Here is a 72,089-nt window from a genome sequence, read left to right on the forward strand (position 1 = left end):
GCCGCCGAGAACACTGGGCGGAGGTACTCCGTGGACAAGAAGGGGGGCCGCTGACCCCAGAGAGTCCTTCACCCCAGCGTGCAAGTACTGTGTTTTGGGCTTGGGTCAGGCACTCTGCTAAGTTGGGGGGGCGGGCAGTTTTGAGTCCGTTTAGCAGGGGGGCAGGGAGGAGGGGAGTTGGGGGTGGGGTAGTTTTGCATATTTTAGATAATTTCACTGGTAGAGATTGGAACTGTAGGGCACATCCACGAAGTATAGCGAGAACCCGGCACTTGCGTCGCACTCAGTCGATATGGCAGGCATTTACTTTCGACCACAGAAGCTATGGCACACACTACACGAGCTGACGTGGGGAGGGGGAAGTCTAACACGGGGCCAGTGACACCGTTGCAACTCATGTCTTGGAATGTGAGGGGACTGGGTGACAAGGTCAAACGAGGCTTGGTACTGCATAGCATAAGAAGATCCAACCCGGCCCTGGTCTTATTACAAGAAACGCATTTGGTGGGCACAGCAACACATGCGCTAGATAGAAGAGGTTACCATATGGTTGTTCACTCCGAATTCACTAGAGGGTCCCGGGGTACGGGGATCCTGGTGCACTGGTCTTCTAAGTACATAGTCCAGTCCACGAAGGTAGACACTCAGGGATGCTTTGCGGCGGCTCACGGACAGTGGGAAGGGAGGTCACTGAATGTGGTTTCGGTGTATATTCCGCCGGCGCTGCATGCAGTCGCTCTCCCGGAACTGGGGAAATTCCTGCTCGACCTCCCGGAGGGAGATCTTATCATAGGAGGGGACTTTAATGCAGTGGCACACAACACGCTAGACAGATTCCCGGCGCGTGCGCAGACTTCCGGGCCGTCCCGGCTGCATGGCTTTCTAGAGGCACAGGGTTTGGTGGACATCTGGAGGCAGTTACACCCGGACGACCAACACTACACATACCACTCGGCGGTCCATGACAGTCTGTCGCGCATTGATAACTTTCTAACACTGGGGGATGGCCTCCTTACCATAAACGACGTGCAAATTAAGCCAAGGGGTGTCTCGGATCATTCCCCGTGGACACTGGTTCTCTCCAACCCGGAGCGGACCCGAAAGCGTATATACCCGATATACCCAGGGTACCTTAAGGTGCCACTGGTGACTAAAACTCTGAAAACAGCGACGAGGTGCTACCTCGCAGAGAACGTCGGCTCAGTTTCGTCCCCCTCAGTCTTATGGGAAGCTTATAAGACGGTGCTTCGAGGACAAGCTATATCCACCATAACTCGGTACAAGCACACCCAAAAGCAGGAATTAATAGAGTTAGAGAATAAATTCGCCAGGGCTAACGAAGCCCATATGGCCAATCCATCGAGTGACACGCTACACACGCTCCGAATGTGTCAGCAGCGCCATACCGATTTTTTACGCCGTTAAGTGATGGGCAATATGGCGGCCACAGCACACAGGGTATATGATGTCGGGGATAAAGCTAATAAGCTCCTGGCCTGGCTAGAGAAAAAACAGAGAGGACAAAGAAATATACTACAGCTGAGGGACCCTGCGGGTGTACTACAGACCCGTCCATCGCGGATAGTGGAACTGTTGGCGGACCATTTCCAAAGGGTGTATTCCCCTGAGATGGATGTCACGCGAGAGATGGCGGAGACGGCTCTCGTGGAGATACCCACCCGCACCTTGTCAAGAGACGAGGTGGAAGAGCTGGAGATGGACCTGACCGCTGAGGAGTTACAAATGGCCATTGCGGCGCTACACTCGGGGAAAGCTCTGGGCCCCAACAGGATACCAATTGAGTGGTACAAAACCCTGTCGGAGACGCTCGGTACACCCCTACTCCATATGTTTACTGAAAGTCTGGAACGGGGACAACTGCCGCCTGACCAATGTGTGGCTACCATAGTGGCGATCCCGAAACCCGGCAAACCGCCGGAGGACTGCGGCTCGTACCGTCCAATTTCCCTCCTTAACGCTGAAAGCAAAATTTTGGCGAAACTACTGGCCAACAGATTACTGCCTCATCTAGCCCACCTAATACATCCAGATCAGTCGGGGTTTATGCCGCACAGGAGTACGGCGATGAACCTCAGACGACTACATGGTGTGATGGCGCGAGCTCCATTATTGACAGAGCCGGCAGCTATCCTCTCGCTTGACGCCAAAATGGCATTTGACTTGGTAGAATGGCGTTACCTCTTCGTGGTTCTAGAGCATATGGGTTTCGGCCCGAAATTCATAGCGTGGATTAAATTATTATATAGTAACCCAGTGGCGCGAGTGGCGGCGAACGGCCACATCTCAAGAGAAATACCGTTAGCACGAGGTACGAGACAAGGCTGCCCGCTCTCGCCGCTACTGTTCGCCTTGGTGCTGGAGCCGTTAGCCACTATTATTAGATCCACCAGGCTCCTGCGGGGCATCGACTGGGGAGACGGTTGGGAGGACAGAGTGTCGCTATATGCCGACGATATGTTAATATACCTAACGGACCTGGAGGTGGGAATTCCTGTGCTGCTAGCGCTGTGTGAGAGACACGGGATAACCTCAGGTTATAAAATTAACTGGTCGAAATCGGTGGTCTACATGCTGCATGGAGCGCCACCTAACCTTGGAGAGGGCTGCCCACTAATATTTGAGACTGCATCCTTTCGATATTTGGGGATCCAGATCACGAGGAACCACGCGACATTTCAGGATCTGAATCTCAGGCCACTGCTCGAATGGTTAAAGACAGATGTAAAACACTGGAAGACCCTCCCACTAACGCTGTTGGGCAGAGCGGCGCTATTTAAGATGTTGGCACTGCCCCGTTTCCTGTATGTCTTGGAAAACACGCCGGCGATGGTCCCATCGTCGTTCTTCAGACAGGTATCAGGTCAACTGTCGGGCCTACTATGGGGGAACCGGCCAGCTAGGGTTGCACAGGCGAAAATGCTTAGGGACTGGTATGTGGGGGAGTGGCACTCCCCAACTTGGAATTATACTACTGGGCGGCTCACCTCAAGGTTTTGCAAGTAGCCCGGTGGCAGTGGGCAGTGGGCTGGCTTGCGGACGCTGAGAGAGCTCTTTTTACATATCTCCTGCACTTCGCACCGCTGATTACGAGCGGTGGCGTTTTTATGCCACGCATTGTTTTTAAATTGTATAACCACTGTACCTTTTGATATGCAGGTTACTAACCTGAGTCTTCACTTTCAGAGGTGAGCTGCTGGCTGGGGGCTGATCGTCATCGCGGGTTCCCAGCGGTAGCGGGCGCCATCTTTGCTTGGGCTTACCTTCACAATAGGCTATCCCTGACACTCCACCCTTGCTCCGCCCTTATTTAAACGGCCACCATGTGTCAGCGCAGCGGACGAGCGCAGCGGGCGCGACGTAGGCGCGCCGGAGTTGCGCCTGAGTTAAGCCCGTCTGCGCCCGTCCCCGGCCGGCCGGGGCAAGGGGCATGTCACTCTGCCCCTTCCCTCACTTACTCCCGTTCTTTTCTCATCTTATGTCATGACCCTGCATTCCCCCCTCCTAAGTCATCCACTAGGCTCGCACTATTTGGCCTGCTTAAAGCCAGAAACTCCAGAGATCATATCCTCCTCACTAATTGCTAGGCTACCAGCCCTGGGTCCCAAGCCTTGCATTCCTCCATCGGTAAGAGCCTTAAACCCCTCTCTGTCAGTGATGTACCTCAGCACCCGGTCTCTGGTCAGTCATCAGTCAGATATTTTTTATCTTCTGGGATCGGAACAGCCTGACGTTCTGCTTCTGACCGAGACCTGGCTCACAGATGACTCTTCCCCTGACATCCTGGCAGCCATCCCCTCGGGATATTATATATTGCAAGCCAACCGCTCCTCTGGCAAAGCGGGTGGAGGGGTTGCAGCCATTATTAGGCACCCCATCCGTTTCTCTCCAGTGCCCACCACCAGTATCCCCTTGACTGACTGTCTCGTACTTAGATTGGAGCAGCCAGGGTCGTCCCTCATATGTGTCTTGGTCTACCGCCCCCCCCAATCCATGCCCAGTTTTTCGGCCCAGTTCGGCGACCTCATCTCCCAGCTTACCATTAATAACGCCAACGTTTTGGTCCTGGGAGATTTTAACTACTGGCCGTCGGACGCCCACGAATCCCCTGGCTCACTGGCTTTCTCAGACCTCATGTTAGGCTTAAATTGTATTCAACATATACACTCTCCTACTCACGTCAAGGGCCACACTTTAGACCAGGTTTGGACCTCCGGCCTAGACATCTCTGCACCCCTTATTCTTCCCTGTCTTTGGTCAGACCACTTTTTAATTACTTTTACTTTAGCTTTGTCCTTCCCTGTCACAACAGTCAGAGAGACTAACTTCCTGGCACGCAATTGGAACAAGGCTGATTTAAACAAATTCATCTCCCTCCTTAGTTCAACGGCTCCACCTATTACTGGCCCTGCTATTTCCATCGATTCCCAGACACAGAGCCTCACTCATTGGCTTACCTCTGCTGCTGACTCGGTGGCACCCTTAAAATTAGTCAGAGCGAGGCGTAGCCATGATGCCCAAAGGTGGTTCATCGAGGACCTTAGAGCCTTAAAACTTGGTCTTCGCCAAGCAGAACGGCGCTGGCGCCGTGGGTACTCCCCCGAGACCAAAGAGATATTTTCCTCCCTGCTGAGAGAGTATAAGTCAGCCATAACTTTGGCTAAATCTTGCTATTTTTCCAACAGAATTCTGGACTCCTCAAACAATTCCAAGGACATATTCTCTATTGTTGAGGAACTTTCTAATCCGGCGAGAGTTACTATTGCGCCCCTTCCCTCCCAGTCCCTATGCGACTCCCTGAACCAATTTTTCATGGACAAGATTGTCAAGATTAAAACTAGTATCTCTGTGCAAGCTTTGCCAGTTCTCCCTCTGCTTAGTGCTTCTTGTCATTACTCCAATACTCACACTTTAACCCAGATTCCCCTCATTTCGGAAACCAATTTCCTCTCACTCCTGCATAAAGTCTCTTCTGGTTCTCCGGGCGACTGCTGCCCCCCCTCGGCCCTCCGGGAAGCTTTCACTTCCTGCCCCGCATCCCCCCTGGCCTTGTTAAACAACTCTTTGACCACTGGGGAGGTTCCTGGTTCCTTTAAACAGGCCGAGGTGGTTGCCATCCTGAAAACACCTTCGGCAGACCCCTCCATCATGAGCAACTATCGCCCTATTTCTCTTCTCCCCTTCCTCAGCAAAGTTCTGGAGTCGCATGTTACTCAAACCCTCAGCACTTTTGTTGAGGACTCGCGCGTCTTTGACCCCCAGCAGGCCGGGTTTAGACCTGCGCACTCCACAGAAGCAGTCATCCTCTCTGTGATGGAGGAACTGCGCAGAGGGACCGACACTAACATCTGTCAGGCCCTGGTCCTCCTGGATCTGTCGGCCGCCTTTGACACGGTCGACCATGATATTCTGGTCGACCGTGTCGGAGAGGCTGGCATCCAGGCTACCGCCTTGGACTGGGTTCGGTTTTTCTTGACCCAACGCCAACAAGCCGTTAGGCTGTCCCAGTTCTCTGCTACTCAGGTCAACCTGACCTGTGGAGTCCCGCAGGGCTCCTCTTTATCCCCCCTCCTCTTTAATTTGTACCTGGCCCCGTTAATACGTTCCCTCCGCAGGTTTAGTGTCACCGCGTTTAATTACGCGGATGACATTCAACTAGTTTTTTCCATTGATTCCTCTGACGAATCAATTACTACCTTTCAAAACACGCTCTGTTTCATCAGTAATTGGATGAGCTCAAACCATCTGAAGCTCAACCCCGACAAGACCGAGTTGGTTCTTGTCGGGGGACCCTCCAATCCTTGGCAACCCTCTTTCTGGCCTGCAAGCTTGGGCAGTCCCCCTTGTCCTGTTAATTCAGCCAAAAGTCTGGGAGTCATCATTAGCAACGACCTCTCTATGATGCCCCAGATAAGCGCAGTAGTGTCCTGTAGCCACTTCCAACTAAGGAAAATTCGTAAAATCTTTCGCCTACTTACTACCGAAGCCCTCACTTTGGCCTTGCTTGCGTTAGTCATGTCTAGGCTTGACTACGCAAATGCACTATATGTAGGCATCCCTGATTACCAACTCAAGAGACTTCAGTTGATCCAAAATCAGGCTGCTCGCCTGATTTATCACCAACCTAGAGATCAACACGTCCGCCCTCTTTTAAAAAGTCTCCACTGGCTCCCGGTATCTGCCCGCTGTAAATTCAAGCTTGGCTGCATTATCTTTAAATCTCTTGCTGGCCACAGTCCCCTCTTCATTTCTTCCCTTCTTCATCCGTATGTTCCCTCTCGCAATCTTAGGTCATCTCAGATGGCCTTGTTATCAGTTCCCAGGTTTAAGAGGAAGAAGCATGGCGGCCTTAGGTTTTCATTTCTAGCCCCGTCTTTTTGGAATTCCCTTCCTCTCCCTCTCAGGTTGCCTTCTCCTTACCCCAGGTTCAGATCCCTTCTCAAAACCTTCCTTTTTACTGAGTCCTATCCTTAGCTGTTAAATTCCTACGCTCTTCTCCCTTGCTCCCTCAGCACAAGCGCCAAGAAACCTAATGGTGTTAGTTGCGCTCAATAAATTTATTTAACATAACATAACATAACATAACATAACAAGGTGATCAACCAATGGATACCTGCACCACAGGATGATCCGGCATTTTTAGCGGACAGAAGACAGCTAGGTACTAACACCCTTCTGGCCCCACTCTACAACAAAGGAATGGTGACAACACTGATTGGCCCGACTAGACATACAGCGTCGCTGTGGCATAAAGCGCAGATACGGCTGAAATGGGAGGGTGTGATTACACAGCTCACGCCCTTGTGGGATTCCAAAGCCCTGGGTAATCTAAGACATAGTAAAGGGTTCACCCAATGGGATAATATTGGAATATCCACTGTAGGTGATATGTGGACGAAGGATGGGGTGGTTCCATTTGAGACCCTGAGGGAGCAGTATGATCTGGGCATTACTGAAACATACCGCTACATACAGATTAGGCATGCGTTACTGAATGCAATTACACCGGGAACTAGGGTCCCACAATCTGCTCCGCTAGAGGATCGCCTACTCACAGACTATATGGAAGCCAGCGCCACTTCTCTCACCTACCGCAAATTGATAAACAATCTACCTGACCCACTGCAGAAACTGAAAGAGAAATGGGAGGATGAATTGGGGGAGATGGATGAGACAAACTGGAATGCAGCAATGGCGTCACCTAAAGAAGCTGGTATCTCAGCGAGATTTCGGCTTGTGCAATTTAAAATATTACACTGGGTATATTACACGCGCACCACCCTACATAAAATACAGAGGGCAGATCACCCTTATTGCTTGAGAAACTGTGGGGAAGAAGGCACACTGTTTCATACGCTGTGGTCCTGTCCCAGCATGGTGGACTATTGGCGGCGTGTAACACGCACTATGGCCCAAACTCTACAAATGTCCATCACGCCTGACCCTAGAGTATGTTTATTGAATGTGTGGGGCCCAACCAACCTGACGTCGCAAGAACGGCAGTGGGTGGTTATTGGTATGATGTTGGCAAAGCGAGATATAGCGCAAAAATGGGGGGCTTCGGAAACACCAACCTTAGCGCAGTGGTGCAGGAACATGGATATGCTCATGGTGGCAGAAAGGGCGGTATATCAGCAGAGAGCTAACCCACGCAAATGGAATAGAATATGGTCACCTTGGAACGCATATAGAGGAGATCTGTGTGAGCCACTGCCCGAAGAAGAGGAGTTAGATAGTTCAGGGGAGGAAGATGACGTAGATGTGAGTAGCTAGGAGGGGCAAGGAAGTGCAGGATAGGGATTGCTCCAAGATTCCCGTGCTTTCCCAGCATGAACAATTGCTATACGATCTGTGGCGTACAGAACTTTAATCGCTATACTACCATGACTGAATGTATTAATATGTATATTGCTTAGTGCGAGGACTCCAATCTATAACCATACAAGTTGAAAGTTGCATTCAAATTAAAACGGTTGCTTTAGTGGTTGGGTGTGGCTGAATGTTGACGCTACCCTGACGAATGATTGCTCATGCTAATCTATATGTCTTATTACAACAATAAAAACAATTTTAAAAAAATCCAGACGCACTACATCGGTTTCACAGCAGCAAAGCAGGTGCTGTGTCAATTCCACAGGTGGAGTGGTGCATCACGGACTTCGGTGATGAGTTGCTCAATACTCACGCTGCATCACTTCTTATGACATGATGTGATGGAAAGCTGGGGCCTGCGTTGTAAGCCGTTACGCGCTCCAGTGCTGTGAGTGGTGATGAATCAAAGTATGCAGCAACGCATTAATAAAAACAGGTGTAAGAAGATGTAATTATTTTTATTTTAAAAAAAAAATAAAAATAGGGGTACAGAAAAAACAATTACATCAACAGACATACATTGATAACTGAAAACCTATATATTACATGTACAAAAAGATCTTAATTCTCAATGCATACAATCTATCTTCATTAGAATGAGCCTATGAGTTTGTCCATATTTTCAGCTGATTAGAGAAAATGGTTTCTCTAATCAGCTGACATCTCCCATGTTAACCGTATCATTGATGCCGCGGCGACCTTTAAACAAGATGTTTATTATCTTTTTCTACTTTGAGGGGTCATTTGATTTATATTTACTTCCCAATTCTATGAATTAATTGAAGATGCTTACATTGAGTATTTGAATTGTTCCCCTAAACTAGGCTTACTAAGGGGTCAAGAAATCACATACGACTCTCCCTTGTCCTGAAGATGGACTCACTGATTGGACACGATAGAGACCAAAACGTCGACATCTAATCCACTCTTCTTGTTATATCTACGGTCAATTATTTTGAATTGAGTTGTGAACCTCCTAAAAATATGGACAAACTCATAGGCCACTGCCACTGAGTACACAGTCAAAAACAGTAGGTCAGGAAAAAAAGACAGCGGAAATCATGCCTAAAGATGCCAGGTCTAACAGACCTGTAAAAATAATTTGCAGGATATCCATCACTTTCTTGATGGAGTAGCCCATTCACCGAACTCTCAGTCTGGCATGACAGCCATGAAAGTAAGAGCGGATCTTAGGAGGAAGGCTGAGAGGGTCAAAGAACAACCTTACCCCAATAGAAATTAAGAAATGGTTCCTCATACAGTAAAGCACAGATTTCTCACACTCTTCCACCAGAGCAAATAGTAATTAGAAAGAGTACTTTGGCACAAAGAATCTTTAAGTCTATACAGTATGAATAGATTCAAAAGGAGAATCTTGCAATCTTTGTAAAGCTAAAATTAGGTCTCAAAAAGAGACTGGATAGATGTTCATGAGACATCTGAGAAGGCAGGAAACCAAATAATAACCAAATAATAACATCTCACCTTCTAAAGGTCCAATCCAACAAAAAAATCTAAGAAAGATCCACAGTCGAAACTGGAACACCAAGTCTCAACATTTTGCCAATGTCTAGAATATACTAACAGAGTTTCAAGATGTTGAGACTACTGAATACACTGGGCGAGCAGTCCTGGGCTTCCGAGGTTTACCAAAGAAGGTTCTGTAAATGGAATTATGTAGCTGTTCTAGGTTATATGACACAGAGAAACCCCAAGTACTTCTTGTGAAGTGGAACTCGCAATGCACACTCTTCTTCCGAAGATTCAAAGGATAGTCATGCTTTTGATGGAAGAGGAGACAGACTGGAGGAGGACTGGGACTGGGACCTGTCAGAAACCAACCTCGACCTATTCCTCAAAAGGGCTGGTTCATACCCTGTGTCACAGGAGGAGGACTAAAATCTACTCTGGGCTCAATCCCACAATCTCTGCTCACAGGACGGAGAGCAATCATCAACTTCCAACATTCTGTAGATATTTTGAGCACCTCTTCAAATTGTGTGGCAAACAGTTTTGTCCTGCAAAGGGAAGGTCCATTAGCAAAGAACAGGTTGCTAATGTTCCTGCTGCTACACCAAAACGATCAAAAGGAATATATGATGCTAATCCAACCTGTTGTTTCATTATTAATAGAAAGCAGTGCAATCATTACCCTGGGTTCAGATGAGGGAATGGCTGGGTTCAGAAGGCGAAAAAGTTCTTTACATGCACTCCAGCAATGTGGGTTGGCAAACGTCGTGCTCAGAGCAATGCTGAGCATACTCACTTCTGCGCTTTTGTGCTCACCATGACCTGCAGTGATTTTCTGCAAGTTATCTGCAGGGCGGAACACAAAAAGTGGTAGCTGCAATCAGAAATTATGCACATCGCATAGGCTGTCATACTTGGGACTCTTCTACCTAATCAGTCAGACGCCATGAGCTCTTGGAATGGGGCGGACCCAAATCTTGTAAATAGCCATTTCCAAGATTCTGTACATTCAAGGAAGCCTATCCCCTAATCCGTGACGGTTTAGAGTCTCTATATGTGCTGTCTGTTCTGCTATAAGCATATTTAAAGAAGGCTGCATGCAGGGATTAATGCGTAAAAAAGTACAGGGCCCAAAGTTTTGCTCAGAATCCAATGGCTGGCATACCAAATGCTGGTATGACAAATACCATGGCTGCTTAGTCTTGATTAGACCTCATGTCTCTTTCGTCCACCACTAGACACTTACTACCTCTTTTTTATTTCACTGTTTCGGAGTCTTTTTAATATCTGTTTTCTTTCATTTCCATTGTTTTTCTTTATTTTTGCCTGTTGGGTGTTTCTCTCTCTTGCTGGATCAAACTCAGATGAGGAAACATTAGTACAGTTCCAGACATATGAGTGCCAAGAAGCCCACTTGCAACCACTGCTCAAATAAGTGCTGGCTGCATGAGAAGAAAATACGTCACTACGCTATTCATTCCCTGATTTTTCATTGCTATCTTCTCTCATTGCTGTTATTTTTGTCACTGATTTTTTACTTCAAGCATCAGTTATCATTTTCCTTTTGGGATCTTCTCTTGTGTGGCCTGGCTACTTTCTCCATCCTGATAGTAGGAGGAGTTGGGTGACTGGCATTGGCAAATTAGTTTTTTCCCCTTTGTGGGTTTTTCCTCCTACCTGTGACCCTCTAAAGGGGATATTTGACACCTTTCATATATATTATTTTGTGCAGGATGCACCATGGCTAATTGGAAGAGTCACCATTTTCTCTTGAACTCTAGAAGAGTCCTCAACAGATCTTCTCAGAATTACAGCATGAAATCCTTTACAACCACTGGAAACCGACCAGCACTTCCTGTGTTGGTCGGTTTCTATAATCAAAAGTCAGAGATGTGGCGCTGCAGCTAGGGTGGCTGACTCCGGAATCTGGGGATCACGGTTCGATCCCCGGCACCAGCGGCAGATTAGCCCAGCACCATGTGACTCTGGGCAATAGCTTGCTTAATCTCCCTGACGGCCCCCAGTGCCTGGAGACCCTTACGGGTGATTTTGCGCTTTCAAAATGTGGATTATTAATATTATAAGTCCATTGGGTCACCCTAAGTCTTGCAGTACCACTGCCACAAAAGGTGCAGTGGAAGGAAAGCATGGACCCTTCTTTCTCCATATGTCAGGGAAATGAATAACACAATAAATTGACCTGGGACACAACCTTGATGCCATAAGATACCAGCTTGACACGCTATACAAGCAAGCACTGCTTATGACACAGCTGCTTACTACATAAACAACAGATAAATATTAACAAATAAATAAGACAAAAGGAAAACACCTACACTTATACATATCTCTGTGGTGGTAAGGGGTGGCTTTAGTTAGGCATCATGTTGAAGTTGCTGTTCCTCTGTTTGTTATAATTTGTTTCATGGGTAGGTCAAAGGCTGTCTTATCGATGAGACAGAGTACACTCTGTAGGTATTGGGGCAAGAAAAATGGATAAGAGGTCACAAGGTTTCTCTCAGGGATTTAAGGGAGCTGTCAGCTGCATGAGATATTCCGGTCATTTGCCTCAGTATGCTGTGCTTGTACATAGGGTTTTGAAACTGAACCCCTGTGCCACCATGGACCAGCGGAGCAATTTCCAAGCGAGGGGACCGTTTATTGTTTAGGAGGGGACAGTTTATTATTTAAAGTATTGAATTTCTACAGTGCCTTACACCAAAGCACTTTACAGAATAAATGGTTGGATGAGAGGTAGAACTTGCAACCAAAAGGGAGGAGGTTGCAGTTGTATTCCCTGGCAATCCCTATGTGCCCAGGGAGTTGTCGGTGGCCCATGGGTACCTACCCCTACCATCAAACCACCAATGTCAATGTTAAGGCCTGAGACCAGATCTTCTTTAGGTTAGGAGGTAGTACAACCCCCGGCCGTATTTATTTTACACACAAAGAAATATTAGACATCAAACATTTTTATAGTAATCACATTATTTACATCTTGCTTACGAATGAGATCTAGCCTTAACAGAGACTCTAGTACATGGAAATCACCTATCCATAACTAGTTCCTGTGCAACCAACAAACATAATCATTCCGAATGAGATCATGACTGGTTCTGTGACCATTCCTCTTAAACCCCTGCCCAGAGGATGGGTCCCTCTTTATGGGAGAACCGAACCTTCCCTCTCCCATGCTGGGAGCTCTCCCACCTTGGGAGTTCTTATGCAGGTGACCCGGTTGTCCTTAGGATACCTCCCTTGAGCACCCCTACTACAAAGTTCCTCACTCCCCCAAGGGCGTGTGCTTGCTTGCTCCAGCTGCACCTGCACAGGTGGCTGACAGGTAAGGATCGCGTGACAGTGACTGCCCCCAACCTTCTGCACCACTGCAACCTCCTTTCAACTTGCTGCCGCCATTCCTTGGAGGGTTCAGTGACACCAATGTTATTTTGGTATAAAAGGATGCCGTAAAGGGACCTAAAAGGTCCTCAGCAATCATGACCTCACCCGCCACAGGCCAGCATGGTTCACCTACTATCTGGCCCCTGTACCGCACGCGTTGGCTACTCTAGGCAAGCCCACTCACTGGAAACTAAGCATTAACTACTTTTGATAAGTGCACCCCATCTTACCAAAAAAAAACGTTCACCCTTGATACCTCCGTAGGTATAGGTGATAAACCAGCTGTGTCCAACACTTACAAACCTTCCTGTTCAACCATGCTGCCATCTCAGTGGAGGCCCTGTTCCTGTATGTAGAGGTCCCGTCTGCCCTTAGGATACCTCCTTCGGGCACCCCCTACACCCACTGACTTACCAACTATCCTAGTCAATCTCAGGACACAGTTGCGCCATACTGTTAATGGTCTTGGGGTAACCCTGTGCCTGCCAAACACATTCGATATACAAGAGATTCAAATAAGCCATGTCGCGCTAGCTAGATCCAATTATTGCCTCACAAGTGCATGATTCCTTGGAAGCAGAAACCTATGGGGCAAAATTCTGACCAGTGTAGCTGTCCAGTTGGCCTGCAAAAATGAGCTGATATCCGTCCATCATTGCCCGCATTGTGTCGACCCCGCTTGCCTACGTGTTGACAGTAAGTAATGAAGTATTCAGCAGCCACATCACTTTAATCATGTCATCCACCTGCGTTGATAGGAGAATACTGTACAGGATGAGAACATGTAAGGCCAGGACATTTACATGTTCCAGCTGACATAGCGGTTGTAACAGTCAGACATCCGACTGACTGTCCTTAAAAAAACTGCACATCCGCCAACCCGACTTCTGCCACCACAGTGGCTATGCCATTCCAGAATCAATGAGAACCACCCTCTGTGGCTCTAACCCCAGCTGCCCCTGGGGTCCTACTGTGCCCCTGGCCAACAGGCACCTAGTGAATGGCTTCAAGATTCTCCAGCGGACAGCAACCATTCCTTCCTTCCTTCTCAAAATGGGTAATAGTGACTTTCGAAGAGCCGTTGGCCATTGCCTATCTGTGAGCTGCCCACCACCACTTCTGACCCTCTTTTTCTTTGCCACGGGCTCACCTACACTCCATGTCCCATAGACCAATAGGCCGATAGGGGGAGGCTGCCCTACTAACGGCGGGTCTCAGCTGGTGACTTGCCAACAACCTCAAGGTGGACCATGGTCCTCGCCAGTATTAACGTGACTGTGGGGGAGCATGGGCTTCTGGTTGCAGCCGTCCAACCTGCACAAGTCCCTGGAGCTGTTCTAGGGCCAGGCTACTGGAATCTGACAATATGCATGGTCGATCAATCTCACAATAAGCCTCATTGGAACTGACCAGAAAAACACTAGATTCCGCAGGAAATTCCCTCTCACCTGCCTCTCAGGGCCGCATAGTTTATAACGCTATCACCTGTCCATTAGGACAACATGCAGGTTTATAACACCCTTGTGTGTCTTTTGGAAGCCACAGAAAATGGAGCTTTGTAACCTTTACCTGTCCATCAGAAACAGGTGAACATGTGGCTCTAGAACACCGTTATCTGTCAATTAGCAAAGCAGACTTGTAGCATTATAACACCTACTCCCACCATAGAAATCACTGTATATCTTTGTAACCCTTATCTCCCATAAAAACATGCATCTTTATTATATTTTCTCTGTCACTAGAGCAATAGAATGTGCATCTTTATAACACGTTCGCCTGTCCATTATAAGGTGTACCTTTAAACATGACTACATTGACAAGTTGCCCCTCATCATCAGCAACCTCTGATTTTTAAAGATAAAACTGACAACTTTGTAAATTCAATCAACTATATGTGCCATTCTTCATAATACCATCCCGTTGGAACCACATGCACCTTGCAGCACTTACACCTTCCCATGGAGCAGCAGAACATCTAGCTCCAAAACACTTCTTGAGACCCAAGCCTTAGTCCAGCGCCTTGGACCACTCGGCCAAGAACATCTAGCTTACAGCTCCGTCACTTGATTATCCGAACAGAATATACAGTCACACCTTGCTCTCATCTGTCCATCAGAGAGGGCAGAGCATGTGGATTTGCACAAACTTCCATGTCAATCAACACAGCTGAACATGCGTCTTTATCTCACCATCAACTGCCACCCGCATTGCAGAACCAGCAGCATCAACATACATGTAAATGTAAATGTAGTTGAGCTTATATAGCGCACAGCTACCCGCAGTGGGTTTCCCGGCACTTGCTTAGGGAACCCTTCCTGGTATTCCCCTGTGAGATAGCAGGGTATCCACAAGGTGAAAGTCAGGCATCCCACCGCGAGGGGCCGTTGTGGAGATTAAGCAAGCTATTGCCCAGAGTCGCAGAGTGTGAACCCGTGAGTCGAGGAGGCACCGGGTGAGAATTATCGAGTCCGTGGAATTTTTAGCCAAAGACCCCGCCGAGGCGGGGAATTGAACCCTGGTCCAGGACCGATCTCAGCTTCCGGGTCTGCTGCCTCTAACCCCTGAGCCACACTTCTCCACATCCACCTGTCCATCAGCCAAGCAGATTATGACATCTTCGTCTGTCCTCATCACGTGGCAATACGAACCCACCCCATTGACACACTGCCTCCTCAATTTACAGATGAAACACTAAACCTCTTTCTAAACTAAGATAATTGCATCCGTTTTGTGGGAGAGGGAGTGTGTCTCTTCCACCCACCTGCAATCAATAGGAAGATCCAGAAAACAGCCCCATTTATGAAAGTATATCAGGGTAGTAAATATAAAAAAAATCTGTGACATCAATAATGAAATGGGTGAATTCTTCCCAGGTGCAAAGACCAGAACATGCATCAATCTGATCCTCCAGCAACACATGGTGTGCATATCAGTATAATGATTTGTAATTGTATGTAAAAAGGAGGAGTCCTCCCATGGATGTATGTGCATCCAGCCAGATAAATAATAGTGCCTGGTGCCCACCGATGCCGCAGTTACAACCAAAGCCCAGTTCTGGTTCCTCTCTCACGTCTACAGTAAACGTGTCCCCTTCTCATCCTATGCATGGCAGCACCGACCTCAGTTTAGAAACTCAACATACCTGTTCGGACCCAGCCGACCGCAGCCCCTCACAGTAGTGAGCATAGTGAAAAAGTGATATACCTAAAAGAAAAGGTACCCAGCAGTATATTTAATCAGGGGTCCCCTTGGCAGGGTTAAGAACAGATAGGTGTGAATTTTTGAAGCAGTATGATGAAGCGTGACAATCTAGTGAAGAGTGCTTAGAAGGTCGACATGTTTCACGCCTTCATGGTCCAGGAGGGATCCATGGCGTTTCTTCAGACCAATGAAATCAAGTTTCCCTACCCTTAATCAGGGTGGGGTGTATGAATTATAATGACTGGGGTCTGTCTAAGGATCTCTAGTGGTGATAAAATAGGTCAATAGAACCTAAGGATAATCACCCAATTCCAATCTCACATTCCAACCCAAATTAAAAGGACTGCCAGTGTCTTAGGCCAGGGCAGTGGACCGCATAATAACTGCTGTGCAAATGAGTCAGACGCGGAAATTTGTATGTGACCTACCCCTCACTCTGCCTGACCTCCTTAGAGCTTCTGTGGAGACATCCATGCAGCCAAGCCTCGCCCCCAGCCGACCCCCAGGCCCGGGGCAAGAGCTGCGAGCCTAGGGGTGGCCCCCGGCTTCCCTTGTCGCATTGTAACTGCGGTGCTTCAGTTTCTGTGAGGAATACTAATACATTTGGGCAGGGCTTTAAGTGGGATGAAATAACTAGGGGGTCTCTCAAAGGGGCGTGGTCAATGTAATTAGGGGTGTGGCTTAAATCCCAAAGCTAAAAATCTGTGCTTAGCATCGCGTGTCGCCAGACTTGTATTTTTTTATTATTCATCATACTTGTATTTTGCTGTTCCTGTCATTGCGTCCAGACATATGATACAAGTCACATCATACCGACAAGTCCCGACTATTGGCTTTTTCAATGGTTTCTAGTTGCATAACATAAATAAGCAGCAAACATGGCTTGTATATAATACTGAAAAAATGTCTGCTTAAAGTCCTGGTGACCCCATTAAAATGTTTCTGTTCCTGAGTTTCAAAAAGAGAAGGGAAATCCAGAGAGAAAATGACTCTCTTTAAAGGATTTCCCTTCCTCTACAACGCTCACCACACGCTCATCAATGCGTCTACTGTCACTGCAGTCCGGAAAAAAAAACGGACCGCCTGTGCCAGGACACAAAACAAAGCCCGATAGAGACCCGTTTCGAGGTCCCCTTAAAAAACACTGCTGGTGCTCAGACCCAGTGAGACCCGGCCCACTTAAAGCCCTGCCTTTGGGCAATAGTGAGCTCTCTGTGCCATGCCTTCTTCTGTGAGAATACCCTCATATTAGTCTAAAACAGTGATCTTATATTACTGTTTTTTCCCTTTTTTTTTTAATTCAAATCGTCTTTATTTATTAACAACACAGAAGGGAGGACAATACAAAAACCAAGGTTACAGAGCTGACAAGCAAGGTATAAGCACATCCTTTAGAGGAAAACATCTTATGATGGTTCCAGTATATAACAGTAGCATAAAGAATGAAAGTGAGACCATGTTGCACTGAGATGAGAAAATAGCGTCAGCTCAGCAACAACTTATAAGAAATTATAAAACACAAGAAGGGAGAAAGAATAAGCACAATAAGGAAATAAAGGTGACCAGCTAGTCTAGCCCCTTGGCAATTATTGGTATTTATTGGTCCAGTGACAGCAGAGCAAAGCTAAGTCAGGGTGGATTGACATTGACCGAAGACTGAAGCAGTATGAATATATTGCAGGTCAAACAATTTATGGAGGGTCATAGCAAAGCTCTAGTGAGTCAAGAGAGGCCCAGCGTTTCCTGTGAGATTTGCGCCATGGTGAAGTGTGAAGACCCTCGTTGTCCGCTCCTCTCAATGAAAACAACCACTCTTTCCACAGCTTAAAGGAGACCTCATTGAAGTTCTTCCACTTGCTTAGTACAACTTTGCACCCTAGGGTGAGCATGAGACCCAGTAAGTGCCTGTCTTCAACATTTTTTATATGTGGATCTATAGCTCCTAATAAAACATTGGTGAATTCTTTTGATGGGCGATAGTGAAAGATCATTTGGATGTAACTATAAATCTTGTCCCAGTATGATTGTAATTGTGGGCAGTTAAAAAGCATGTGCGCCAAGTCACCAACCTGAAGCTTACAGTTCCAGCAGTTGGGGCTATCAAGAAGTTTAAGTTTGAATAATCTCTCCGGAGTCCAATATGTTCTATTGATAATCATTAGCTTCGTTTGGGAGAGTATGGGCGAGATTTGGAGCGAGATTTTACTAAGGAAAGGAGTGAGGTTTATCCTATCCCAATCTCTCAGTATGTTAGAGGAGTTTTCTTCATTCTCCCAAGATGTTTCACATTTCCTGTGTGCTTTTTGCGGATTAGGGGCGAGGATCTTGTATATTATGGAGACCGTATGACCTTTTTGTACCAATTGGGATAGCCTACCGGATAGTGATCGGAAGGAGAGATGGAACGGACTGAAATCAATGATTTGAGATGGAGCAATCTATAGAAGTCCATGGGTGTAAGTCTGAACTGGGCCTGCAAGCAGGAGAAAGGCAAAGGCGAGGAGCCCGTGTATAGGTCCTTGACTGAGTTAATCCCACACTTCGACCAGTGTTCCCAATAGAGGGACTTGCCATTTATTTTTAAGGGCCGAGTTGTGCCATAAGGAAGCCAGATTAGATTTGTGTATTTTGACCTTACTTTTGTAGGCCCTCTCTAGGTGCAGCAGGGCCCTCTTAGTGTTAAGCAAGATGTACCTCGAGAAGGGAAAGGCGGAAGTATCAGCTGTCAGTATAGTAGAGAGACACATCCTAAAATGGAACAACACTCGGTCCCAAACCGATGTCACAGCCATGTACTGCTTTACGCAGTCAATATATTTAAAACCTTTTCACGTTTTGTCATTTCTTGAATACTATTCTCTTAGTAATCCATTTGTTCATCATTTTTTGGTGCTTAGTTGCACTGATCAATTCCACACGCAAGGTAAAGAGGCAATTTTCCAAATTTCTTATGTTTGTAATAGGTCTTCCAACCCTTCTTCAAAAACACGATTAAAGCCAAGTTCGTAAAAGGCAGTTTATTTAAACCCAATGCATTTCAAGCCATCCAGGCTCTTCGTCAGGGGTAACTGTAAATGGCAATGTACATGAGTATTAATATAACATCCATATTAACATGTGCAATATATTCTATATCTCTTGGTGACATTTAATTATTTAAAACTGTACGAATGTTTCCCACATTTTTACAAACATACTCATTACATGTCGCTCCTCCCTGAATGTTTACTTGTCGGTGACCGGCATATTTAACGTCCCAAAACGTATGCTCACTTGTTACAATGCTACCAATCCTGCGCCTTCTTTTGAGTGCTCTTGTTTTCTCCCTCGTCACCCTTGATAAAACTCCTCGTTTGTTCGTTTATGCTCTTAGCTTGCACACTGCGTACATAATCACCTTCCTTCCCTCATAACTCACTATTCTAAAAAACCTCCCGTTTTTAAACCCACCTCCACTATGTCAATGTGCTCATATTCTCTTCAAAATTCCCCGCATACCTGCTTACGATCCATCCTGATCAAGAGTCCGTTATCATCCTCGCTCCAAAACCCAATTATCCTCCACTACACGGATCACACAGTTTTTAAACCCTGGTCTCCGGACGTTAAATATGCCGGTCACCGACAAGTAAACATTCAGTAAACAAACTGCCTTTTACGAACTTGGCTTTAATCGTGTTTTTGAAGAAGGGTTGGAAGACCTATCACAAACATAAGAAATTTGGAAAATTGCCTCTTTACCTTGCGTGTGGAATTGATCAGTGCAACTAAGCACCAAAAAATGATGAACAAATGGATTACTAAGAGAATAGTATTCAAGAAATGACAAAACGTGAAAAGGTTTTAAATATATTGACTGCGTAAAGCAGTACATGGCTGTGACATCGGTTTGGGACCGAGTGTTGTTCCATTTTAGGATGTGACTTTAGTTTAATACGTGACTATTGGGCTGAGCACGTTTCCGGTGAGCACGCCGTAAGCAGCACAGGAATGAAAACATAAGTTAAAAGGAGAACAAGGACAAGCGAGGAGTGCAACCCCACCCCCCATCTAGTATAGTAGAGAGAGGCATGTTGTTAATGATTGCCCTTTCTATATGCACCCATACATTTAATCCTTGTTTTAGAAAACACAAATGAAGTGTCCTGCTGGATACATGATGATGAAGCCCCCTTCTTAAGGGAAGTGCTAACAGCCATCCCACACCCATCCAACACAGGCGTCACTAGTCAGGTGACCCATAAAAGGGTGGGCGCACGTGCACTGGGCCAGTTCCCTAACCACATACTGGTTTGTTTGCTCAGGTATTAAGGCTGTGGGCCTCAGGCCTACAACTTTACATAATCTAAGAAAGGGCGTTCGTGAACCAAAGTTTTAGAAAGATTAGCATTCTGAGCCGTTGTGAGTTTACTGAATAAAAAGCGAGTCAGTGCCTGTCTGAGTGTGTTTTAGAAGTGTATCGAGAGCCCACGGTGGCGGTAAAGAAGAAAGCGTTTCCGGCCCGCGTGCCGCTGACCTCTGCGTCACACCATCCAGCGCCGCCTGCTAATCTGTGCGGTGATTCATTTATCATGCCCGCAGTTGGACTCTGCTCTGCATATCTCCAACCCACCCTTCTGTTTTTATCAGTAGAAGCTTATCACATCGCAGTAGCTCGGACTGGTGAAGAAACAGGACGCTTTTATTTTTCTATAAAGATCCTCTTAACATCTGGGGCAGAAAATGAAGTTAACTCGAGTGAACTTGAAAGCACACTAAGAGAAATGTGTATTTATGTGTGTCAAGCTGTCCTTAGGGACCTTACTAGATTGCTAAAACCCAGTTTCTGCATCTCTTTTGGACATCAGTTCTCATTACTGTGCACTTACTCTGTGCATGGATCAGCCAAAGGCACCTTTATGTCGCATCACTCTATTGCAGAATCGGTCTGAGTGTCAGAGCCAATAAAGACAAACGCAGGGCTTGTCGCTGCCCCTGAACTTAGCTTCAAATCAGTTGAAGGCATTAGTAATCTCAGGTCTGGCCCATTTAGGGTTGCCACCTTTCCCAGATAAAGATATTGGCCATATGTTCAGGTTTTAAGATTCTGCAAAGGCCCGCACAGGAAACTTAAAAGGAACTTTATATGAAAAGGCTGGTTTCATTTTTAACATGGCCTTCCTTTCTTTGTTTACTTTAATTATCAGTCATGGATGATGAAGACAGCTTCAGAACACATTCAAAATACTTCTTTTTATATTTATTGTTTTACCTATATGCAGATCAGGGGGGAACATTTCAGCTTTAGGTGGTTTTCCTAGTTTTTGAACCGACTGGGACATTAAAATACTCGTCATGCCAGTAAAAAAACGGCCAGGTAGCAAACCTAGACACAACCATTAGATGTGGGTTCTCATACTGCAGTCATGAGATGCTAGAACTCAAATGTCAATGAAAGGTTTGAGGGCGGCTTCACGAGGGCTGGACTGGGAACTCAAACTGGCCCTGGCAATTGAGTCGGGCCAGCCGCTGGGGGTTGGAGGGCGGGGGGAAGGGCACTGTGCATGGAAAGCACTCTAGCTGCTTTTGTGACAGCAGGCCAATATTGTAGCACTGATCAAATGCCAGCCTTGGGAAGAAAACAGCCCCCAGTGGTCCAAGACCAGCCCCCCACCCAGGTGCCCCAGAGGGGAAACGCCCGGTGCCCGCTACCGCCAGTCAGGCCCTGGGCTTCACATCGTAAGTCAACTTGAGGTAAATTGATACTTACCCTATCAGGGTTGTAGTGTTATTCTTTCTTCCCAAACTGGTCCGCATTCACCTCCAGGGAGTAAGTTGAGCACTCTCTACTGACCTGTGGGTCTTCCAACCACCACCCAAGCTTTGTAGTGCACAGCAACAAGTGGGCTATTATTGGCCCAGTGCCAAAGCCAACAAAACAGCTGATATTGTGGATTACAGGAGTAGTCCCTTCAGTGCTGAGTTCCGTTGCTTTAATCACTCCTCTGCTAAATCTGGAGATTTAGCACTTCAGTTACCTACAGTCAGGGGATGGGAATGATCCACTCTCCCTTTTACATGTAGCCTAGGGCCCGCAATTTAGCAAAAAGAGTCCACCTGATTGGTAAATTAACATAGTCTCTCAGGTGCTAAATAGATTGTTCCATATTGTATGTGAACCATCTGCCTCCTTCTTCCACCACAGCTATTCTATAATTCTCCATGAGCTTGCACAGAGGAGACCAAAACCCAGCAATAAAATATAACCTGATCTGCCCATTGGAAAAACTGCCCATTAATGCAAGTGGACCCTTGAGTGTGGATGAACACTGCTACAAGATTCAGTCCAACAAACCAGATAGCAGCACAATACTCTGCGTAAATACCTCCTGAAGAGTTTATTGAATCTCAGACCGTCTCTTTAACAAGCAGTACTTCAACTTGCCACTGTGAGGCATTACAACAATTGAAGCAGCAGACCACAACAGACTCTGTCTCAATCACTCGCCTTCAATGTGATAATCCAAGCACATGGTCAATGAAATTTCATGCAGAAATGGCGGTAATCAGTGGTGGCTCGTTTGCAATGGCCGAGGTGCGTCTCCCCACTGGCTCAGAGCAAGGAGCTGAAAATTAAAACAAAATGTTACTATTGTTTCATTTTTCAGCAGCTGTTGGCTGAGCCAGTGTGTGCAGGGAGGGACAGGGCACAGCCGTAGGAGGGGGAGGAGGAGTGGTAGATATGTACTTTTAAGTGAGCATGTCAGTTTGGCCGGCTGTCTGAGGCCGGCCAAATTGACATGCGCACTTAGGTTTCTCCAACCCAGCTGGATTGCGCAGCTGGATTGGAGAAAAAGCACAGACTCTCTGTGCCTGGGTGAGCCTTAATCCAGCCCGTACAGGCCAATCCCCACACTGAGAGCAGCATGGGGATTGGATGGGGAGTCGTGATGCTGTCCCAGGGACTGCTGGGACCAGGAACTGGCAGCAGAGCAGTGTGAAGCGGCTGGCAGCAGCAGGTAAGAGTTTTTTTAGATTATCTTACCCCGCCATGCGCTTTCCGTCGGCCCTCTTTCTCCCACCCTCTGCCCCCCCACCCACAGTATTTATCTGTGTCGGCTACCAATGGATGTAATAACATTATACCAAGATGACTACTTTGGAGAGCATACCATTTCAAGACTAACATTTGAAGTGAATTTCACCGACACTGCCCAAAAAAACAACAGTTATCAAGACATCATCAAATGATAGCACTCTTGAGCTTCTACTGTTTTAAACGCTGTAAATGAGAGGTTTCACTGTTACAATATTTAATGATACTCAAGTTACACACCTCAGAAGGATGGAAGACTGAGTCATCCTTGCTGTGAGTCATCAATTTACCAACCCCAGAAAGCCGAGTCATCCCTGCAGATCACCACATATTTCAGCAGCAAGTGTTTCACTCACAGAGCCACCATGTTGGAATGGCACAGGCTAGTGTACAATTGGTGGCCTGTGGAGCAGCGTAATTTTTGGTTTCACCCTTTCACTTCACAAATACACAGTATAAACGTGCAGTTAGCACTTGTTCTCTGTGTGCCCTAATGATATTAATGTAAAGTGTTGCACTTGATATCATTATTTAAGTGCATTCCCTATAGGATTAGAGAATCCATATATACTGTGTGCCTTAACTGTATTAAATTAACATTTATTGTTTAGGTGACTGAATAAACCATCCTCACACTATTTACATGCATCCACATTAGAAACCGTTAAAAACAAGAGAGTTACCCTGGTAAACCAGAAAGGACCGGGACTGGCAAAGTAACAACAAAATATTTTCCTTTCTGTGTTCTTCTATCTTTATGTGACAACTGTCATCAGGTTTATACTGAACCCTAGTGAGTCTATTGGAAAATCTAGCAACACGTAAATTGATAGTAATCATTTATTATTCATTAGATGGCAACAGTATTAAAAACATATACATCTTGATGCAATAATGACAATTAAAATCACATGATTATAAATTAATACAAATCAGTTCAAAGTTTCAGTAAACTATAATCCCAAAAGATTTATTTGTTAAGAGATTTTTTTACAGTAATTGTTCCAATCATGAAGAGCATTGAACTGTACACATTTAATACAAAGATCCTAGGGATCTTTGTATTAAATGTGTACAGGTCAATGCTCTTCATGATTGATGTGTAACATGGTCTGTAATATGCAATGCTTATTGTTTATTTTAATTGTCATTATTGCATCAAGATTTATATGTTTTTAATACTGTTGCCATCTAATGAATAATAAATGATTACTATCGATTTACGTGTTGCTAGATTTTCCACATTAGAAACGACAATGGTTTTATGAAATGTTTGTACTAATGTTTAACTTTCCCATTTGAATGTAGTTCTTAGTCACATTTTACCCTTTGCTGCCAAGTCTCCCCCGTGCCATGCCTTTTTGTGGCCACTTGGGGTAGTTCCCGCTTAGACCTCCAATAACTTGTTGTCCACATAAGGTATCCATGTCAGATGTGTGTCCTTTTTTTCTGACATCCTAAGGATTCTAAAGGTGCCCAGGGTTTGTGGATTCCCCTGGACGGGACAGAGACATTAGCCAAAATACAGCAGAAGTTTGTTTTGTGGGGGAAAAATGGGAAAAAAGTGCTGCAGAAGAAATCATCTGGTTTTTTCCCTGAAAATGATATCAACAAAGGATTTGTGGTTCTAGAATCACCATCTCCCCAGCTTTTAGGGACATGCAGACCTTTGTCAGACAACAAAACATTTGTACACAGTTTTTCCATTTTACTGGGACATAGCCTATTTTTCCTATTTTTTGTGCTTTCAACCTCATTCCAATTAGTGGTAAAAATTGGAAACCAATAATTGATCACAGAATGCTACACATTTCTGAAATGTAGATCAAATTCTGAATTCACCAAGGGGTCATTTGTGTAGATCCTTTAAGGTTTTCCTATAGAAAGTAACAGTTGAAATGAAACAATATTGAAATTGAGTATAAAAAAACCATCCATTTATACCTACATTTTCACCTGTAACTTCTAACTATGGTAGATTTTTGAAAGCCGTATGTTTTACATCCAAGGGACCCTTCTGATTGCGAGGATATGTAGGGCTTGTAGGTTCACCAAGAACCCGAGGTCTGGGTACCTCAGTGCCCCTTGCAATGGTTTTTCATTGTGTACCAGGAAAACAGTAATTCATTTGGTAAAATATAAGGAGTGAAAAATAGGAAACCTATATATTTTTTGAAATGGAAACAAGATATGGAGTTTAGAAGCAGTGGTTATTTGTGCATCTCTGAATTTGTGGGTACCCATATTAGCATGTGAATTAGAGAGTATTTTTAAAAATGGCTTATTTTCTTACACGCTGTCTTATATTTGGAAGGCAAAAATGCATAGAAAGACAAATGGTAATAACACTTGTACTACTATTCTGTGTTCCCCTAAGTCTCCTGATATAAAGGGTACCTCACTTGTGTGGGAAGGCCGAGTGCCCGTGACAGGAAACAGCCCCAAAACGCAACATGGATACATCACACTGAAAGCTGACCCTTTTTTGGGGAATGCCCCTAGCTGTGGATTTTGGGCCCCAGCTCAGCCGACAACTAGGGAAACCTATTAAACCTGTACAGTTTCAAATCTAGACACCCTGGGGAATCCAGGATGGGGTGACTTATGCGGCTCATACCAGGTTCTGTTACCCAGAACCCCTTACAAACCTCAAACTTTGTAAAAAAAAACACATTTTCCTCACATTTCTGTGATGGAAAGTTCTGGAATCTGCAGGGAGCCACACACTTCCACACAATAAGCATACCCCCAAGTCTCCCGATAAAAATAGTACCTCACTAGTGTGGGTAGGCCTAGCGCTCGTGACAGGAAACTGACACATCATATTTTTCCACAGAAACCTAGCAATCCTGTACATTTAAAAAAAATAAACACCCAGGGCAATCCAGGATGGGGTGACATGTGTGGCTCTCACCAGGTTCTGTTACCCAGAATCCCTTGTAAACCTCAGCCTTTTTAAAAAGAAATAAACACATTTTCCTCACGTTTCTGTGATGGAAAGTTCTGGAATCTATGAGGAACCCAAACTTCCACCCACCAGGCATTTGCCCACGTCTCCCGATAAAAATGGTACCTCACTTGTGTGGGTAAGCCTAGTGCCTGCAACACAAAATGGCCCAAAACATATTGTGGAGACATCAAAATGATCTATCACAAAACAACCTGGTTTTGCAAGGAAGTCACCTGCTTTTTTGGTCCCGGGCTCAACGGCCATCTAGGGAAACATACCAAACCCCAACATTTCTGAAAAGTAGACACCTGGGGAAGCCCAGGGAGGTGTAGTTTGCATGGATCTCCCAATGTTTTCTTACCCAGAATGCACTGCAAACCTCAAATTCCAAACAAAATGTTGTGGGATAACCGGGTTGACACAAATTTCCTACCACCTCGAGCTCCCCCAGGTCTCCCGATCTGAGGAAAGTATGACTTTTTAGAAAATGTTGAGGTTTGCAAGGGATTCTGGGTAATGTTATGTTATATGGTTTCTTGTAACGAGCACTGCTAGTCAAGACTGTCCTGGCGCGGGGGGGGGAATCAGAATGCGAGAACAAATGAGAGCAGGAGGACTACACGGTTTGCCTGAATAGGTAAGTTTATAGGTGCTTTTTGAAGAATGTTAGGTTAGTTGTGTGTCTGAGAGGGTCAGGTAGTTGGTTCCACATCTGAGCAGCTCTAACCACCAAGGAGTTTCCCCCCAGTCCAGCTCTCTTAAATCTGGGGGTAACCAAATGTCTCATGGTGGCAGAACGCAATTGGCGGGGTGGATGGTAAAAAGCAAATCTGTCCCTTAGATAGGACGGACAGGGACCATGTAGTGCTTTAAAAGCAAGTGTCAGAATCTTAAAGCGAACGCTCAGCGTCACTGGAAGCCAGTGTAACTCTGAGAGCTGCTTGCGTACACTCAGACTCCTGGGGATGTTAAACAGGAGCCTTACTGTCACGTTCTGAACCACTTGCAATTTGTGCAGCAGAAAGTCAGGTGCACCTATATAGAGGGCATTGGCGTAGTCCAGTCTCGAGAGTATAAGGGCTCTGGCTACTGTCTCCTTTGCCTCCTGGGGGAGAAGGGGAAAGACCTTCCTAAGAGTGGTAAGGGTTCCGTAGCAGGTACCCGCCAGTCGCGTGATTTGGTCTCGGAAACATAAATCGGCTCCAAACCAGATCCCTAGGTTTTTTGCGACTCCGCTGATCCCAGAGGGGCAGGGTAGTCCCCTGGGCCAAATGGACTCTTTAAAGGCCTCTGGAAAGTGGCCATACAGAAGGATCTCGGACTTGTCCTCATTACATTTGAGGCAGGCCCGGGCCATCCAGGCAAACACCGAGGACAGGCACTGCTGGGCTCTCTCTGTATCAAGGTTGCCCTTATCCCAAGTGAAGAGAAGTTGGGTGTCGTCGGCGTAAGCCATTGTTTTCGCACCCAAGCTCTCCGCGAGATAGATAAGTGGCGTTAAATACACGTTAAAAAGAAGGGGGCTCAAAGTCGACCCCTGTGGAACCCCTGTGTCTACCCTGCTGTTCGAAGAATGATAAGGGGGGAGCCAGATTTGTTGGTAACGGTCCGTAAGAAAGGATTCTACCCAATTAAGGGCCGCGCCCGTGATGCCAATGTCCTCCAACCTTGAGAGGAGCTGGACGCGTGGAACCGTGTCGAACGCGGCAGAGAGGTCCAATAAAATTAGAGCCGCTCTGCCGCCTCCGTCCAGACACTCCCTAATGGCCTCGGTGACCTCCACGAGCGCGGTCTCCGTGCTGAATGAGGTGAGGAACCCGGATTGGGCCGGGTGTAAGGCCCCCGTAGATTCCACAAACCTTTCCAGCTGACGGAACACCACCTTCTCGCAGACCTTGGCTAGGGCCGGGAGGAGGGAGATGGGCCTGTAATTGGAGGTAATCAGAGGATCCGCTGAGGGTTTTTTTATCAGTGGGAGGAGCTTTGCTTGCTTCCACTGGGAAGGTACTGTACCGGCTTGAAGAGACCTATTAACCAGATCCGTTACAGTAGAAGCAATAACCCCTGCCACACCACTCAGAACTCTCGCAGGGCAGGGATCTGCCGGAGATCCGGATTTCAGCGCTTTGAGAATGGCCAAAACGTCCAACTCCTCGACCTTTTTAAAGGAACACAGCGTGCCCTTCAGCTTTAAATCATTAGTTGGAATAAAAGGTCGAGTAGAGTCGTCTTGGTTACAGGCATCCTGAAATGATATAACGTGATCAGAGATGGTAGGTTTAAGACTCTTTTGAATTTTTCTTATTTTGTCTGTGAAGTAAGTGGATAGCTCCTCACACCAGGCCTCGGAAATAGGGGCCGTCTGAGTTTCTGCCACTGGGGACGTAAAGCTTTTAACAATAGAGAAAATGTCTCTGCTATTGTTATTGGCTTTTTGAATCCGATCAGCGTAGTAGTCTCCCTTAGCCTTCTTGATAGCAGCATAATAGGTCTTTTGTGCTGCTCGAAGTTCCGACTTGGCCAGTGGACAGTACTCCCGCCTCCAAATTCTTTCTTTCTCTTTACAGCCTATTTTTAATATTTTAAGATGTTCTGTATACCACGGGGAAGGGGGAGAGGCTCTAGACTGTTTTGAAGCAATAGGCTGAGGTAGTAGTTTAACCGAGGACCTGATCCATGACGAAAAATTCTCCACCATTTCTTCCAGATTTTCTGCCCTGTCCGGAAGAGAATGGGATAGAGATGTTGTTAAGGCTGGAATGCTGATTTTCTGGGGAAAGGGGACCCGCTGCTCTTTGCCTAAAGCACGAGCTCTATTCATTTCCCAGGAGAAACCTACCAAGAAATGGTCCGACCACGTAACTGGGCAAGGAATATCTGATGTAATACTGAAGTTGGAATAGAGCAGATCGAGGTAATGTCCTCCAAGATGAGTGGTAACATGATCCTGTGTCCTAAGATGCGCTAGGGCGCATAATTCGTCCAGGTCTCTGACCCCCAGGGCTGTGGGGACATCCATATGTATATTAAAGTCCCCCAGAAGTAAGAATCTGGGGAACCTCAGTGCTCTCTGGGCTACCAGCTCCTCCAGTGATTTAAAAAAGGAGCCAAGTGGACCCGGGGGGCGATAGATCAATAGCCCACCTAGGGTGAACTGCGGAGAGAGAGCAATTGAAAATTCGAATGCTTCCCCATCCACCATGCCCCTTGAACATTCCTTTATTAGAGACCGTTTGTCCCTATAGATTATCGCTAATCCCCCCCCTCTGCCCAAACTACGATCTAGCCTTGCTATCTTAAAACCCCTGGGTATAGCCAGCTCAATCGTAGGAGCACAGAAAGTGTGCAGCCAAGTCTCTGTGACAAATAAGAGGTCAAGTGAATTATCAATTATCAGTTCACGGACCTCCTCTGTGTGCTTGACTAGAGAGCGTGCATTAATAAGGGCAGCACGAATTCTAGAAACAGTATCATCTTTAACCAGCTGAATAGGGGTATAATGAAATGATCTGAATTGGAAATGACATAAAGGGCAAACCCTGTCCAAGGAGTGTTGGACTTCCCATGAAAAGCTATGGGCGCACGGATTTTTATTAAGGGAGAGGAGTAGATTTCTACTATATGTGGTAGGGGGGTTAAAAAGGGGGGGTCCTAAACGAACAGCCCCTCTGGCCCTGGGCGCTGCCGGGGCACGGACGGGCGCAGACGGGCTTACCTTTGGCGCACCTTCGGCGCGCCATCGTCGCGCCCGCTGCGCCCGTCCGCTGCGCTCCCGGAAGCACATCTGCTTTTTATGCCCTGCCTCCCCAACAGCGCTAGACCGCTAACTCCGGCCAGGCTTCAGGGACAACACAGCCCAAGATGGCGCCTCGCCCTCCACTCAAACAGCACTGTCAGCTGCGGTGGAACGGGGCGAGGGAGGCCGCAGGAGGAACAAAATGTGCAAAGAAGCAGTAAGAAAATGCGAGTATTAAAAATCAGTGCTCAAACATGAAAAGTGACAATTTTTAAAATGGGTTAGGCGCCAGCATTTAAATCGTGCCTGCGCACACTGAGTGGTCTGACAAGCTAATCGTTGTAGCTAGCGAGCTCTTAGATGGAGAATCAGCTCACACAACACAGAATCCCTCCAGCAAACGTCAGGCGCTGCCACCGACCTGAGCGTTCACAGTGAGCCCTGCGCTGCTTGTCTTTTCATGCCCTGCCTCCCCAACAGCGCTAGACCGCTAACTCCGGCCAGGCTTCAGGGACAACACAGCCCAAGATGGCGCCTCGCCCTCCACTCAAACAGCACTGTCAGCTGCGGTGGAACGGGGCGAGGGAGGCCGCAGGAGGAGCAAAATGTGCAAAGAAGCAGTAAGAAAATGCGAGTATTAAAAATCAGTGCTCAAACATGAAAAGTGACAATTTTTAAAATGGGTTAGGCGCCAGCATTTAAATCGTGCCTGCGCACACTGAGTGGACTGACAAGCTAATCGTTGTAGCTAGCGAGCTCTTAGATGGAGAATCAGCTCACACAACACAGAATCCCTCCAGCAAACGTCAGGCGCTGCCACCGACCTGAGCGTTCACAGTGAGCCCTGCGCTGCTTGTCTTTTTATGCCCTGCCTCCCCAACAGCGCTAGACCGCTAACTCCGGCCAGGCTTCAGGGACAACACAGCCCAAGATGGCGCCTCGCCCTCCACTCAAACAGCACTGTCAGCTGCGGTGGAACGGGGCGAGGGAGGCCGCAGGAGGAGCAAAATGTGCAAAGAAGCAGTAAGAAAATGCGAGTATTAAAAATCAGTGCTCAAACATGAAAAGTGACAATTTTTAAAATGGGTTAGGCGCCAGCATTTAAATCGTGCCTGCGCACACTGAGTGGTCTGACAAGCTAATCGTTGTAGCTAGCGAGCTCTTAGATGGAGAATCAGCTCACACAACACAGAATCCCTCCAGCAAACGTCAGGCGCTGCCACCGACCTGAGCGACATGAAATGCTGGAGGATCCACACAAGCCACACTGCCAGACATGTGCCATCCATGCAGACCGTTAGCCAAGCGACAGTCCACACACAATGCCAGCCAAACGCTAGTTCACACACACATTGCCAGCTTAGCGCAAGTCCATACACACTGCCAGCAAAATGCAGGTTCACAAAGAGACAGTCAAATGACAGTACACAAAGACTGTTAGCCAAACTCCACTTCATACACACAGAAACATTCGCTAGTGTCTAGTGGTTTTAAAAATATCGCTGATCTGCCCCCAGGGGGGACAGAAATTGCCAAAATGTGCGCCCCAAAAGAGGAGAGGGACCCTTGCCTAAAGGCCGGCTCCCTGACATGACAATAAACATATCTCTGGTGCCTAGTGGGCTTTCTGCAGCCCGGTGGAGGTGGGGGGGGGGATATTGAGGGCCTTTGAGGGCCTTTGTCCCATCTGTCCCCCAGGGGGCAGAAAGACTGTGGTTATTTTTTTAGGGGGATGGGGGCATTGGCATGTCCATTCTGGGTAGCCCCCAAACCTAAATTTTCATACAAATGTAATCCCTAGTTCCTGGCGGGCTTACCACCATCTGCCCCCTGGGGGGGGGTCAGAAAAACTGTGCCTATTTGTGGGTGAGGTGGGGGCATTACAATGGGCCAGCCCCGCCCCTTTAAATTTACTTTAAAATAAATCCCTGCATCCTAGTGGGCTTTCTGCCCCCGAGGGTGGTAGATCAGGGGCTATTGCCCCCATCTCCCCACCCAGGGAGCAAAAGGACTGTGGCCCTTTTCTCTTTAGGGGTAGGGGAATTGGCATGGCCATTCTGGGCTGCCCCCATCCCTAAATATACATATAAAAATGTTGTTGGGATGGGAAGTCTCCTGCATGTCTCTTGAGAGAGTGCTTCCCCAGACTTATGCTAATCTCCAGGCAAGTCACTCAAAATCTACTGTATGGTTTCTAGACCCCTACCTCAGTGAGCATGACAATCATACAGGTCCACAGAGGGTCTCCCTGTTTACATGGATTGAGACCCTAGAGCTTGACTCTGAGGTCGAGGGGGCATGTCTAGTGCATCCCTATTTTTCAGAGAGTGGCTACTGCCCTCTCTATTAAGGCTGTGGTAGACTGACAGTGGTGGCAGCAATAAATATATAGTCAGGAGGGGTGAGTCCCTAGGCACCCTCCTGACCAAGTCTGAGCAGTTTGCCATGCCTGTGGGCCTGTTGCCTTTGTCTACCTGATGTGTGTTTGAGAGCCCGTGGGTGTACTGGGGAAGAATGGTGATTTGAGCCAGTGTGAGGAATGCAAGCTGTTCTGCTGGACATCCGAGCTCCCCCGTGCTCCTCCCTATTTCCCTGGAAAGGCCTGGTGGGCTGGGGTAGACACTCAGCTCTTATCTGGGTTTAGTTGCAATAAATCTGCGAAGAGGACCCTCCCCCACTGGTGAGGGTCTCCTGGGCTGGAGTTAATTAAAATTCCTCTTTAGGGAGTTGCACAGCCTGATACCAGGAAGGGAACTTGTGCATGCGTTACCCATGCATTTAACACGCCATGAATGGTTTGTGATTGGAGGTATATTCAGGATGCAAAAGTAGCAGACCCTCTGATTGGATGAGCCTATCAATCAGAGGTGATAAAAGTCTGGCCTGAGTGGTCCGCTGTTGTTCAAGACTGGTCTATGGCTGGAGAGGCGGCCACACCAGGCGCGACTCGCAGTGTGAAGGCATGAGATAAGACTGTTCACTGCGTCTGGAACTAAGGCTTCAGCAACATTGAAGACCAGCTGTTTCTGTCAGGCTTGGGGGAGCATGCGCTTTTGACCAAGGAAATTACAGACAGCTGCCCAAGGTGTGGAAAGGAAGCTTACAACACATCAAAGGATTTGGTGTGGGAAGGAAGCTTGCGGCACATCACAGAGGCTGATGGAAGGATACTTGCAGCACATCAACAAAAGCCAGAGAGGAGGAAGCTTGATTCTAGTCTTTGAAGGTGAGATCAAATCCCCTCTAAGCTCCTCCCTTGCGCTGTCGGAACCCGTACAAGCAGTAGCTGGGAATAGAGGCCAGTGAAACAGGTCCCCACCTTTCTTTTTGTGATCTCTGAGGGTAACAGGGTGAACTGGCACTCTGCCCAGCCACTACCCTCCTACAGCTAGCCAGTGGCTACTGGACTAGTGGGACTCCAGTAAACTGTGCCAAGACATTAGGCACCTGTGGTCAGATCCCTGACCCACACTAGAGCGGTGTCCTAACTCACGACGGGAGGGCACTTCTGTTGCTTTGGGTGGGGGGTTATGGGGCTGATCCAGAACATTTGACTTCACATCATATACTGAAACTATATCCTTTCAATCCAATGATTGGTATCAAGGTTCTAGTGAATGAGAGCAGCCCAGTGTAACATGGTCTGTAATATGCACTGCTTATTGTGTGTTTTCATGTTAACTGTGTTTTTATAGTGCTTTGAGTCTAGACGCTATAATACTGTTTGGGGTCAGAACTCTGTCCCAGAGGGTTGTAGAGACATTTGGTTTTCACTGTTTATCCTAGTTTTATGTGTAGTATAATTATCTTGTGTGTATTAAAGTACTTTTCTTTTATAAAAAGTAAAGCACTGACTGGACATTGAGTTTATCAGCTGGTGGTACGGTTTACACTGTATTCTGAATGTCTAACCCCACCTCACCTCCTTGAGTAAGCCTTGGACTGCTCTGACTCGCTACCCTGAGAGAGTCAAGTGCTGAAGAGTGGTACTTGGTTATCCAGGTTTGTGTCCACTAGTACTGAGGCCCCAGGACACCAGTGAGGGAACACTCCAGTTGATGCGATTGGAGCGCAGTTACCCCTGAGTGCCCTGCTGCCCAAGAAGCCAGCTCTAACAAATGTAATCCCTAATTCCTAGTGGGTTGTGCCTATTTGTGGGTGGGGAAGGGAAATTACAATGCCCATGCAGGGCAGCCCCCACCCCTAAATTTACATTATAAAATCCCAAATTCCTAGTAGGCTTTCTTTCCCTTCCTGCACAAAAACAATCCTGCATGCAAAGGAGGCACGCTTGCACCATGGGGCAAGGGTGCCTGCATTTGTGCTAGGCAGCCAAACAGCACTAATGCATAGACAAAGGCAGGAATGCGCTGTATTCTTTTGAATAAGGCACATACCTGACCTTTTCCTGTCAAGCAGCGCAGCAAGGTGACTTTCATATAAATATGCCCCCTGCTTTCCAAATGGCATGTTGTTTGGCGCAGTAGTGCCACACCTCAGGTTTGGGAATAATAGTAAGGTAAAACCCTGGACACCAAGACCAAAAGGCTATTATTGCTACACTCCCTGCCCAATCACTGCTGCCTGGCCTGAGACTCCTCAAAAAAAATTTGGACAAAATTATAAATACAAATGATTGGAGAATGCCATGCTTCTATTTTAAACTGTAATGTGACGTCAGGCATTGCATGGAAAATATCAGGGTGTGGAACATTCTTGTGAATCCTCTTTCAGGGGCTTGGCTGGGTGTCACTGTTCATCCCACCACTGTCTCACAACTCACCTATGCCCCTCTCTCTCTCTCTCTCTCTCTCTCTGTTTCCAGTTCCTTGTCTTATAATCCCTTTCCATTCTGCCTCATCTATCTGTCTCACTCGTTCTTTCTGTCTTTACATGCCCCCTGCATATCCCATCTGCTTACTTTCCTTTTGTGATAGGTGGTCATTTCCACTTTCAGATGGATGGTGACATCCAGGAGATCAATCACCTACACACAAGCATCTTTTCCTAGCTACACGAAGTCTAACCATATTCACATACTTCTTCTGTTGGGTCTGGTTGCTACACCCTGGAAGCTTACTAGTACACACCATTTACCGCCTAACAGTGCTTGGATTGCTTGTTAAATGCAAGCACATTTTCAATGCAGTGGTGCGGTCTATGCCCATAGGCCTATAACCTTGTAAATTGCAGATATAGTCAGAAAAATTACTAGCTGCTAGTAGAAGGTTTGGAGATTTAAAGGATGAAGACACTAAGGACCTGATTCCCAAAGGTAAACTTGCACTTTTGTGCAGTGGTTAATTTGTAAAAAAAAAGTGCTGGGGCTCTCATCGGGAAACAGCTTGCACTAGATCTTTTTTCCTGTTAGCGCCTCCTAAAACAGAACCAACTACCACCCATGAAGTATGTGGAGAATGTGGCATGATGGCCAGAGCTGCTGACTTTGGAGCTGGGGATCCAGGTTCAAGTCTCAGCGTGGGCTCAACATGCTGTGATTCTGGACAAATCACTTAATCTCCCCATGCCTACCAAAAATGAGGGTGTACTTAACTGGTGCTTATGAAACTATAGCGCCGTTGTTGATGACTAAGTGCTGGTGCTCAGCACCAGAAACCACTGGCTCAAATTAAGCACTGCTTTTGTGTAAGTGTACCATTTTATGCTATTCACAAAGTAATTTTACGAATAGCATCTATACAACTGCCTATCTTTACATACACTGAGACTCCGCAGTTGGAAAGATACTACTTGTAAAACCCCTTTGTGAATTGCAAAAGATCAGAACCTTATTATAAGTTTACCTTTGTGACTCAGGCCCAATGAAGCTGTTGTACTTTTGTCATAATAAAAATATTGCTTTGGCGTATCTTTGTTCATTTGCAATGCACAGAGATTTTTTGTGATGAAGTACTCTTCTCACAAAAAAGTAGCCTTGATTTAGAAATGGCATTTCAAGTCCTAAGTCGAAGATTACACAGGTAGACACTTTCTTCTGCAGATAGGTATACAATGGGGCAGTAAGAATGTGGTTTGAAAAGAGGAATGTTCTCAGGTCACTGGCGCTGGTCTTCAAACCATTTGTAGCTTCAGTTACAGTATGGCATACACTGTGCACCATGCTTCTGACACTCTCTCATTTGTGCGCTGAATTCTGTGTTTAATTGTTCATGTTACTGCCTTGTGGTTTGTGTATCTGTGATTCCACCATATCTTTTGTTCTGCTTTAAATTTCAATTATATTTTGACGCACCACAGGAGGCAGTGTGGCGTAGGACATAACTCTGTGTGGGAGGCTTAGTTTATAGCATTTGACACCTTCGCTGCGCTGAACGTTCCGCGAGGGTGCGGAACATTTTATTGCGCGGGTGGGGCCGGAACGTTCAGCGGACGTGCGCAGCACTACCGAGGTCCGCTGAACGTGCGCCGCACTTAAGGGGTTAAGGGCCCTTCCTCTATGAAAAGTGGCCCCATGCCATTTTAGATATGAGAATGTGTTTGTGTTGCTCATCTTTTCATAAGAAGCACACCTTGCACTTCTTGCATATTGCAGAACTTGTTCATAAAGATAGGTTTGAATAATGTGCCAGTGGTGAGTTGACGCAGGAACATCAAAAATTGCTCCCTTTAAGGTCAGAGAGTGGGCATGTTTTATATATTACTGAGGATTTTATTCTGATTTGTCATCATAGGTCTCTGACAATCAAGGAAAAGTCTTCGCATGGAAAATCTATTCTCAATACCTCCTCCCCCATTGCAGATTTTCTGCAGCATAGTGGATCCTAGTGCATAGTGCATAGTGCGGTATAGAGTCAAAATATCGAGTTTTTATTATCGACTAGACATAATATCGAGTAAAAAATATAGAATAGACATAATATTGACTAGACAGAATATAGACTACCAAAATATCGACTAGAAAATTTTAATATCGAATAAAATGGACATAATATCGAATCAAAAATATAGAATGGACATAATATAGACTAGACATAATATAGACATCAAAAATATCGAATTTAAGGTAAGTTAATAATAATTTTTAATATTTGTGTAACATAATTCTGTAGCGGGTTGTGGGTTTATAAGGGGAACAGGGTAGGAAGTAATTTAATTATAATTAATTAAATATGTTATTTTATTTATTGGTATTTATTTAAAATTAATTGTCAATTAATTATAAATTGGTAATTAATTAAAATATAATTGTGTTGTGAATCTATCTAGGACCCTAATTCGATATTCCTGATTTATGCCCTTATATGGTTATAACAAATAATATCCTTATAAAGGCATAAGAATCATATCCATATTTAGTAATAGCCAATGCAGTCCAAATAGGGCAAGGCTACTCCCATAGACTCCTAGAAAGTACAACGAGTTCTTTAAACAAACCAAGCCTCCAGCAGCCCGGGAATTCCCCCTGCTTTTGTTTTGATTTGCACAAGAACTCCTGGAGTCCAGAAAGAACTGTTAGTTCTTAGTGACGTCTTATGTCCAACCTTACGTCAAACCCGGCACCTTTCAGGTATAAATATACCATCGTTGCCTTAAGCAAACACACGGTGGTTTGGAGCAGAGCGGCTATCTACTTGCCCGAAGCCCAGCTGATGTGAGTGCCGAAGGAAGCCGACCCTCCCATTTGACGCACTGAGAGAGACGCTGTCTTTTCTCCTGCCGAGAAATTCCAGCTCTGGTGTTTCCAGTCACCCTTGCGGGTTGCTGGGAGTTCGAGTCCTGAGAGAGAGAGATACAAGACCTCCTTCATTCTAGAACCAAGGTGCGGAGCTGATTAAACCCTTAAGAGAATTCTTGATTCAGATTCTTGGCAAAAACCAACTTAACTTAAACTGCAACTTACTTACTCCTTCCCACGTATTAGGCTTAGGTCAGGTACACCGGGGTAGGCGTATCTTAGAAGCACCAGTTGGGTACGTCAGTCAATGTTTTTATGTATGTATATATTTTATCCGTTTTAAAGTATTATATGGCTAAGAAACCATATCAATATTTTTACAGTATTATTTCATAATACTACTTTTACTGTACGCACTTTACTTCATGATAAGTATTGCAATTGTGGCAACTCATTTCTCTTGCATGAGAAAGAAGACTGCTCAATAAATAACACCTTTTATTGAAAGCGCCCGTGTCTCTATTTCTCTGCACTCCTGGTGAAATTAAGCATGCACGATTGACTGAGTGAAATAGCCGTCTATTGTTTTCACACGACTCTAGAGATATACTCTTTATTCTGAGGGAGCAAAGTTGTCATGTTTATGCGGTTGTCAGAAACAAATCCCTTCTTGTCTATTCAGGAAAGTTAAGCCCTTCCTGTTCATTCGAGAAAGTTTCTAGTGACCTCTGAGCTATCTGGCAAACCTAATTAAGTCTAATATAGTCAGTAGAGACCTAGATGACCTCAGTCCTACGTCTACACTGCTGTTTATATTATTCCAATGCGCTGAGCCTATTGGGAATATAGAAACTACACTACATGGCGTCCAACGTTTGATAAGGCGATAATCTAACGCAAGACACTAGAGTAACTCAGTTGTGCTTTTCACACAGACCCTTTTTCCCGTAAATACTCCAGAAGACGTCTGGAGTGGGTAAAAGGTTAATATCCGCCGGAACTTAGTAGGAAGAGATTCCTATGTATTCGTTTTTGGTTTAGTCAACGTTGAAGGATACAGTGTTCCAAAATATTGTGCACCTAATCTTTGTTTTCCTAGAAACTAGCTCTGCAAAGCAGCAAAACTTTCTGTCAGTAAAATGCCAGAAGGTGACGAAGAAAGAGATGTCTTAGCATCTCAACTGTTGGTAGATGGCACAACTCTCCAACAGAATGACCCGAATGCTATAATCATTCCGGTCAATGTAAGAAGAACTATAACTCTTAAACTTATAGAAAATGGACTATCACCAAGAGGTGGTACAGTCATATTTGTGGTAGAGGCCCATGAATATGGGCAGACAGAGGTATTCTATTCATGGATAAATTTTCCAGCAGCAAACGCTGTGACACAAGACTTCCACTATTACAAAATAGAGGAACATCCGAATGAATATGCTCCTTTCGAGGACGTTGAAATCCCACTAACTTACCAAGAGCACCTGCTCTGGTTTAATGGCGCCCTAAAACATCAAAATCACATCACCAGGCTCGGTTCACTAGGTAGAGCAGGAGCCACGTGGCCGGTTCTAGCCAGCTACACACCACATCCCGATATTGAAAAAATGTCAAGCGAAGAACTTTTAGTTAAACTAAAAGAATTAACAAAGGCATATAGAGAATTAGTTCAATTGGCAATGGACGATATAACATACCTGCAGAAACTGAAAGAAACAGATATAGCAGAACAACAATTTGAACTTGCCAGAATCATAGAAAAATCCTATGAAGAACTAGGTAGAGATAGTTTGGGTGGGAAACCACTAAAACCCCAACTAGCTGAAAATCCTGAAAAAACATTTATTAAAAATAATCTCAACACTCCAAAAAAGAGTTGGGAGGGTAATAAACAATCCACTCCCAGAGAAAAACGATTCCAGTCCAGAGGAAGGTCTCCTCAACAAAGAGATAGATCTCCAGAACTAGGAGGCAAGTCTCCCCAGAGGGAACCCTCTGAGAAAAGATACAGCCTTAGAGATAGGGATAAATTGAGAAAACCTGACAGATATCAAGATATTGATACACGTCCCTCTCGATCTTTTCAGACTTCCTCACAGAAATCGGAAAGAAGAGGACGGTCAGAACACAAAGAAGAGCACGTCAAGTCCAAAGACAAGGAACCTGCTCATCAAAAAGTAAAAAATTACAATTTCCAAAGAAGAAGGTAGCTAGTATTAAAATAAAACATGCTGAGGATACTGAGGACACAACTGAAAAACGGAGAGTGGACCCAGACAATGCTAGACAGCGCAGCAGAAGTGACCATTGCTCGCAAGATCCTGATGAATCTTCTGGAGACAGTGGACACGAATGAGTACATTCAAGTGGAAACTGCAGACACCAGAGTTAGCAAACGCCATAAATTATATGAAATAACATTGTGTATAGAGGGGGACAAGACTAGAAAAATAAAGGGTCTCTTTTGGGATAACCTTTCGAAAGGCTATGACATCCTTCTAGCTGAGAGAGACTGGCCACCAGAGTTTGTCAGGGAGTGCCCTCATGGCGAAGAAATGATTATGTCAGCCTTCTCAAATCACATTCCAATTCATAAAAAAATACACATTTGCAAGAAAATGGGCAGTAGCCCAAGCCCCTGCATTATATAAAAATCATGTAGGATGGGATGAGGATTCTCCTCACCACAAAATCTAGTTAAAAAATCAACCCACTGCACAAAGGCAGTACCCAGTTAAGCAAGAAGCTAAAAAGCAAGTCGGGGAGATCTTAGATCAACTTGAATATCAGGGGGTGATTGAAACATGCACATCACAAATGAACAATCCTTTGTTTCCTGTCTCCAAGCCAGACGATTCATATCGTCTAGTTTTGGACTACAGACACCAAAACTCCTGCTGCAAGACATTTGCAGTACAAAACTCACACAGTGCAGCACTAATGAATAACATCGTGCGCAAAAAATATAAAACGACATTAGATATCTCTAATGGATTCTTTTGTCAAAACATTGCACCTGAAAGCAGGTATTTGACCGCTTTCTCAATAATGGGGTCGCAAAAACAATTCTGTCGACTCCCACAGGGATTCAAGAATAGCCCAGGATTATTCTCAGCAAGGGTAACAGAGTTACTACAAATATATGATGATGAGGCATTATCTTATGTAAATGACATCTATCTCACAGACGATGACCTGGAGACTCACTTAAAAAGAATGAACACCATAATACTTGGGTTCGCAGCTGAAGGGTACAAATTCAACTTTAAAAAGTCACGAATTGCTCACCTAACTGTCCTGTTTTTAGGATATGAATTATCAAGTGAAGGCAAAAGCCTAGCAGACAATTTCTTAGAGAAATGAGCTGTGCTCCAAGCTCCAAAAACGGTGAAGAACTTACAATCAATACTAGGTTTCCTGAATTTCGGAAGAACATACATTCTAAATTATGCAGAGAGGGTTAAACCTCTCTATGAATTAATAAAACCTGATTTCAAACTAATTAATTGGTCTCAAAAACACACAGAAATTTTAAGATCATTACAAACAGACATGTTAACTAAAACAAAATTGCAAACACGCGATAACGTACGCAACCTTGTAATCCAAGTCATCCCAGGAAGATGCGGATTCACGTACCTGACCTCTAATGAGGGAGAAACGGTACCAATAGCTTATAAATCACACTTGTACACACAAGCTGAAATGAAATTCAGTTCTACTGAAAAAATTCTGACTGCGGTTCCGACTGCTGTAGCAAAAGAAAGAGCCCTGGCACAAGGTAAACGTATAATAATCGTTACACCAGTACCTGCCCTAGAAGCAGTAACAAGAGCAAGCATTCCCAATGCTAAAGCTCTACATCCGAGATGGATACAATGGGTTAATTCTCTTGCTGCATCAGACGTAGTATACGAATTTGATCCTAATTTAAAAACACAAGAATTTCTCCAATATGAATATGAATGTCCACTGCCGACCGAAATCCTGCCTCTGGAACACTACGGCTGTATAATTTATACAGACGGTTCAGCACAACCCGCAGTTGAGGGTTAACAAGCATACAGTGCTGCGTGCGCGATTGTTAAAGGTCGTTGGCACAAAGGAAAATTTAGACCACTGGACACTAAAACTCAATCTCTAGGAGATTGTACAGCTCAGCGAGCTGAACTACTGGCATTTAAGATGGCGCTTGAAAATACCGATCGCGAATTCCCCACACTAATAGTGTGCGATTCATATTACTGCGTTCAGTCTTGCAATGAATATTTGCATAACTGGGTTCAAAACGGCTTCAAAGATGCAAAAGGTGGCACAATCAAGCATAAAACGCTTTGGGAACAAGTAGTTCTTTTACAGAAAGAACTACAAAAGACTCACGTGATACATACACTGAGTCATCAACGTTGCGGGGAATTCATTGGCTGATGAAGCCGCGAAGGCAGCAGTGCAAACGGCTTCCGTAGCTGCTATCACCTGGTCAAAAACAAAAATAGACAGCGATATAATGCAAGCTGTCAGTGCTTCGGTAAAAGATGATAGAAAAACACTCCCGAAAGGCTTTCCAGTAAAGTACTCATACATAACTGATGCGAATAATGTTCCTTTTGCTCGAATCCCTGGAGTGGGGGATAGGGCAATTCCAAACATGGAACACAGGTTAGGACTAATTTTAGCGGCACATGAAGGGCTCGCTTCTGCACATGCTGGTGTTTCCGCCACAGTATCATTATTAAAACAGAGATATTGGTTGCCGCGCATGAGAAAACAAACTAGGAACTATGTTGTAGAATGTGAAATATGCCAAAGAATGAAAGTATCAACAGTGAAACGACCAGCACAGACGCCCCTTCTAATCTCAGATAAACCATTAGCATGTGTTTACGTGGACCACTGTGGTCCCTTACAAAGGGATGGCAACTATAAATATATCATGGTCGCAGTGGATTCCTGCACGAGATTCATTTGGATGTGGCCCCAGCGCTCGGCTGACGCCAGAACTGTTATAAAAGATTTGCGAGTATTTATCGGCACATATGCAATTGGCATGCTACATTCTGACCAGGGTCCTGCGTTTAGCTCTCGAGCTTACAAGGAGGCCAAGACCAGCATGGGCATTGCATTGCGGTACTCTTCTCCCTTCCATCCTGAGGGAAATGCGGTAGTGGGAAGGAAAAACCGTGACATAAAGCAATCTATAACGGTGAGGGTATTAGGTTCGGGTGATGGGTGGGTCAAACATCTAACAAGTGTCCAACATAGTCTTAACAATCTGCCAAGAAATTCTCTCAAAGGTATCACTCCATATGAATTATTGTTCGGCACTAGAATGCAAATCCAGGACTTAGATTGTCACACTTCAGTGATGAATAAAAAAGCCTTTGATATCAAAGACCGTTTGGCTGTTTTACAGGACTTAAATGAAACAAGAAGTCCAAGTAACATAAAGTTAAAGCCAACGACCACTGAAGAAAAACCACCTGTCCCAGCAAGACCTGTCTGGATTCCAAAGATTGGGGATCTGGTCAGAGAGAAGATCGCGGTGAAGAAGGAATTTGGGCCTTCTTACAGAAAAGCAGTACCTGTCTTAGCTGTCAGCGGAACAAGATCAGTACTACTATCGCCCCTTGCTGGTAAAAAGGAGAACAGAGTTGTATCCATCGACCTGGTAAAACCACAATCATGTGGCCGATAATAAGTAGTAGGCCCAGTGGACTCCCTAGAAATAGCAGAAGACCAAATCTTGCTACAATCCAAGAGGTTCAAACTGATAGACTAATCACTTTTTATAAACCTGCAGTGAATAAAAAAGGACTATGCAACAAAGCCATGGAACTTGTGCCTCTTGAAACCCAAATTGCAACAGTTCGTCAAGAAACACCTGTCTACAACGATGTAGCATCAGACTATGCTAATGAAACAAAGAAAAATGCAAAGATAACCGAGAATCCGGAAGCAATTCCAACAATTGACAGAACTGCATCTGGCTACTTCATCAATTTCGATGACTTTTCTGATGATCCAAGTGAACATGAAGAAACGCCAGCAACAAAGACTTTCAAAGAAAAAATGACGGAACTTTTTTCATCATTTAAAAGAAACATATCTGATTTCACCATGGATTGAATTTTGGATTGTGTTAGGTGTACTTTTCCTCCTGCTTTGGCTCATCATGGTTTTATGTTTGGGTAGATTTATTGATGGAAAATATAGTACAATGGACACAGCAAGTCAGAACATCAACTTGGTCCTAAAGCCTCACACATCCTCTCACATCGAGAAAAGAGAACTGTCATCAGTGAACATCACAGCCAATCCAATACCCGGCGGGGTAGCATGGGACAAAACGGATTATGAAATCTATGGCCCGATTGAGCTCTTGAAATATCCACACCAGTTCAAGGTTTCATTAAGTGACTTTGTGACACCAAGTACTTTCTCTGATGATTGGGACTTTGAAAATATTAATAATATGATGTCAGATTTAGTAATGTCAGCAAAATTTACAGAACATGATTATTTACAGGGTCCATCAAATTATGAAGAATTGTACTGTTTTAACCACTATGGTCAACACTATTTGCATAAATCTGCTCAACCTAGAAATGTTTTAACTTATAATCAATGGGAACATTGTCCAACACCGCCAAAAGGCAGCTCGAAAACATTTTATGAGAAATTCCCATACTTCTCAGGGTTTAACAACAGTGATCCAGAAACGTTTTATTTTAAAATGTTAAATAAGACAGGAATGAAAACAATGTTGACTAATACTATATTGATTTATTCAGAAAAATGTTATGATAAAATGTCTACATTTGGTTTCGAATTTTGGAAAAACAACATTGAAACAAAAACCATCTGGGGTTCAAAAGACTGGCAGGTACAAGGTCTAGAAGCATTATTTAGAGCCTGCATGATCACAGAACAGATAATATTCCTGAATGACACCATTCAGCAAACAACCTGTCTTGGCTTAGCCAAGATAAAAGACTTAAACAAACAAACCGTCTATTCCAAAGCCCAGACCTGATAGTAATAGCACTACAGATGTGGAGATAGACGTATCCCATATTTTACACCAAAACAGAACAAATCCTAATTGGAAAAAATGGTTGTTCTGGCCCACAGACACAAATAACTGTCAAGAAAGATTCCTGAACAAAACACAGGGGTTCAAACAGACCAGGCCAGACCCAAGATATTCCCAGAGACAACATCCAGTGATAGTTACAACATACAGTGTAGGGAAACTATGCCTTGAGTGGCTACAGAAATCCACACTGGCTGAAAGTAAGCAACACTTGATTTTACTTAAAGACGGTGCTGACTTGCGAGATTTCATACTGGGACCTCGCAAACAGCGTCAAAAACGTTTCATATACGCCGGTATATACGCTGCTTACAACGAATCTTGGAAAGTAACACAAATTGAAACAGCTGAAAAAATACGAGAAATTGATCGTATAAATTTGGAAAAATCACTTTCTGTAGTGGACAATGGGTTAACGACTCTGTCCTCCAGAATATAACCACTGGACAGCATTGTATCATCTGCTATTGATATAATAGAGCAGGACTTGCTAATGTTACAACATGGTGAGTCCCAATTGCGTTCTATTGTACAACTTGGCTGGACGTTGCAAAACCTGCGTTCAGGCTATGTGCCATGGCGTCTAATCAACATAACGTCATTATTTTTTTATCTTTAACCTTACTGATAAACAAATCAGTTTGGCACAAAAAGGAGCAGAATATACGGTTCTGAGCATTGAAAAACTTGAGAGATTACCACTGACAATGTCAGGGAGACCTGTCGTTGAATGGATCAATACACGGAACAATTACAATTCCGATAACAACTTTCCAGTTTAAGTATTGCCAAAAATATATACCAGCAGGACTGTATGAAAGGTTGGGTAAAGGATACATCAAATCAACCTGGAATTTACCTTATACACACAAATGTTATAGTGAAGGGAAAAAAGAGGTATTTCTTAGTGGTAACAATTGTAAAAAATCACTAAGCGGTACACTCCTGTGTCAAGGTATTAACTTGCATGGAGCCTGCGAAGCGTCATCAAATAACCTTTCATGCCACCTGCATGGCACTCCTGCAAAACAGATAGAGCCATTTTTCAGACAGCTTTCCAACGGCAGCTACGTTCTAATAAGTGACCACAGCTGTTGTGGCATGGTACCAGGAAAAGCCTATCTCGTAACCGTTACTTCCAGGGTCATTTGCTGTATGCAAGTATTGTATCCGAACAGCAATCCAGACATGGAGGTGGCAATATGGCCTTCTTTGAATATCTCTTCTATTCGAATTGATACTTTAAGCAGAATGAAGTCTATTCTTTTACAGACAACTGTGCCTTTAACCTCGTCCAAAGAGACGTATGATCTGCAAGTTGCAAGGACAGCGGCAGAGATACATTCCCTATTATCGACAAATTGCCCCATGCATTTCATAGAAATGTTAAGTCAAATTTTAAACATGTCTGATACCAGTGGCATCTCACATGTATTTAAGACAGTTTTTTCGTGACTGTTAGCACCCTTTGAAACAGTTCTGGGCCTTTTTCCAAATTTTGTCCATTCCTTTTTCGGCAGCCTTCCTCTTCTTTTGGGACTCGTAGCAGGAATTTTATTTTTGTTCCTTCTGCTCCGATATGGCAAGCCAAGCCACAGTCAAAACTCAGGCTACAATGGAAGAAACGATCTTGGCTATACGATACCGAGTACGGATCACTAAAGTCCTCGGATTAGCCCGGCTAAGAGATCTGAGTGCAACCTGGTTTCTTTCATTCAGACCAATCTGGCAAGATTGCATCTTACCTGTGCTTCGATGTCTGCTATGCAGAGAAGAATGTGTGTTGGACGTCTGTCTTACACTACCATCAGCAGTACCTATGGATATCGATACTTTGCTAGGTTCGGTAACGACTCATGCAACGTGTTGTCCCCAGCGGCTACCTATTCTGATGACGGCATTCGTTGAGACTTCACCATTACGATTAGGTGGCGGTGAAGTACGAGATGAAAGCAGCACCACACAGGTACAACCTTCAGTGAGCATTGCTGATCTAGACATCGATGATAGCAATGATTCTCACATTTGCACTATTTCAGCATTTTCGAACTTGGTCGAACTTTCACCTGATGTTGTAGACCAATTTTTCGCAAGCCTGTCTGATATGATGTTCTCTCCTAACAACGAGAATGACTTTTAAAAACAACGTGCACACAGCGTTCCCTGAACTCTGAATTCGGCCTTCAGTTTTTCATAAACAAAACTACTGAAAACAATTGAACTATTTTTTTCCCCTGAAAGCGAAATTATTTTTCCACTTCCAAAATATTTACCTTTTTCTGGCACATGGTACTCTGCTTAAAGTAGAACTATTCTTAGAGAACAGAGCTTCTATTTTTAGAGACACTAGAGACAATATTTTACCTCAGCCTCTAGCACATGTACAGTATTGTATAAATATGTGATGAAATGGTCTCAACCTTCTTTTCTGTATTAAGAGCCATTTCATAAATGCAATTTTCGCAATTCATTCAGCCAATATTTATATATGCATTTCCTGAATGATAACACTGCTTGAACAACGTACAGTATAAATACTCATTTTCGTGTATATACCATACACCATTTCAAATGCAATTTATGTATTTTGGGGTGGGTTGGAAAACACATGCATTGTTATATGTTTAGTATTGCTTAGTATTTAGTAATGATGGACATTAATACGTGGAGTGGATGTTGTGAATCTATCTAGGACCCGGCTCCGGTGTTTCCAGTCACCCTTGCGGGTTGCTGGGAGATCCGGTCCTGAGAGAGAGATACAAGACCTCCTTCATTCTAGAACCAAGGTGCGGAGCTGATTAAACCCTTAAGAGAATTCTTGATTCAGATTCTTGGCAAAAACCAACTTAACTTAAACTGCAACTTACTTACTCCTTCCCACGTATTAGGCTTAGGTCAGGTACACCGGGGTAGGCGTATCTTAGAAGCACCAGTTGAGTACGTTAGTCAATGTTTTTATGTATGTATATATTTTATCCGTTTGAAAGTATCATATGGCTAAGAAACCATATCAATGCTTTTACAGTATTATTTCATAATACTACTTTTACTGTATGCACTTTACTTCATGATAAGTATTGCAATTGTGGCAACTCATTTCTCTTGCATGAGAAAGAAGACTGCTCAATAAATAACACCTTTTATTGAAAACGCCCGTCTCTCTATTTCTCTGCACTCCTGGTGAAATTAAGCATGCACGATTGACTGAGTAAAATAGCCGTCTATTGTTTTCACACGACTTTAGAGATATACTCTTTTTTCTGAGGGAGCAAAGTTGTCATGTTTATGCGGTTGTCAGAAACTAATCCCTTCTTGTCTATTCAGGAAAGTTAACCCCTTCCTGTTCATTCGAGAAAGTTTCCAGTGACCTCTGAGCTAGCTGGCAAACCTAATTAAGTCTAATATAGTCAGTAGAGACCTAGATGACCTCAGTCCTATGTCTACACTGCTTGTTTATATTATTCCAATGTTCAGAGCCTATTGGGAATATAGGAACTACACTACAATTGGTAATTAATTTTAATTGATTAATTGATAAATATGTTAATTTTAGTAATTTATTTTCTGTAGCGGGTTGTAGGTTTATAGGGGAATAGGGTGGGAAGTAATTTAATTATAATAATTATAATTTATTGGTATTTATTTAGAATTAATTGGTAATTAATTATTAATAGTTAATTAATTAAAATATAATTTGTAATTTATTGTAATTGATTAATTGATAAATATGTTACTTTTATTCTATTATTTTCTGTAGTGGGTTGTGTGTTTATAGGGGAATAGCTTGGGAAGTAATTTAATTGTAAGTAAATACATTTTTAAAATATTTTTATTTGTGTCTAATTTTTAATTATTTTTATATTGTAAATTAATCTATTGGTAATTGGTAAATAATTAGTATTAGTAGGTAATTTTTAATATTAGTTAATTTTTATTTGTAATTTTAATTGATTAATTAATATATTTTATAATTTTTTTAAATATTTTAATTAATTTGTAATTAGTGTTAATATTTATGTTATTTATATTTATATATGAAGTATTTACTTTCCCTACTATTGCACTCACTGGAGTGGGAATAGTAATTTTTAACCCTACGCTATCCAACGCTTTCCCTACTGTTGCACTCTCTGGAGTAGGAATAGTAATTTTTACCCCTACGCTATCCAACGCTTTCCCTACTGTTGCGCTCTCTGGAGTTGGAATAGTAATTTTTACCCCTACGCTATCCAACACTTTCCGTACTGTTGCACTCTCTGGAGTTGGAATAGTAATTTTTATCCCTACACTATCCAACGCTTTCCCTACTGTTGCGCTCTCTGGAGTTGGAATAGTACTTTTTACCCCTACGCTATCCAACACTTTCCCTTCTGTTGCACTCACTGGAGTGGGAATAGTACTTTTTATCCCTATGCTATCCAACGCTTTCTCTACTGTTGCACTCTCTGGAGTAGGAATAGTAATTTTTATCCCTAAGTTATCCAACGCTTTCCCTACTGTTGCACTCACTGGAGTGGGAATAGTAATTTTTACCCCTACGCTATCCAACTCTTTCTCTACTGTTGTACTCCCTGGAGTGGGAATAGTTATTTTTACCCCTACGCTATCCAACGCTTTCCCTACTGTTGCACTCCCTGGAGTGTGAATAGTTATTTTTACCCCTACGCTATCCAACGCTTTCCCTACTGTTGCACTCTCTGGAGTTGGAATAGTAATTTTTATCCCTACGCTATCCATTGCTTTCCCTACTGTTGCACTCTCTGGAGTAGGAATAGTCATTTTTATCCATACGCTATCCGACGCTTTCCCTACTGTTGCACTCACTGGAGTGGGAATAGTAATTTTTACCCCTACGCTATCCAACTCTTTCTCTACTGTTGCACTCTCTAGAGTGGGAATAGTTATTTTTACCCCTACGCTATCCAATGCTTTCCCTACCGTTGCGCTCTCTCGAGTGGGAATAGTAAATGTTACCCCTACGCTATCCAACGCTTTCCCTACTGTTGCTCTCTCTGCAGTGGTAATAGTATTTTTTACCCTCCCACTATCCAACGCTTGTCCTACTGTTGCACTCTCTGGAGTTGGAATAGTAATTTTTACCCCTACGCTATCCAACGCTTTCCCTACTGTTGCACTCACTGGAGTGGGAATAGTAATTTTTACCCCTACGCTATCTAATGCTTTCCCTACTGTTGCGCTCACTGGAGTGGGAATAGTAATTTTTACCCCTACGCTATCCAACGCTTTCCCTACTGTTGCGCTCTCTGGAGTGGGAATAGTAATTTTTACCCCTACGCTATCCAACGCTTTCCCTACTGTTGCACTCTCTGGAGTGCGAATAGTAAATTTAACCCTCTCGCTATCCTACGGAAAAAATATTGTATATGTTTTGTTAATAATATATATATATATATATATATATATATATATATATATATATATATATATATATATATATATATATGTATGTTTTAAAATTACATGTATTTTTTTTAAGTTACATTAATTATTTATTCATTTTAAGTTTATTTAAGTATTTTAAGTATGTTTAAATTAATCATATTTATTATTATATTAGTTTTAAATTAAATTTAAGATATTTTAAAAATTCGATATTTTGACTGTCTATATTTTTTCCAAGGGCTCCATTAGGATGACGGGCGGCCACCCTATCGTAGAACGGGACCGCCAGCCATAAGGGCGGGGGTCCCGTGGGGGGAATTAGGATGTGCCCGCCACAGTGGCGGGCACATCCTGTAGTTTTAGCATTGTGGCGGGCGGTGCACTCTGCACCGCCCGCCACAATGTGTAAAATGCTTTTTTGCATTTGCATATGCAAAGCGGCAGGCACCGCGCGGTGCCTGCCGCTTTGCATATGCAAATGTGGGGGGGGTACCATAGGTACCCCCCATGTGCCCCCCGACAGTGGTGACAACCTGGGGGCCCTGCAGGGGGCCCCCGCACCAATCTCCGCCTGCCTTTCCGTGGCGGCATTGCCGCCGCGGAAAGGCCTCTACATATTGCCATTGTAATATGGTTGGCGGTGTCCATTGGACACCGCCACCATATTAATCTATTACCGCCGGTAAAGCGGCGGACGGTCTTTCCATCCGCCATTGTCCCCTCCGCCATCCTAATCAGGCGGAGGGGAAAACGAGAGTGGTTGTCGGGCGGATTGCCTCCGCCAGGGTGGCGGTGGCCACCGCCACCCTGGCGGAGGCAATCCGCCCGATATCGTAATGGAGCCCCAAGTCTTAGTTGTCTTAGTTTATACAATATATGAGCATATACCCGGAAATTTACAAAAATGGAAAATTGAAAAAATGGTAAACTCAGACATTTGAGAAACAAGAAAAGTAGGAAAAAGCCACTTTACGTAGGCGTGATTATACCCACCTCAAATTATTGAGTATGTTTGTGGCTCGGGTCCACATGAATAACAATAAACATTTCCGCATTACTATGGTATGTGTCTTTTGATCACATGTAAAACTTTGGATGATATGCCTTAATGGTTTAATGGTATGTTAAACACAGTGGGCCTCATTTGCAATATTTTGATGCACTTGGTCAAAAGAAAAGGACAGGAAAGCGCCTTATCTACAAGATATGTCGCATTCCTGTCCTTCTCCCCTGCGCAGGCGCACAAACAGCAGCCTTGCACCAGCACAGACACCCAGGCTCATTTTGCAAGGGTGCTGCACAATGCAGCACGCATAGAAAGAGGAAAAGCGAGGAAAAATAAAAGTATTTCTCCTCGTTGTTCCTCTTATGCCTCCTCTGAGGAGGTGTAGGATTCTGACGCATTCCCAGTTTTACAAAATGTTGTAAATCTGGGAATGCGTCATGTTCCATGGATGTTGCATGGGAACACCCACAGCAACACCTGTGGAACGCCCCTTTCATGCAGAGTTATGTGTGAAAAGGAAACATATTTACAAGGCCATGACTTTAAATGGCCTTGTAAATATGGGCAAGCTCATTGCACTGCAGTGTAAACAAGCCCCAGGGTTCCTAAGTGTTTGTGTTATTCTGTTGCAAAACCAACAATATATTTTTACAAGGCTCCATTTAAAGAAAAAAAACTGTGTTAAATATACATACAAAGTATTGGCTGATACCCAACGCGTGGTGAAAATGTTCGCTAAATTGCTCTTGCAGCTATTGCATTTATTCAGAAACACTAACAATAAATTAGCACCAGTAAAGTGGTGAGTGAAGAGGGACATCTTGTTAAAACTGAGTTGTCAATGGGTGTGAGAGAAGGATGCCTTCTAGTTACCATCTTGTGTAACCTGTTATTTGATGGCTCTCCTGCTGGTAATTGCAAGGTCAGAGGTCAGCCATAAGAGATATCATTTGTCAACACTTGTAAGCGATTGTATACTGATTTATCAATGATTATTAGATTTTCAGAGACCAATTGCAATGCTTCGGCTAGAAGAGAGGCGACTACTGTGTGGGAAGTAGGCTGGAGGTCAACCTGAGAGAAGGGATTGATTGTAAGGCATTCGTTGAAGAAAAAGTATCATGCTTCAGTGATTCCTTAAAAACCAGAAAGCCAGAATGTGTACATCATATGCGTATGCGTAGATCAGAAAACCAAGTCGAACTATATCTTAAAAGAGAGAAAGTGTTTTTTTAAAAATGAGACGCATTGACAATGGCAATTTTTGGGCTTTTGCATAGTGAAACATGTTTTTACCAATCTTCACAAATAAATACCAGAGGCACTGCATGGGCATCAGCAGAGTAGGCTTCCCTGGCAAAAACGGATGCAGGAGAGGAGGCGGCAGCAACAGCAGGAACTGGGGTGCAAACTTCAGACTTCCCTTTACTCAGTGGCGCCTCTAGAAGTGAATTTTAGGGAGGGAACACAAAAGGACTAGATGGGGCCACCTACAATGGGCAATCATGAAGATTGTGCGTGCAAGTTTAGCAATTAAACAGACACACATATCTGTATATATATATGCACACACATGCAAAAACATATATATTATATTACATATATACATTTGTATTAAACCACTTAAACATTTTAAGCAGACTGAATTAAGCAGCACTAAGGTCTGTGGAAGGTGTAATGGAGTTCCGAGTGTCTCAATCACTTACTTTCTCCTCTTCAAACCACTTTCTTCTGTAGTTTTTTGGTTAGACGCTTATGCCCTTTTTTTTCTCAGATCTTTCTGAAACACTCCATCTGCATTCCTCACACCTCACCTGTTTCCTCTTCCGCACCCTCTATTCACTTTCTCCTACATGTACTTCCTTACATCCCTTTCATTTCACTATGCCTACCATCTCCACACACACCACATCCGCTCACCTGTAAGCACTGCATTTTCTAAACGCTTGCCCTGTCAATATTTCTACATCTGTGTACCTTCTTCAAACACTTTAGCATAGAATCACAATTGGAATTGGCCAACATGGCCATTGTGCGGTGTGCTCTGCTGAGAGGCCAAGGGTTGGATAAGCATGTATTCTGATCCACTTCTATCACCCGATGATGGGCATGGTGAGCAGTCCGCACTATCTTTGGCCTGACTGCTTTCTCAGCTCTCAATCATCGTGGCCTGTCACAAACTCCCAACCACAACCTGAAATCACACAGATACACAGAGGCGACTCTTTTAACAGTAGCACACTATACATGAGTAATATGTTGCATGAAAATGACTACAGAAGCACACCTTTCTGGAAAAGCAAATACTCTTGTGGAATACAAGAGTAAGTAAAATGTGTAAAGTAAACAGGAACAACATTGCTCTTCGCAGGCTGAGAGGACAGTGTCTGTTTTTTTCAGGTGTTGTCCCAGTGGTGGGAAACAAGTGAGTTGTCAGCACATTAACTGATGGGGCACTGACCCCACTATCCCCCCTCCCCTCTACTACCTTTATCCCCAGTATTTTGGATTCTGAGTCACTTGAAAATTGTGTACTGACTATAGTTTTTTTCTGATAAAATCCTTCCCGAGTTAAGTTTTGCCATGCGGTAAAACAATTCCCTCAAGGTGGCCCTCGTTCCAACCTCAAAAACTTGGTACCAGAAAGTAAAACTGACCTGGGGAAAATCAGCAAGATGAGGTAATATAATCCCTCTTCTAACGAGCATTGGCAAAGCCATTCAACCTGTCATTCACTGCCAGCCATTTTACTTTGCCAATGCTCACTTTGTTTCACCATTGCTTTTATTGTTAGGGGGCTTCCAGATCACTGTCAATATATGTAAAAAAAGTCCGAAAGCAAAAATATTTAGTCTCAAACAGATCACATTTCAATAGTAGTCTCTGGCATTCAAGAAACCAATTTGTGTGTGCGCTATGATATAAAAAAATACACAATGCTGTCGCTAACAGGAAGGTAACCAATCGCTGAAGAGAGCTCACTAGTTGCCCCAGGCAGTATATGCCATTGGGAGGAAGAAAAATGTGAATGACACAACAACAAACCAATGGATAAAGAGGGCTAGTTGAAATCCCTTATAAGTATTATGTACATACAAATTTAGTAAAAATCAAAAGGCCCTTGCTAATACCAGACCTATAAATGTATATAAGTGATCGACAATTGTGTAATTCAGATATGTGAATCCCCACTTGATGCAAATGACCTTGTATAATCTTTCTGCATATTCAGTTAGTGCTTCATAAATGCCAATACAGACAGAGGGGGTCATTATGATGGCGGATTTCCCGCATACTCCGGGCCGGCGGAAGCCACCGCCGGCCCGGAGTATGCGGGAAATCCGCCGAGGAGGCCTGAAAGACCCACCGCCAAATCAGGATGGCTGGTGGGTCTCACAATCTGTCCGCCGCTTTTCCGCCGCGGTCGGAAGGCGACCACGGCGGAAAAGCACTAACATGGCAGGCGGTGTCTATCAGACACCGCCAGCCATATTAGGATGTAGGGAAAGTAATGCTTTTCCGCGGCGGATTTTCCGCCGTGGAAAAGCATACGGACAATCACTTTGGGGGCCCGTTGCGGCCCCCTGGGTGAAGGTTGCGTGGGGGGTGCACATGGGGGGTACCTATGGTACCCCCCTGCCTTTGCGTGCACGAAGCGGCAGGCACCGCGCGGTGCCTGCCGCTTTTTGCATGCAAATGCACAGCTTTCGTTTTTTACATTGCGGCGGGTGCTGCTTGAAGCCGCACCCGCCGCAATGTAAAACATACAGGATGTGACCGCCAGGGTGGCGGTCACATCCTAATTGCCATGGAGAGACCGCCGCTGCCCATGCGGACGGTCCCTCCTACTCAGGGGTGGCGGACGGACGCAAGTCCGTCCGCCATCCTAATCGGCCCCAGAGTCTTTACATAGCCTGATGTTCAAAAGAGTGAATGTAGTGCTGAAACACCTTTGGTATCTAGAAAAGCAATATGGGTTTCATCTGTCATTGGGCAGGACACACAAGTGGGTGGAAATTTCGCAGCAACCCTTTACGACCAGCCCAACTTTTTGTGATGTGGTTAATATACTAATGAGGTGTATCACAAAAACTATGATTGTATAGGGTTGTAAAACTTCCAGCCTCATGTGCATTAATGAGGTAGACCTACTTTGTGACCCTCAATTAATGGCTGCAATTTCGGGGGTAGAAGACTGCGAGGGCCATCAGACCTTCATCCCTACATTCAAATTTCCAGCATGTCAGCCAATTTTTTTTAAAACAGCCCCTATTCCTAAAAAAGTTGACATGCTAAAAAGACATCAGGGGCATCATGTAGTGGTCCCATGGACCACTGTCTTCTCCCCTCTTCTAGCTGCGATTTAGAAAGGGTTGCAATTGCCTGTTCTAAGCCGCAAAGACTTTTCCTATTCGTAAAAGGGCTGTGTTACATTGTTAGAAGGTCTTTTGCAGTTGCAAACCCTGTTATTTTGTGAATTGCAGAATTTGTGACATCAAAAGACCACTGGGGAGCCCCACGATCTTTCATATATTTTTTTAACAGAGATAATGTAAATAAATGTGATATTTCACTTTAAAGGCACTCGAAAATTAAATTAGCATCGCTATCATTTGCACCAATTAATAGATTTTATTTGCAGACCTGCACGAGAAGCCAATTTATTTTGATTTATTAGAACACAAATGCAGTTTCTTTTTTTTAAATAAATCATGAAGTAATTGCATTGAAGTAAATAGCTGTAAAGCATCAATTATGTTCCTGTAATTGAGTATGTCTTTATTTACAGAATCATCCACTTCTCCTGGGGGGGTTCGTCAACTGTATAAATGATGTATATATATTTATAGTCCTTTATATAGTCCTTTTTAGGTCTCGTGACCTTAAATGCGCGCAAGCGCATTGAGGAACGAGAATTCAAGTGCTCAAAATGCTCATGAAACCACCAGCTTTTTGCTGGCGTTTTCATGCAGTTCATGTGAACCACGTGTTCAAACATGAACGCGCATCAGCCTCCCTCCATTTGCCGCACAGCACATCAAAGGGCTTCGCCCAGCGTGCGCTCTGCGGCTTCTCGGCTTCTCCTCCCCTAACTTCCTTGCATTTCTCCTCCCCCTCCCCAGCCAGCTTCCCCCAGGCCGTGTTCCCTCATCCCTTGCACCCCCTCCAATGATCGCACGTCACGACCAGAAGATTTGTTTTTTTAGAACAACCTCGTACAGCTCCTGCCTTGACTTTTCTTGCTCCGTCTCTTCTCCAGTGTCTTCCTTCTCGTCCATGTCTCCCTGGTCTTGTTATCTGCCTTTTTTTTTTACCTCTACTTGTAATTGCACACATGTCACTTTTTCCTCTTGTAACGTATCGCTTGCTACCTCTTGTATTTTGTTTGCTTTTGGCACATGCACAATTGTCATCTTTACCTCATGCAATGTAACGTTTGCTTTTGTAACACGCCCACTTGTAATTTTCTCCTCATGTAACGCTACTGTTCCCATTGTGAAGCGCTTTGACACCTTCGGGTAAAGTCCGCGCTATATAAAAACGCATAAAGGAAATAAAGAAATAAATCAAATCTATTCTCCCTTTCAACAGCTGTCAACGTCTAGCCTCCTGTCACTGCTCTTTCGTGTCCATGTCTCCTCCGTTCACCCTCTCTCTACTCTGGCTTCTCCAGCGCCGTCGCATCTTTCTTAACCTCCCCCTCTCGCTTGAACTCTTTCTTCCGTGGTCTACTGTTCGGGATCTTCAGGATCTCAGCGTTCCCAAATCCCAAGTCTCTGTCTCCCTCTCTGAATAACAACTCCACGCTTGCCCCTGTTGGTGGGTCTCCCTCTTCGGGACTCCAGCATCTGTCTCCTCACCTCTTCCCGCCCTTCAACGCTCCTCCCTTTATCTGGCCTCACACTGTGTTGCTCCGAACTCCGCACTTCCCTGCCTTTGCATCTCTATCTCTGCCCCCCGCCCCTCACCCCCCACCCCTTGTGCTCTTAGCCTCTCCTTCCCAATTCCGTCCTGCCCTCCAGGTACACCTCGTTCTCACTCCACAGAGTCCACACACCCCTCTGCCACCTCCACTCACCTCACCCACTCCCGCCGCCAGGGCTACAGATGCCTACAGGCCGAGCAGAGCCGGCCTCACGTACACACTCATTATCTGAGCCCAACATGGCCACTCCACTAAAGCAAATACCTCCCCATCTATAAATATTCAACAATTTGGTATCTAACTACCAGTGCAGGTTTGACAACAGCCAAACAATTCCTACTCTGAGTATGCATCAATCTTAGCACACTTTTCATGAAGAAGTTTATTAAGAAATGATAAAGCCTTGAAAAAGCGACTATTGAACATTGCGTGTTGGCTTTTTTTTATTTTTTAACACTAAACGGACCCTGAAAAATATCTGATGAATATAGATAGGATGCTTTGAACTGTTATTTATCAGAGGAATAAAGAAGCTCAAAAGAACAAGCATTGGAAATGCAATAGGTCTCGCAATAACGCGAGTCTGAACTATTAGCATTGTAAATGATAATGCCCTTTATTTTTGCGTTCTGGTTTTTGGAACATAAATAAAAGGCTTTGTCATTTACAAGGCCTATAGCTTAAATTTGCGTTAAAACAAGACCTATTGCATTGCAAATGCTTGTTTGTTTTAACTTTCTACATAAACAGCAATATTTCTATAGTAATTTTTTCTGTGATTGTTTTCACTGCTAGGGTTGAGGGCAATAGAAGAAAGGCCCCTTTTGAAGGTCTGTGGGTAACAAAGGGAATAACAGGGTTATCACGAGTAGTGTAGCGCTGGTCAGCATTGGGGGCACTTTGTTAATCAGATCCCATTGGAAAGTGGTTGAAGCATGGGTGATGTAGTGATATTCCTGGTTGTTGCTCAGGAGTAGTTAGATTTCTTGTATCCCAGTTCACAGGGGATGTTAACAGGCAGAACAAAGTGGACTATTCTTAGTGCAGGACCAAGGCTGATTTTAATACGTTTGTGAGGCTGGTCTCTATCTTTAGTGGCGCAGTAAGCAAAAAACTAAATCCAGGAATGTGACTCCGATAAATTATCAGCGGCTTTAATTAATTTGAGCAATAAACGCATCACTTTTTCTGTTTTATTTAGTATAATTAAACTGAGAACAATTCTTTGGGGAACACATTGTGGAATTATAGAATTGGTCACAATGCTATGTTGATGGGAGGAACATGGCGGCAGGCTGACGTCTGCCGTGGGAGCTCCGGACCGGGAGGTGGTTTTCCCCGAAGAGAAGGCAGCGATAAATGCTCTAAAATGGTGAGGACAGAGCGGACGATATAGTGGCTCGTTACGAGGCAGTTTTTTTTTGACGAGGCATTCCCTGTGTTTTCTTCTCCCCTTCACCAAACGGAGAAACGAGCACCCGGCACTAGGACCCAGGAGAAGACCCAGGAGAGACGGTGACGGTGACGGAGTCGGGACGTGAAGGGTGCCGGCCGGCGGGTGAGGTAGTTGCTGAACGCTCTCAGGCGGGGTAGTAGGAGCGTGTACAGGCTCCTTCCCTCACCCGAGCTTAGATCCATGGTGGGAAGGGAAGCCGGAAAGGCAGCTGGTGAAGCGACAGGAGCAGGCATCACACCGTCGAAGGAGAGGAGGAGTTCTGGCGGTGCAGTGCGGGGTCCAGGTGACTGGGCTTGTGCTTGGGGGCATGCTAGGCGGTTGCTGACAAGAGTAAGCCTCAGCTCGCCTCTAATTAACAATTTTCTCCACCACGCACTATCTAAGGAGGGGGGCAAGGAGGGGGATCAAGTGTTTAAGAACTCGAGGGGTATTGTTGTGCTAAAACTGAGCAGTGGAGGGACATTATGTGAGTTGCAGAGTTTGTTACGGGACAAGGGCATGGACATAGGAGCAAGCCCAGCCTCAGTGATTTCACACACATATCCTCGGCAAGAAGAAGAGATAGTTGTTCTCTCGGGGAGCCTTGTCGGGGAGGAGGACAAGAGTAAGACTAGAAAGAAAGATAGGGGAAGTAGTAAGGAGCCTTTTAACACACCCCCGTCCCACCTGCCAGGAACAGATATCAGCTGAGGTCGAGACTTGCAATACAGAAGACAGGAGTCGAGGTCCCTTACACTGCTAAGGCAGGAGCCATCCCAATCCCAATCTCCCCGATAGAAAGAAGGAGGGACAGGAGGGGTAATAACTCGGGGGAAGTGAACAAGCAAAGGCAGAAGCCCCTGAAGGCGCGCGGGACATAACCAAAGCCCACCCCTTCCTTAAAGGCCTATTTTAAAATTATGGAGAAGGTGGTAGATATCTCAGCAGGGTGGGGGAGTAAGGAACTACCCGGGTCGGACTTACAGATAATACAGTTGATACCCTGAGTGTTCCTCTCCCCAGCCCCTCCGGCTCCCCTGGCTCACTCAGTTACCCACCATCAGAAGACCCGAAAGGTGCAGCTGCACCAAGTGTCTGCAGTCTACTTGATCATACTTCTCCCATCATACCAGGCGTCTCCTTCACAGTTCCTCTCAAAAATAGCTATACGGTGTTGGCAGAGTTAGAGGATAACGTAAGTCAGGAGAGGTTGGAGGAAGAGCTAGTGCAAGTAGAAGAAGATAGTACAGAGGGGATAGGACAGAATTCATCGCAAGGGGCTCAAGCTAGTCCCTTGCCTCCTGTAAGAACGTTGTCAACAACCCCCGATGCAGGTTTGTCACAGGTTGGGGCTCTCCTTTTAAGTCTCAGAGAGGACCTTTTGACAAAACTCGATCAGAAATTTGATACATCCGAGGCAAACCAAAAAATCATTCATGAGCAGTGTGCTAGCTTGGAACAAAAATTGGTGGATGTAAGCAAACGCACAGAGGTGCTCGAGGAAGAAGTTAGCCTGTTAACGGGGGCTTCAAAAAGACATGATAGGGACATTGAGGCACTAAGAACACAAAATAGGGCTCTACAGATGGATGTGGAAAGACTCGAAATTCACTCTAGAAGGAACAATTTGAAATTCTTGAAAATACCAGAAGGGACAGAAAATGGGGATGTCAAGGCCCTCATTTGTAAAATCCTTAGAGAGGGTGTCCTTAAGGATTGTCCAGATATAGACCTTGAGGGCGAGATACAAAGAGCCCACAGAGATCCCTTTCGGCAGCGTCAAGGGAGGTTAGGTCCAAGAAAAATTTTGGTGAATTTTCTGTCCTTTTCGGTCAATGAATTAATCCTGAGTAGAGCTCTGCAGGAAAAATCCCTACAATTCGGATCAGCTAACTACTTGATCCGATCTGATGTGGGGAAGGTAACAGCACAGAGGCAGTGGGAGTTGGGGAGCGGAATGCCTGAGCTTAGGAGTTTAGGGACACAGGTGCAGATGAAGTTCCCTGCTTTTCTGAGAGTAGTTTGGAAAAACAAGACATCCAACTTTAACTCTGCCCAAGATGTTGACTCCTTTCTCACTTTGATGCGAGAGAATACGCCTCAGTAAGAGATATTAATTGGTAAAAGGCAGTAGGACGTAGGAAACCCCGGGGGGGCAGAGATTATAATCAGCAAGAAATATAGTTCAGAATTTAAGTAATACACGTATACACGTATCACGTATCACGGTGAACAATGGGGTAAGTGAAAGGGAAGAAAAGGGGAAAAGGGGAAAGAAGAAAGGAAAAGAAAAAAAAAAGAAAAAAAATGGGTGAAGAAGGGAGAAGGGGAAAAAAAAAGGAAAAAAAAATATATATATATGTATATATGTATATATAACGAGAAAATGTAATCTGAAAGGGGAGGAGAAGAGAGGTGGAAAAAAGGGGGAAAGGAAGAAAGGGTATAAAGGAAAAAAAAAAGAAAAAACATGAATGACCTCCTTCTATTGTTTTTTTTCCTTCTTTTTAGCTTTTGTCGCATTTACTAAGTCAAACAAACCACAAGGGTCACCATCCAGGGGTCTGGCGAGCTCCCGACTGGCGACAGGATCGCCGTAGGAGTAAGGGGGGGGGGGGTTCCTCAGGGGAGGGGGGTGGGAGGGTGGGGAGCAGGGGGAAAAATAAAAAAAATAAATCCTCATATATGTTTGAAACTAAACCACACACAGGTAGGGAACCGGCTCAGAATTCATAGAGTGATTATAGGGAATTATGGCCAATATGATAGGTAGAATAAAACTAATAAGCTGGAATGTTAATGGGTTAAGGGATAGGAAGAAAGCAAGAAGGGTTATTGATTTTTTGTTCAGATCAGGGGCACATATCTGTTTACTGGAGGAGACGCATTTGGAAAGGGAAGAATGTAATCAAATCTTTGGGAAATGTAGATGGGTCCAGGATGCTGTCTCCTCGGGCCAAAGCGGCAGTACATGGGGGGTGGCCATAATCATTAGAGCAGGCATGGGGATCAGGCTAATTAAACATGAAACAGACAACTCAGGCAGATGGTTGATAACTTCCTTGATTGTAGGAAGTACCCCTTTAGTTTGTGCAGTCTACTATGGCCCGAATTTAGATGCTCCGGGGGCTCTGCTGAAACTTAAAACCAACTTAATAGAGACAGCAGGCCCCATAATTTTAGGGGGAGATTTCAACTTGATATTCGATAGAGAACTAGATAGAACATCAAGAGTGAGATTTTCCCCCTCTAAAAAACAAGTCAGGAATTGAAGAACCTTATGAGAGATTTTAACCTGATAGATATTTGGAGACTTAAAAACCCGGGGGGAAGAGATTATTCTTTCTACAGCAGAAGGTATGGGCATCATTCTCGGATAGATTTTTTCCTGCTAGACAACAATAACCTCTCATCAGCAGTTGACTCCATAGCATATGTTCCGGCAATTCTGTCAGACCATTCAATGGTGGAAATGGTGGTCAAATTAAAACAGGAAAAACAACAAAGGAGATGGACATTGGACCGGACATTGTTACTGGAAGAAGGGATCAGACAGGACCTAGTGATCCAGTCTGAAGAGTTCTTTAGGGTCAATACTGGATCGGCAAGTAAACAAATTGTGTGGGAAACATATAAAGCCTTTTCCCGAGGTTTATTAACAACCCTGATGATCAGGAGGAACAGTCTGAGGAAAGAGCAAAGAGAAGCTGGGATTCTGAGAATCAAGCTCAAGGAACTGGAGTTGCAGAAGGCATCGGCCGAGGAGTCGGATAACAGGCCACTACTCCAGAGGGAATTGGACGGTTTGCGAGCAGAATTCCAAGTGGGGATGGATAAGGCTCTGAAGGAAAAGTGGGACACAAGTAATCTACAACAGTTTGCCTATGGTGAGAAGTGTGGGCGTCTCCTAGCTTGGAAGGCTCGAGCGGACAGAACTAGAAACCAGATAGACAGTTTGGTATTAACAAGCACAGGGGAAAAAATCAACGAGGATGACCTCATCAGGGAAGAAGCAAAGAGATATATGCAGTCTTTATACGGAACTAACCCCTCTCTGGGTAGGCAACAAGCAGAATCGTGGTTTGCAAATGTACAGCTCCCTGAGTTGTCGGATTCTGACAGGTCTTATCTCAGTTCAGAAATCAAGGAAGGGGAAGTCAGGGCTCAGTTGGTGAAAATGGCTAAGGGCAAAGCCGCAGGTTCTGATGGGCTGCCGGTCGAACTGTTCAAGATCGTTTTAGAGCAGATTATAGGGGTTCTGACTCTATTGTTTAACGAAATCTTACTCTTGGGGGGGCAGGTCCCTAGGTCATGGGCGGAGGCGACGGTCACATTACTGTTGAAGCCAAATAAGGACCCGAGTAGGATAGAGTCCTATAGGTCCATTTCACTACTAAACGTGGACTATAAGGTATTCTCGGGGGTGCTGGCAACGAGATTAGCAAAGGTTGTAAAATCGGTGGTACATTGTGACCAAAGGGGCTTCATCCCGGATAGGCAGCTCAACGAGTTGACCTTTCAAGTTGTGGCAGCGATGGATGTTGCTCAAGAAATGAAGCAGCCTCTGACCATAGTAGCAGTCGACGCCGCAAAGGCTTTTGACCAGGTGGACTGGGACTACCTCTGGATGGCGATGGAAAAATTCGGCTTTCCTATGAGTTACATAACTGCCATTAAGCTCCTATACTCAGCCCGAGAGCTAAGGTTCTAGTAAATGGTTCCCTGACTGAGCAGTTTTTTATTTTTCGAGGCACACGACAGGGATGTCCCTTATCCCCCCTTTTGTTTGATTTGTATATAGAGCCTTTTGTTTGTCTGTTAAGAGCGGATCCAATAATTAAACCCTTTAAGATCGCGGATATGGAGTTGAAACTGGCATTGTATGCTGATGATTTGCTAATGTATACAATAAATCCTGATGTAGCAATACCCAGACTATTAGATCTAGCTAAGGGGTTTGGTAATATTTCAGGGTATTCTATCAATGCTGAAAAAACGGAAATAATGGAATGGAATCAGCAGATTAGCTCGATGGGGAAAAAGAATAAAATGAGGTATTTGGGAATCCATCTGGTCAATAAGATTGAAGAAATCCCCAAAACCAATCTAGAAAGGGTCATGAAAGACACAATCGCTCTGTTACAACGCTGGTCCTCACTACCTTTAAATATCTACGGGAGAGTGAACCTCTTGAAGATGATAGTCCTTCCTAAAATTACTTTTTTATTTAATGCTATCCCTTTATCTTTTCCAGTACCTTTAATTAAAAAACTCCAAGGAAAATTGGGTTCATTTATTTGGAATGCCAAAGGTCCTCGAATAGCGTGGAAAAAACTAAGAAGAGGTCTCAAGACAGGAGGGCTCGCCTTCCCTGACCTATTGTTGTATTGCCACGCTTTTCATTTTAAGCACTTTAGAACCATGGCGGGCCGTCTGGACGAATCATCGATGGGCTTGCTATTCTCTGCCTTGTTAAAAGATGTACCTCAGGGATTAACTTTTTTCCTGTATAAGTTTGGGGACCCAAACTTTTTTTAAAAAGTGAGGTTGAAGATCTTGAGGTCAGCTTTGAAAAACTGGGTATTTGTAAGGAACAAATTAAATATTTCTTATTATGCACCGCAGGCACCTATATGGGACTCACCAGGCCTTCCAGCCTGTCTAAGTGATCATTTATCCTTACCATTGAAGCAGGCAGGGTTGGAGAGCTGGGGAGACCTGCAGGGAGATGGCCAACTTTTAAGTTGGGATATATTGTCGAATCTAACTAGGGGATCTCTGACGCGGTTTAAATACTATCAGCTATCAGGCTGGTGGGCAACGAGACCTGTGACACCCGGAGAAAAAAATCCCCCTAACCCCAAATTTGAAGCGGTAACTAGAAGGGGTAAGTGGAAGAGCCAAATATCTTTTTGGTATTCGGCATTGTTAGAGGGTGAGGATGTTACGGAGGCTGAAATCAGCAAATTGTGGTGCAACGCTTTTACCCCGGCTAGTGGGTCCTTCATGGATTTCTGGCACGACTCTTTCAGGGTGTTAAACGCCGTTATCAAGCCTGCAGCTCTGAAAAGGAATCATATATACACTATGTACAGGGTTTATATAACTCCCAAAAAACTGGCCAAGTTTTCAAACATAGATTACAACTGCCCAAGGTGTGGCCTTCTGAAAGCAGATGATGTACATATGTTCGTAGATTGCCCGGAATTGGTGGAATATTGGAGTAAGATAAGGGAATTTCTAGAAGAAGTCCTCTTAATGTCTATATCAGTCCCAAGGTTTACAATAATGTCTGGGCTAGTCACGAACTATCAGGTTAATGATCTTCCCACGAAATTTGTATTCTACATTATCCTGTTAGCAAGGCGTGAGATCTGCAGGGTGTGGAAAGATCCAACTCCCCCCACCTTTGCTAACTGCCTGAGGCAGATTATGATAACGAGCAAATCAGATGTGGCATGTGATCCCAGAAGCGAGACGAATGTTTGGGCGGCCATGGCGGCATGGCAATCTCGATGATTGGTATTCCAATGATTTGTCTGGAGTCCTGCTGGTTCCCCGATCTCCTAAGTAGCATGGGGCGCCCAAAGATCGGCAAAAAGAGGAGTTTGGAGGGGAAAGCAGTGGCAACTTGAGGGTACGGGCAAACCAAATTGCATCTGGTCGAAATTAACAAGGGCCGGTACAGAATGACCAGTGGTGCATGGAGGAGCCAGTTTCCCATCAAGAGTTCCATCTGTGATATATGAGGATTACCAAAAAAAAAACAAAAAAAAAAACAATGCTATGTAGATGGATTTAACAAACAAATAAAGGCAGTCTTAGGGAATATTATGCAAATTCCTAAAGTTTATTAGAGGTTTAATGAATAGTAAAGGAGATGCACAAATAGACACATTAATCAATATTAATATTAAGAATCAGTCAGAAACTAAAATAGACAATATGTAAAGAAAATACCAAAATTGTTAGGACAAAGCTAAGAACTAAGAGCCTGTGCAGATCAGAAATCTCATGGTAATGATAAAAAGAAAACATGTTTTCTTTCATAATAAGATGATGTTAATGTTAATTAAGATATATATATCATACTGCAGTAATTGTCCAACTAGAATTTGGACATGCTATTTAAAATAATTGTGCAAAAAGAACAATTGATGGACGGACATGCTATTTAAAATAATTGTGCAAAAAGAACAATTGATGGACGGAATGCAGAACAATGTCATAGATTAACCCCAGTACAGAGATCTGGGCCTAACAGGCACATTCATCAAAAGAAAAACTGGTCGCAAACGGGTAGATTCTCGGAATCTGCCCCTTTGCGACCGGTATTTTTGCATTTGGGATGTATCATCCCAAATGCAAAAATCGCAAATTAAGTAATCTCTATATTGCGATTACTTAAATTGCGATTGCATTTAAGGAATTGCAAATTGAGATTCCTTAAATGCAATGCATTAAAGTAAAAAAAATCAGCAATTTCGCTAATAGGGGGCGCAAATGAAGTTGAACTTCATGGTAATTTGCAAAAACTTTGAAAAATGCACTTTTGTGCATATTTCAAAGTTTCATGTTGCTCACACACATGCCCAACACATGTGCACAGATCAATTTCAGGGGTGCAACAGGGTGTCCTTTTGACACCCTTGCAACCTGAAATTGCATGCACAATTTGCGAGGACCTATTGGTACTCGCAAATTGCGTATTTAATTTCCCATCCATACCTATAGGCCTGTAGGCCCATAGAAATTAATGGGAAGCCATTTCTTATTTGCGACTCACAATTTGCGACTCGCAAATAAGGAATGTGTAGGAATCGCTATTTTTACAGTGATTCCAACATGCATAGGCTTTTACACGTCCTTAATTGCGATTCCTTAATTATCGCAATTAAGGACACGCAAAATCCTACCTTGATGCATGTGCCTGTTAATCCCTCATTTTTTTGCTCACCGTGCCATTCCGGTTTGGACCCAGCCATATGCAAATCAGTCCTGACCCTGCGCCCAATCGAAACAGTTCAGCCTGAACTGCCAGGCCAGGTCCTCCCTGGACTGAAAACAATCATCCTAGGACCGTTTTGAGGCTTTCAGCCATGGAGAGCAGTGGCATGGAGAGCACAGGACCCACGTCTGGGCATACCCGTCCCACTCGGGTGAAAAATACAAAAAGAATAATTGATGGACAGAAGGCAGAACAATATCATACATTCACCCCAGTTCAGAGCCATGACCCCCGTCTGGGCATATCCATCCCACTCGGGGTGACGAATGCAAAAAGAACAACTGATGGACAGAATACAGAACAATGTCATACATTCACCCCAGTACAGAGATCTGGGCCTAAATCTATCGCTTTTTTGCTCACCATGCCATTCTAGCTTGGACCCAGCCATATGTAAATCAGTCTTGACCCTGCGCCTAATTGGAACAGTCCAACTTGAACTGCCAGGCCATGTCCTCCCCAAATAATTGTGTCACTTGTGATAATGCCTCTGAAAGTGTAAATGGATAATGCATATATAACCTGTTCATCAACAAGGAGGCAACGGAAGGACTAGAAGCTGGGAAGAGAACCAAAGGAAGATAGCGTTGCAAAATGCAAGTTCTGGTTCATCTGCACAAACATATGTTGAAGTATTACTTTTTCCTTTTGTTTTGTGTTCACAAATATTTTCGACTTTTTGCTTATATATAGGTGAATGATATATTGTCGCACCATCTAATCGGGAAAGGTGACAGGGAGAGGTGACTCCAGCTAACTCATTACATGTTGATTGCACTGTGGAATATTGAGTACAAGCATACTGTTGCACACTAATATCACGGACAAAATATCGAGGGACAACATATTGAAAGGTAAGTGTATATAGGGATGTATAGATTTACTATTTTTAACTTCACAAAGGGTGCACACAAACAGATGTATCTCATTTCTTACAAGCTATAAACTCAAGGGGGATGGTACCAGAATACCATAGCCAAAATAACATCATACAGTAGTATTATGTCATAAATATAATTTGCAAAAATATCACCTCACTGGAGTTATTAGAAAATCTACAAATGCAAATGATGTTTAGGACATAATATTTCTCTCAGATTATATTTTTGCCTATGATGTTCTGATGTAAAACTAACTCAAGACTTTTGGAGGGACCTTCTCCCGGGACAGTTTCAAACAATGCCCATAATGTCCATGAAACTCACTCACTCTACATCAAGAGATAGGAGAGAAGAGATTTCCATACAGAGATACAGTGGTTACTAAAGAAAGCAATGGGCGTTTTAATGGGGATCCAGTATTGCTTAAATAAAGAGATGTTATCCAGACATTCAAATTCATAAAGGCAATGCATGAGACACGCCTTCTTCAGGACACCCTATATCTTTAGTCACAAAACAATGCTGAGATAAGTGGATGTAGAGGTCACTGTAAAAAATATTCTGTAGAGAATAGCTGGAATAGTAATCCCAGTAGCGTAACGAAACCTGAGTGCCCCCCCCCTGCAAAGTACACAATGAGGCCCCCCTCCCTGGCCCACCGCCTAGCACTTTTGCTGAGGGGGCTCCCTGGAGCTCGGGGGGGCCTTCCGCACCCAAGGGGCTGCGGGGGCTTATGTTACGGCAGTGGGTAATTCTACAGAGGTAATGGAGACAAAGGTATTATTGATTATTGAATGTGTTAAGAGACTCTGGAAAGCAGAAGAAAGGCAAGGGTGGGGTTGGAGACCACTTATACTGAAGAAAGAATAGACATAGAAATTAGCACATCAGGAAGAGCCCTAACGGGGACTCAGGAAGGTAACCGCAGCAAGCAAACAGCTGTGGCAATGACAACCATGCGCAGTCTATATGGCCACTAACGGAGGTATATTTATGGACTAAATGCACTTACTGATCATTTTGTGCAACCAACGGTCACCAAGACACCTGAGTGCTTGAACAGCGGGACAGAGGTGTACAAACCCATTCTTGATCAGTGGGATTCTAATGTTTGATATTCCTACAAGGAAGTCTTTTCTCGTTTTCTTTTTGTGATGTACTGCGTCTCTAATACCCGCCCACTGTTCAACTGTTCCTTACCTGATTGGTGATTTGATAAGTGGTGGGTGTGGTGATGGTGCTCACAGATCACTGAGCGCCCTCTGCAGGCTTTGCCAAAAAAACAAACCGGGGCTTATTTACAAGCCCCTTGCACCGCCGGTACGCCACATTTTCCCATTTTAAAAGTGACGCACCTGCGGGCGGCACAGGGGGCAAGAGCTTTAAAATATATATATTTTCTTGCCACTAAATCCTAGTTTTCTCTGCAACAATTATGCTCCACTAATCTTTATGGGTTTTCCTTTTCTAACTTGCATCAAATGATCGACGAACATTTGTCCCTTCCAAAAAAATTAAACTAGCAAATGTCCTATTTTCGAGTAGAGAAGCAAAATGTTTGTTGTACTTTCAAAACATATATGTTCAGACCCAGTACACAACCAATGAAACATAATAGCTTGGCGTTTGCGTCTGCCCTCTTCTTGTTGTGGCTGGATTTCTGTAAATGTATTTTAGTCTTGTATGGTTTTGTTCAGGGCAGGTCGAGGTGACATTTCTTCTTGAAACGAGCAGAGTGGGAAGAAATCTTGCTTCGGAGTAATGGGAGCGAACAGTGAGATACAGAGAGAACAGTCAGGATCGCTGCAATTCAGGCGGGCAGAGGAATCACCATGACAATAATGTAATTTCAAGGCTTAAATGAAACATCTCAGTGCATGGCGTATCATTTACTGACATCAATTTCATACCTGAGCCTCATAACTGATATTAGCTCTTGAGAGGGCTGGCAGTGCTTTCCCTTGCGTGTCATGTGTTTCTGAGGCTAGTAGCAATGAGCGCCTTATTCTCTTAGTAATTGAAAACCCATCAGCCAGAGAGGAAGGCGTTATGCCACATATTATTTGCGGCAGTGTTAGACCTGTCTGGCTTTTTGCGTAGTTCCTCCAATTTATTATTTATTTTGTCCCCTTTTTGCCCCTCATACCCTTGTTAATTTTTGTCCACTAACTTTTTATAGGTGTTGGTCAAGGGGATAGGTGTTCTTTTTCCCCCTCATAGTTTTTCACCTCAGGCCCAGAGGCCTGTTCTGACAGGAAAAGTTGGAACCACACAAAATGGTGGCTACCAACTGCCTTAACTGCCAAACCCAGAACTTGCCCATAGACCAGTATAGGGCGTTCCAGAACCTTCTGGTCCATTCTGGACCACTGAGGGTCAGCCTATATAAGGCGGAATGCGGGGCAGCCATTTTGTCTACCTGAGAGAGTCAGCTGGAGGACAGGCTGTAGCTAAGGGTGGGAAGAGGCTAGACATAGGGTTGACCTCCTGGACTGGGAAGCTGCCTTACTGATTTGCCACACTGCCCCCTTTGGGTTACTTGTCCTGGCCCCGCTGTTGAGGGTTACTGGAGACCCTGGGCGCCTAGCTTGCCCCTTGTCTAAATTACACAGGGGGAGTCTACAGGAGAAGGAGACTGCAGCGCTGCGGGGTGCAGTCCTCTGCCCAGTAAACAGACTTCTGCTGTGATTCCTTCAAGCGGAGGACGGCTAAACCTGGTGCCCCCCCTTGCCCAGTTCGTTAATGGGGTGTTGACTGCCTGCTGGGAACCCCCCCCTTTTGCGCTATATCCCCACTGTGCCTTCTCCCTACCTGTTGCAGTGGAGGTAGTGGGTCGAGGTGCCGCTCTGCTCTGGAGCCGGCGTGTGCGTGCTGAGGGAGCGGAGGTGGCGAGTTGTCAGGCCGTTCTGCCCCATTACCGGCGCGAGGTGAGCGGCGCCGTGGCGGAGCAGAGGCTGAAAATCCTGAGGTGAGGAGCGGATCTGTGGAAACCCCGCTCTGTTTCCGAGTGGGCGGAGACGAGGAGAGGTGTCTCCTAAGGAGCGCGGTCTCCGGCGGGGAGACACTCGCTCTCCGCGCATGCCTAGTGGAGCCGCCGGGCTTTGTGAGGAGGAGCCGGCAGAGGAGGCGTGAGCGGAACCAGCGCTTGCCTGCGCAGCTCAGCCTCGGCTGAATTAACCACGAGGGTGTGTACGGGGGCTAGGCGCCAGCCGCGGAGACGTCCTTAGACCGGGGGAAATTGGGAATTAACGTTTTCCCCACGCCAGCGCCGAGTAAGCAGCTTGCTGGGCGTGGAGTCGTGAACTTGGCAATTTGAGCTATTGAGGAACCCCAGAGCAGCAGCGACGCGTGGAGACTGGGAAAGCATCGTCTCCACGCTACAGTAAGGAGAACGTGGGGGTAGCTTTAACTCTGGTCATTACCCTCAGCTGTGTAGAAGAGGTGGGGCCTGCTGAGTAAATAAAGATAACAGTTCCTCTTAGAGACTGCTAAAGCCCATGTGAAATTCTTGTGGATCTGAACCCTCACAGTGACTGCTTAGTTGTTAGGAGGGTGAGAGGAATTGTGGGAGGAAGATTAAGGGCACCTTATGGAAGCTAAAGTTAATTAATGCTGGAGTCCAATTACACATTCCAGGAGTATTTACAGATTGAATGTAAAATATTAATGTTGGTGTCTGATTCAATGTGTTATTGATAATAATTATTGAAACAGGTTAACCTCTCTGGAAGTGGAACTACTGATTTGAAGACATCTAAATGTAATGTACTGAAGAAGCTAATTGATAATTTGCTTAGCAGTTTAAAAGGTGTAATTGCTATTTCTAAGATAAACTGAAATGTCCTAAGCTGTATATTTGGAAACCGAAGAACAGAGTATATTATTTTTATAAACCAGTACATATTTTCCTAACAAATTGGTGTAGCGTCCTTTTTAAGTGTTATTGCGTGGATTTACTGCTGGGTGGTCTGCAATCTTCACACTTGTGCCTCTAGAATTGCTTGTCTTACCCCTAGGCCAGGCTACCCTAGGTGACCTGACATCCCGGGTTCTAACATTTGGTGCCTAGCGGTGGGATTCTGACTTGGTTGCAGCTACTCATTAGTAATTCAACGCAATACATTGACCTACACTAGGCGTTTTCTCCTTGCGGCCCTCCTAATTTGAATTTTGTTTTTTCCAAATTTATTTCTGGTGGTGGGTGGAGGTTAACCTCAGGTCACACTTCTTGGTTCTCTCCTGAGTGTTTATTTTATTCCATAATAAAGATGGAATTGAATTTTAAAGAGCTAGAATCCTATACTGTGACCCAACTCAAAGAATGGTGTCAGCAACAAGGGGTATTCTTTAACAAAGGTGCCAGGAAAGGCGAGTTGCTGACAAGCATAAGGGCATGGGTGGAAGCTCATTTAGTGGAAGAACCAGATACCGAAGAGAGTGACGGGGACACTGTCCTTGAGATTGCAATGTTGAACCAGCTGGAAGGGGGAATCTGCTGACAGGTCCCAGGACACCTTCGAGGGCGGGCAGCAGCGTCTCAGAGAGGGGTTTAACTGAAGCCGAGCTGGAAGATAGGAGGGAGGAGAGGAGAATGAAGTTGGAATTAGCTAGGATGGATATGGAAAGGGAGGACAGGAGGTTAGCCCATAAACGAACCATAAAGGAGCTAGACCTACAAGCCTTAATACGAAGGTCTCCTAATCCAGATAACGGTGGCAGCGAAAATAAGATGAATACCAGGGAACCCAGACCCTATCTACCCAAGGATGTCATTGCCAGTTACACCACAGGCGATGACATTGCCAAATGGTTAGCCGCATACAAGGTTTCTTTAAGGGCTCACGGGATCTTAGAAACTCACTGGGGGGGTGGGCTGTATAAATACATGCCACCTGCTGGCAGAGACACCTTGTTGGCTCTGGAGCAGGATGAGCAAACCCACTACCCCACAATGAAGGTGGCACTGGTAAAGAAGTTTGG

Source organism: Lissotriton helveticus, chromosome 4_1 (genome assembly GCF_964261635.1).
Source record: "Lissotriton helveticus chromosome 4_1, aLisHel1.1, whole genome shotgun sequence".
Taxonomy (NCBI): Eukaryota; Metazoa; Chordata; class Amphibia; order Caudata; family Salamandridae; genus Lissotriton; species Lissotriton helveticus.